General features: G+C 39.0%; 1 protein-coding gene and 2 long non-coding RNA genes across 11 annotated transcripts in view; 2 read left to right on the forward strand and 1 right to left on the reverse strand.

Moving 5' to 3' along the window:
* Positions 1 to 3,213: 3,213 nt before the first annotated feature.
* LOC123960653 lies at positions 3,214 to 22,766 on the reverse strand. Its single transcript, XR_006822564.1, has 3 exons — positions 20,593 to 22,766; positions 4,077 to 4,141; positions 3,214 to 3,865 (listed from the first exon to the last, which is right to left on the reverse strand). It is a non-coding gene; the product is annotated as an uncharacterized LOC123960653 (long non-coding RNA).
* On the forward strand, positions 22,488 to 27,902 carry LOC123960654. The gene is made up of 3 exons (XR_006822565.1): positions 22,488 to 22,592; positions 27,157 to 27,264; positions 27,802 to 27,902. It is a non-coding gene; the product is annotated as an uncharacterized LOC123960654 (long non-coding RNA).
* Positions 27,903 to 51,454: 23,552 nt separating this feature from the next.
* The window catches only part of pbx3b (pre-B-cell leukemia homeobox 3b), a 58,250-nt gene continuing 37,615 nt past the window's right edge, over positions 51,455 to 72,089 (forward strand). For 3 of the 9 annotated variants that reach the window (XM_046035979.1, XM_046035980.1, XM_046035982.1), the window contains exons 1-2: positions 52,064 to 53,031; positions 53,651 to 53,724. In XM_046035979.1, the coding sequence (XP_045891935.1) occupies positions 52,784 to 53,031; positions 53,651 to 53,724 (322 nt within the window). In that variant the 5' untranslated portion in view covers positions 52,064 to 52,783. Of the gene's footprint in view, positions 51,827 to 52,063; positions 53,032 to 53,650; positions 53,725 to 72,089 lie in introns of those variants that run through there. The other 6 variants (XM_046035981.1, XM_046035985.1, XM_046035984.1 and 3 more) reach the window with 4 other exon arrangements.

Genomic DNA, 72,089 nt, shown 5'->3' on the forward strand with positions numbered 1-72,089 from the left:
TTTAAATCTTTCAAAACAGCTTACAGGGTGATCATGATATGAATGAATGGTTTATTTCGGTTTACAAAATATTGAAAAAAAAAACCTAACAATTTGTGTGACTATGCAATTTACAAGAATCTTATATGTGCTTACAACAATACATTTGCAACCGAAAAAGGAATAGGCTGAAGCCCAAGGCTTATGTTTGTATCATTAATTTTTACATATTGAACCCTATCGTACAAATAACTTTTCAACCAGTATTGTGTAACACCTCTTATACCATAGCGATCCAATTTCTGCAGTAGCAAGGAATGATCAATTATATCAAATGATTTACGTAAATCAACAAATATACCTATAGTGTGTTGTTTCCTATCTACAGCTGTTGCTAAATTTTCCACAAATTCACTCACTGCTAAAGATGTTGATCGATTTCTTCTAAACCCATATTGATGGTCACTCAGTAAGTCATATTTCTCAATAAAGTCATCAAGTCTATTTACAAATAATTTTCAAGTATTTTAGAAAATTGAGGTCGCAAAGACACAGGTCTATAATTTGATACAAGATGTTTGTTTGGATTGGAACCACCTTAGCCGTTTTCATTTTATTAGGAAAAACACCTGTTTGAAAGGACATAACATATACAGTATAGGTCAATGGCTCAAGAACACAATCTATCACTTCTTTTATTAGTGACATACAAAGTCAGTGCAGAATATCAAGGTTGTCAACCATTGTAACTACCTAGCAAACTAACTAGTTATTGTAGCGCTACCACACGTACCTGCCAAGAAAGAACAGTGCAACCTCTGCATCGCTCTTCAGCCCTTTACACTCTTTGCCATTCTCACCATCTTGAAAATACCTCTCTGGTGATGTCCCCCTTCCTACCTCTGTTTTTATTTAGTGCTTTCTTTTTCTCTTTCTTCTCCTCCAAGATCTTCCTTCCTTTGGTTTGTTTTGTACTTTATGCCGCTGTAGACAAGGAAGTATTGGAACAACCCGACCTCACAAAGGAGGCTAACCCGACATGCATATATTTACTGACTTAGGTTTAGGCAATAACTAATGCCATCGTTGACGTTATGGAAGTTGCCTCGGGGGGTCTGTCAACTCCTAAAAAAAAAATCACTAGCTAGCTATGGTGTCACATACACATGCGGCCTGGATGCATCTCATACACACATACCTGGGGGCGTCTACTATACACGCAAAATCGCCGTTTTGCGTACAATAGACACGGCTTTTCCAAACCGTGTATATGTGACGCCTGAGCATGAGAACAAGCTGATTGGAAATATATCAGAAGTTGCTATAGCTCTTGACAAAACTTCCACGTGCGCCGCCAAGCCTGACAGACAGGAAGACTCATAGTTCGCATAGAGTCGCTGTGATTGGCTAGTTACTTGCTAGATAATCCTTTCAATTAAATTGTCAAATTACTTATTTCAACCAAATGTTTAATTAAATGGTGTTGCCTACAGCAACTTTATGTTTTAGAAATGGGACCTTTTTTGTGACAGATGTAGTATGCTGTGGTAGCAGTTTGTAGAGCGTGCAGAAGGATACACTTTTTTGGCATATCTTGTGAGAAGTTTTGTTCTTGTCTGACTGATTTGTTTTACCACCGCAACTACATTTATAAGGTGTCCATGTAGGCTGAACATTTGTACTATGAGTGCATCCGATAGATAAATAACATAACTACTATAATATAACATAAGAGGCATTTGTGAATGTACACAATTTGAATGTATTGTTTGAACTAGACAAAATACATAACATACATAAAAAAGCTTTAGCTTTATGCTAAACTGTAAATTCTGCCTGTACTGTACCAAACACCAAAAGTTTACTTTCAAAGTCCTTTTCCATCTGATGTGCAGCATAAAGATCACCATCTGCAATCAGTTAATGTGATGCAGCAAAAACACTGGTCAAAAGCCTGGACGCTGTACAGCACAGAGCGTCATGTATTTAGATGAAAAAGGATTAATAATGCTCTTCCTCCTCTCGTCTCATCCTGCAGAGCTTTATGAGTTCCTTCGATCCCTGCTTTCAGAAGCCATTAGCGCTCTTCGTCTTGAGAGATAGAAGGCAAAGCCCGGAGCCATAGTGAGAGTCCTCTTCCTGCTCTAACTAGAAATGACACAATGTCAATAAGTATACTGATTATTCTGCCCATTTGTTTTGCGCAATGCAGTTAACGAGCTTTATTATACAAAAGACATTGTGAAAACCCAATAACCATTCTTTATCATTTGTTTTGATGAGAGTAATAGAGTGGCTTGTGTGGATGGCTTGCTCTGAAGAAACTTCTGTTAGTAGAGCACACAATGGATTATTTCACCCATCTATAGCCATTGTAACAGGTATGAGGGTGAGCTGAGGAGGAACCCAACACAGTGCTTAGTGGGATAGGGAGACTCCTCCACTCCATCGTCTTGAAGTGTTTGTGTTCCTACATCAGCTGTCCCCCCAATTCACCATTTACCTTCCCTGAACTGTCCTAACCTTTTCAAGCTTTCACTTATGACAGATTTCAGATACACTGGGCCAAGCCTAACTGGAAGCCAGCTGTAGTATCATACACACAACTGTCAGTATTAAAGGAAGCCTAAACATGGCCTGGCATGCTGGATTGGCCTCCTCCTATACAGCCACATAAATCTCAGCAGCATCAGACAGGTGGGAGGAGGCCCTGGCAGATGTAGCCATGAGGAATGGAGATAGTGATGCCTGAGACAGGTCCTCTTCCCAACCTCTGGCCCTGTTACGCTGCAGAAAGCGAAAGGGTTGCGAGAGTCTGAAACAAGGTGAGTTTTCTGGTGCTCACAAACTTTGGCAGAAAGTCTACAGAACCGCCTGCCAAAGAATTGATCATATTTAAAAAATTAAAAGAAATTATTAAAACAATAAAATAAAAATGTATTTGATTGCAAGAAAGAATTGCTAGTAAGAGGCTGTGAACACTAGTGGGAAATATGTATTTTGCTTAGAGCATACATGAAAAAGACAAACTGAAATGTTAAATGCAAACTTATTATTTATTCTACAGCAGAAAACAAGTGAACATTTTTTAAAAGTCAAGAAAATTTACATTTTATTTTTCTGTAATTCAACAAAAGTACATGAACATAATTTACTTTTCTGCAAAATGAACTACAGCAATTTTAAAACTAAAAATGCATAAATTAAACATTATTATGGCATTTTCCCCTACTTTAAGATAATGATATCAACATTAATTATATCAGCACAACAATAAAATCAACATTGGTGCTGATGGACTTTAGTGCCGCAATATGTTTGCCACAGAATGACTGAAAGAAATATCATTCTGCGATGAGAAGATGTTAGAACACCACCTGCTGCTCTGACATCATTTCATCCTTAACACACCAATGAATTATATTAAAATGAATTATGTCAACGGCACAATAAAACCAACTAAAAATCCTTATTTAACACTTACTGAGAAATACATACAAGAGAACAGATTGTACTGAAACTAATAGCATAATATTAAATGTTTTTCTTCATTTTTATAAATATATGTTTGTAGTTGTTTTCTTCTGCTGAATTTGACAAGTTAGATAAATTCCCTGGTCTCATCTATGTGGTACAACAAGGAAAAGGAAAAGATAGAAACATGAGATCTCTTCTTGGATTTGTGCTCTCCTATGGGGATAGCTGAGAACGTCATTTCTAACCGAGAGCCTTAAATGAGCAGTTCTGAAGCGTACTTGATTGACCGAACCTTACAGCTTGTCATCTAATCAGCGAGCTAACCAAGTCTGTGCTGTACTTACCTTGCCATTCACTGTCTGTTGTTGTTGGAAAGCTGATGGACCAATTCACTTCTCTCCCTTCACAGCTACAGTAACAATGCCAAGGCACACATTCAATCTGAGAGGTCTGGATGATTCACTGGTGCTGAATGTCTACTGCCATTTTTTTAGTTTGTGAATACTTTATAATCCCAAGTAAATAAGAATAAAATGAAAAGGGGGAATGAACATGTTCCAAAATAATCAAGATCTTAATGTGTATGGTCATAAAATGTATTGCAGCTCCGTGTCACTCACATTTGGATTTCACAACATGGCAACTTGTCATGACACACTGCTCCAGTCACATGCGTGGCCTCCTCCTGTGGGCAAACAGTGAGTGTAATGTGGGTTAGTTACAAGAGACTCTGGCTTGTTTACTTATCTCTATATGAGCGATATGACAGGCTGACTGACGATGATCTACTGAATTTTGTTGGCCCTCCTTTATCGTCCAGCATGTATCTGACAACCTTGATTACCATTATACTGAGCTATAGACTTTATGTAAAGCACAGTATAACATCAATGCACTATGTCAAGATGTAAAGAGATACAGTAAGTGAGACCAAAATACCTTGCTTGAATGCATCATATTCCTCTACCTCTTACCATCTTTATTTTATTGTATTTTCATTTGCATCCCACTGTGTCTGCTGCAGTGACCCACTTTGCCTGCTGCATCAAAGTGTCATTTACTGTTTGGCTTTAACTGACCTAAGGCGATGTACAAAGATTACTGAGGTGGGGAGGTGGGCTAAATCTTATATTTTATTTGATCAAAAAAGCCATCACAGCATTGTTAATATTTTCTTTGGACCCTCCCTCTGATATATTTATGACAAACATAAAATATAAACATTGTGGAAAAAACTGCCACTCTCACTGCTAAAGGCCTATAACAGCCACTCAATGAATGAACCGAGTCCTGATACACTGCAATCTTTTTACCTCGGAAAGGTTAAAACACCCTTCCCTGCACTCCAATATAGACATCACTAGATATCACTTTTTCTGTCCCCCACCGCCCAGTATCAATGAACACTTGGATTCACATAAACATGACATTTTGTTGATTAAGTGAATTAGTTACATTCATGCCTCATGCAATCTATATCTACTAATATGTCATTATAGAAAAACATTCACAATTTTTTAATTTGATCATGCTATCTCTAATCTTCACCTTAAAATCTGTATTACATTTCAGATTGTGGTCTTGGCTTATACTTAGTTGTGCACTCATTCCACAGTTTTCAGTAGGCTTTGGGATGTACTATATTGTTTAATTCAGTATGGGATGTCACAAAGCTCTGTTCTTGGTCCCACTTTTTTCTCTCTGTACATGATTCAGTTTGGTCATGTCAAAAATAGACTTAACAGCAATTTTCTGTTATTCAGATCATATGCAGCTATTACATAACTTCACTAAGAGCAGTCTTTCCTAGTTCTTCAAATTGTTCATTGACTCTTAAAAGTAGGACTCTTGTTTTCAAGTTTCTTTATATCAAGAAGGGGTGGCGACATGCCTTTGGTGTGAGAGACCCGGGGTTCAATCCCCCACTGTGACCCATCCACCAATGTGTCCCCTAGTTTCTCCAGTGCGACCTCTGACATGTATAGCAATTATAAGTTCTTTTGGATAAAAGCGTCAGCTAAATGTAAATGTAAATGTAAGCTACAGTATCAGTCAATTACACCATAAAAACAAGTAGCATGAGTCCATCAAAAGGAGCTAATTAGCAAATAATGTGATGGGAATGGCTTTAAAAGTGGTGCTAAGCTACTCTTGTAAATTGGCTTCTTGATCTATGAAATAATATTCATGCAGAAAGCTGCATTAGCTCCACAAAGCATCAAAGATAGCAGGTTAGTAGTAAGGATGTTTTCTCTAAGGCACGGTGGGGGTGGTTGGGGCTGGGGGCTGTTTTCAGCCATCTCCTTGATGGGTTTGCATTTCAAAAGACCTTGGTCCAATCCATTAGGGGTGTAAGAAAACAAGATGTTCCTCTCCAGTTGGGCTAATTAGGTTTTTTGAGGGAACCTTCCATATCCTTAAATTGCTGTGGGGATCCAGATGTGTAACTAGGCTAATGACTGACTGGCTAACAAAGAAAAATGGGCTTTAATTCTTGAGCAGCACAATAAGTCACCTTCTGTGAGGGAGTAGAGAATAGTCATTTTCAGTGAAGCTCTGCTTGCCGTGCCAACCTACAGTGTATAGCCAACCTTGAAATACTCTGGGCTCAGAGCATATGCAAGCTACCCATTAGATACACTCTAAATACAGTGATTACAAGTCCATTTACATGTGGTAGCATCCTCTATGCAGAGACAGAGGAGATGAAAAGTGACCATGAGAGGATGGGAGTGGCCCGGGGGGTGAAGGGTGAGAAGGCGCGGCAGTGTTGTGCTGAAGCCGCGTGTCTGCTTTGAAGCGGAGTAGAGCTGACAGAGGCCACCTCAAGAGACTCTTCACTCTCCATCAAAGAGCTGAGAAGAAGAGGCAGGGTCTGTCAGGGGTTCCCAATTCCTACAGAGCACCCACATGCTGCACCTCCCACCCTAAACACCTTTAGTCAGTCTCGCAAAGCTCCTCACACTGCCACAAGCCTCCAGACTCATTGGCAATGCATGACCAATCCCCAGCTCAACCACCCAAACATCACCAGAGTTTAGCACTTAGAACATGACAGACATGTCCAGGGGCTTCATTTCCACACAGTCTGCAAACACTGGGATCATATCTAACTCAGCACGCAGTATGTGATAAAATCTTATTATAGGCAGTATTAGATAAAATATACAGTACTGTTTCACATCACAATTATCACACAATATTATAATATATCTGATAGAAATGCTAAACTATTGCGACAACTAAGATAAGATTTCCTCCAGTGGAAGCACCCTGACCATATCTGGACAACCAATTTGACTTGTTCCCCCTGCAAATTGAGATTCCTTCACCTGCACCCCCTTTTAAACAAGGGCTATCAGTTTTAATTTTCCAAACTTTCTCTTTTCCGTCAAAATTGGGTAGGAGGAAAAAGGGGAATATAGAGGCAGAGACCACCATTCCAAGTTTTATCTGCGCTACAAAATGCCGTTATCTTAGTGTGGTGTCAAGAACTCTATCTCTTTTTTTCCAGGTGACAGGCACAGACGAGAGATAAGATTGGAAAAGAATCCCACTCCACTGAGTAAATAAATAATCAATACTCATCTAAATGTAAATGAGAAAGTAGCCCCCTTTGATAGGAGGGTTTTTATCAACCAACCAATTTTCTACAGGCACTCACTGGGCCTCAACCAAATCACCATCATTCAGCTCCCATGTAATGGATAAGAAGGGGGGGGGGGGTGGCTATGGGGGAGAAAAGAGGAAGGGTCATCTGAGATCAGCCATGTTCAGAGGGCTGCATCAATAGCACAGTCCCACTGACTACTAAATGCACAAGTTCTTTTTTCTGATACACATACATACATGGGATTTATTAATTAATAATGCTACACAAGATCGGGAGATAAAAATAATGATAATGGTAAAAATTATAATATTTTAATGTAGATTTCTGAACTGTGAATTAGCATCTACAGTACTTTTGAAATATGATTTGATGGTTTCATTGCAAAAGAGCATTCCAAGGCCAGAATTTGATATGAATATTAATGTTAAGTGATCTTCCTGGGATATACTATCAAAGTTAAACACAATATTAAAGATAGCAACAGCATGCACTAGACTTATTGAACTCTAGTTTTGTCAAAAAATATGTTTATTTTCTCATAGGTTAAGACATAACTTGATTATTTGGCCATATCAACTTTCTGTACCTGAATAATCTGTGAAAAAGTAATTTCCTATTTGCTCAATTTTTGGTGAACCACATTCACCACTGACAAGTGTCCAGCCGATTTTCCCTAAAAAAAAAAATCAAGAAAGGCAAGTCTATAGAATTATTTCTCTCTTGCTCTCTCAGATTAACACTTTTAATACCTCTGCACTTTTCTAACCTTTTTTGATGTTGTATGTACGGGACAAGATTAGCGTTGTATTGTCACCCGAATGCACTGCTCTGACTTTAAATTGATCCAATAAAAACCCTCAAATACTATTTTCCTCATCCTCATTGCATTAGGTTTTATTTCATAACTCATAGATGTCAATAATGGAAACCATTATAAAGCAGCATACTCAATAACAGAATTTTCCTGCTTGAAATGCATGCAGTATTGATTTCATGTTTTTCTGGGTCCATAAGGGCAAGTAGCGTGGCGGAGGTTGTTTTACTGTACTCAGTCAGCAAAGTAGAAAACAACATGGAGAGCACTTCACTGCTGAAACGTACAGCTTCAAGAAAATAATAAAAGTTTTGATAAAATTACACGTGTATTACCCTTTAATATACGAAGTAAAGTACAGTTCAGATGCGGTACCTACAATGTTTGATTTTTGCTTTCACTTTAATGAAAAAACAAATGTGCATGCGTGATACACAGTAACATCATATAATAATATTTCAGATTTAACATCCAATCATCACATGTTATTTAAACTATAAACACTACAATCTTTAAGATTGCAGTTTGTGAGTTATGGGCTATTGCTGTGCAGGAAAATGCTTATTTTCCAATGAGAATCCTTTGTTTGATAAAGTCTAAAATTAATCTGGACAGCAGTATTTTTACAACAGCTGTATAGTGTCTGAGGCTGGTACTGTACTGTGGAAGGCTCCAGGTGAAGCTGTGGTCTGTGGCCAAGCTGCGTTTGATTTTTATTGTGGTGAATTGGAATGACAGAGCAAAGCATTTCAGAGTGTGTCTTCCATTTCTTCCCTGGGATCCCTCCAAGCTAGCCTCTTGTGTCCCATGGGAAACAGACCCATCCAGCTAATATGCCATAAGCTGACAGCCCTCCTCTGAAATGTGTGTTAAAGAGGCAGTTTGGAAACAAAGGCATTCTTCAGAAGCTGACGCAATTCCTTTAGAAAATCACACCTCTCAGTACATGCAGAATGCTCATAGCTCTGTTAGTATAGGACTGATATTTTAAGCATATCCACATGCACATAATACAACATTGTCCAACATTTAATAACAAATGATATTAACAGACAAAATGCTTCAGATGAACTTCTAAATTCAGCACGAGGAGACAACAAAGTCACAGTGATGCTTTTAGCAGAAAAAAAAAATGTCAGGAAAATGGACTTTACAGTATTATATGCCTCTGACTCACTGATATCTATGCAATTTAGCAAGTACATGAAATTGCCCCAAGTTTTCCAACCTCAGCTGTAATCCGCTCAAGGAGGATTTGCAGACTGTTCCTCCAAACCATTTTAAATCAGACAGAACTGCGAGGGTGAAAAATAACACTTTAAACGGAAATCTTGACAGGATAGTGCAATGTTAATGTTACACCACAGCTGCTTTTGTTTAAATCCAGAACATTCACACCTCTTAAAAATATTGCATCACTGCTGGTTTATAATCTCCATGCAATTTCACTCTTTGATGGTCTTAGAGAATAAAAATGCTGTTTCCTGACTTATTTTCATAAGAATTACAGAATACCTAATGTGAGCATTTATCACGCCACACTGGCCAAGTTGAATTGCAACCTTTAGAATATATCCACACCTACTGCGACTTCCTGTTGTGCCGTTATTCAATTTACACAAAAATATTAAAGCCTTTTAAGTACAAGAGGCAATATTGCTCTTTCACAGGGCAGTCTTTCACAAGCACATTGTTCAACAACAGAATCACCATCCGTTTAAAGACCAATAGCAGAGACCATAACGCCTTTATAGTTGGTGTTGTCAACTCAATTTTCAAATTCCAGCCCACACTCTGGCTCTTCTATTGAAGTGTCATCTGATCTGCTGAATTACTGACAAGGCCACAGTCACCGTATCGCTCTGACTTTCTCTCCAGCAACACTCATCAGCGGCTGCATTACATTCACCTTAAACCAGGGAAATAACAGCTCTGTGGAAAAAAAGCTGCTTGGAGCCAGTGTGCCATCAAACTCTCAGCACCAGTGTCTTTTATCTAAAGGACTACATTTCTGCCTATTGCTGTGTTACTGTGCTGTAGCTCACAGTATCATAGAGGCAAGATTCATTTATTTAGATATCAAAATAGTTAGAATTCTCACCGATCATACAGTAGATGACAGTGGCAGTCAACCGATACACATACAGTATGACGAACTGCTGTACTGTACCAGCCAGCAAGCTTCATTCAGTGGGAAACACTTTCAGATATTGTAAAAAGAAATAGTGTTACTTATTTTTGTTTTTAAGCATTTTTATAAAACATATTTAAAATGTTTTTTAAATGTCTTCTTCGTCTGAAATGTTCTTACTCTAATGTGTGACTTCACCGTTGCCCATAGCTCAACTCTACTTCTGCCTGCCTTTATTTATGTAGTGTGATTATTTTCAGGCCATACTTTGTGATGGTGCTGTAATAGACTGCATTATATTGAAAGTTGTTCCTAATAGCAGGCTGTGGTATTGTATTGCATAGTTGTACAGATGACCTAGCCTAGATAATTTTGTCTTCTTTGGTGCACATCAAGCAGAAGGGAAAACATTGCATTTGTATATACTAGCGGATGTACCACTGTGCAGGTAAATAATCACTAGCTACTGTTAAGTGAGATATGTTTTTACTTAGGTCAACAGGAATGAGCTCTCTTTTGCAGTAGTAAGAACAAGATGACCCACAACTTGAAGGTTTCAGCAACCTCACCTGAGACTCTGGTCCCAGGGGCAGCAGAATGGCTGAGGGAGGTCCTTGGGGAAAATATCAATCTCGCGACCAAACAAAACTAAAGGACATCGAGTACGGCACGGAAAGGTTGCCGATATGACAAGTGGAGTAGAGCAGCGACAAATATTCAAAGCAAAGAGAAAAGGCACCATGAGCTGGCAGCATTTTCACTGCTCATTGAAGGTTGTCAAGCACTTGCTGAGATTCAGTTTCTGACAGAGACACTGGGACACTTTTAGTAAGATAGTGACTGTTCTTCCAGCAGAGAATTCTACCAGCTGCACTTCTGGGGTATGACAAGGTAACTTTGCTCCTCCAGTGTGGGAACAGTAATCCTCACATACTAAAGTCATATTTACCTATCTGCTATTGTGTGATTGCTTTGTGCTAAATGACAAAAAGGACTAGAATGATGAGTCTAGCTTTCACTGGATGGAGAAATTTCTTCTTACTGTCTAGAAGACAATTTGCATTTTATTCTTAAGATTTCCACATCTGTCCATTTTGGAAACAGGTTTGTTGAGGCTTGGAGTTAGAGCGAGTCGTCCACTCATCAGAAGGTTGGTAGTTTGATCCCGAGCTATATTGAAGATACTGAACCCCAATTTGCTATGAATAAAACTTCTAAATATGTTCTCCTACAGATTAGGAAGTCCCCCTGTGCTTGATTGTTTTTCACATAATTGCGCTTTCTGCCTCAGGCACCATCACATGGGAGACCTATGCAACTGCTTTATAGACTTAAGCCCCTTCAAGAATGTTAGCACCTCTATTATTCATTATCAAATTGCCAAGCTGAATTTGCACACACGTAAGCTGAGAAAGGGTAAAGAAGACTTTTTGATTAGCAATACGTAGGATCAAAATATATGTCCCAAATACTTAAAATGTAGTAGAGCTTCTTAAAATCGCATATTGCTCATTTTTTTGTTTAGGTCTGTTTACATTTACTGCAGGAAATCTGAGTTCCTAGCTATTTGCTGATGTCAGATTTGGGCTGTTCAAGATATGATTTATAAGATATGTGTGATTTTAAAATTTGAGTGAAAGTTTAAATTTAAAAAATCAAAAGTTTAATTCAAAATAATAAAAAAACACACTTAATCATTTCTGAAAATTATCACAGGTACAGACCTCCTTGTTTGTACATTGTTAAAGGTACCATGTGAACCTTTTATCACTAGAAGCAATAGTGGCAATGTTTTTATGAGGAAGCCCCTGCTCTGTTTCCACTCACGCAGACAGTTTCACACACTAACAGTTGCTGGCTGCAAAATAAAGGATTTAAAATATTTTATGTACGCCTTTATTTCAGCCTCTGTCTGAAACAAGCTGTAGATGCTCCAGTCTCTTTCAGGACCCCCCTCTCAAAGCCCACTGTCTTCTGATTGGCCTAGACCTGAAGCATGTTACCAGGCTGTTGTTGCCGCTGAGGGGTACAGACAGACTGAGCGTAGCTGTGTGGAGCAACTGACCATATGTGAAATACTGGCGCCTTGTAGCTCCATGTGTCGTCAAACGGAGCTGTTGGTAGAAAATGCTGTTGAAAACAGAGGCTGTCTCAATGCCGAGTTCGCCAAGTTAACATTGTAGATAAGTAATATGATAAATATGGAAAAGCATAGTAGGTTTTCTTTAAAACATTCCCACACATCCACTGAAACTCTCATTTCAATTGTAACTAATTAGACTTTTTTGGAAAGTATTTTATACTGAACGTGTGTGGATAACGGACATTTCTGGAACGAGACATTGCTGTTGAGTTTTTCGTGAAACCTAATTTTTTAGTTTGAGCTCCACAAACAAAATTCCATTTACTTCCATTGTATTCATGGAATGAGAGTCATCTTCATGGCAGTTATCTCAAAACCTCAGCTAATGCAACTGACAGTATCTACATGTCTAGATACCACTAGTTGTAGTTGAGAAAATGTGTGCTTTGTGATTTGAGTGAACTGACCCTTTAAGTTGCGTGCGTGTGTAGGTGTTTGTGCGTGTACAAGGGCTCGTTTTACAAGACGGTCCTCCTCTACACATCTGCTCCTGGTAATGCCGTCTCCTAGCAGTATTCCTGATGCTCAGGTGAGCGTTCTCCTGGTGTGAATTGCAGACCTTGTGCTGAACATTGATGCACTGCCTCCATTACCGCCCTGCCTCCTTCCGAGGAGTAGACGCTATTGTTTATGACACTGACACATGCAGTAATGGGTATTTCACTTCTGCACCTATACCGAGCGCGTGTTGAAACTGGAAACACAGATAAATATGGTGCGTATCCACAACATCAGTAAATTTCTATTTCATCAACTGAAGCATTAGACTGATCACCACAAAACCACACTGTAGCAATAGCATTGCTAGTAGAAACTGAAATCATAACATTGTCTTAAAAGAGCAGAAATAATCCCATGGGTAAAACAGAAGCTTGTACAAATTCACTATAACTCTGTTTGGTCTCTCTGTTATTTCTAGGATTTAAATGTTCAGGGAATTCAAGGCGCAAAAGTTCTGAAAAGATTTAACTGGAACCTCTCTTCAGGAAAATCATCAAACATGCAAAGATCTGTCTCAGGGGATTTGAGGAACAAATACTGTACAAGTCATATGAATCCTACAGTACAGTACGTCCCTGCAGACTAGGGAACATGGCAGCTGTCACTAACAAGGAAAGTCATATGCCACTCTTCTCCTTTATGTTCAAATACAAACAGAGACTCTGGTGTATTAGTGCCAGATATTTTCAATTATCTCGTGTCAACCTTTATCTCTTCACATTTACTGCTGTACAGCTGGATTGATGCCTTGCCTTTTTCATATTTCAAGCTCTGTTGTACTTCAGAGAAGGAGGAGGAGGAGAAGATCACAACAGTTTCATCTAACTTTTATGTAGGTGTTTTAGATTCTGCTAGCCTCGGGGTACATGGTGCACACTGTAAAACTCTTTAACAATGCTTTTAGTGGCACAGTGATTGTAAATAAAAACGGAGGCTCCCAGGAAATGTTTGTCTTTTAAGAAATCTTGTTCACCAAACAGCTCATTTCAAACACAGGAATTATCAGCTCAGATAAAAGACTGATCAAGTCTGCAGATACAGAAAAAAATCTTGTGTTGTCAGTGTTGATGGTATATATTTGTATTACAGAGTAGATGTAGAACACAGCATGGTTTCACATCTCCTCAGTAGTTTCCTATTACAGTACAACAAAAATCCTTTTTCTGTTTACATAGCCAGCTTGCATCAAGTGGAGGATTGTGCACATATAATTACAATAATAGGCGGCCACCGAGTTTGCTAATGGGCTTCTCTGGATGATAGGACATGCAGAGACTTGCTGAGGAACAGACAATGTGGCAAAAACAGAGAAACCCTCAGTATATCCTCATTTTTTCACACCCTGTTTAGTACATGGGTGTGCAGCCACCCCAGGAGCAGAGAGGTTACCCCACATCTGGAGAAATGAGTTTGACCCTCTCAAAGGGCACAGGAAGTTGCCCCTGAAAGCTGCAAACAAAAGCAGCAGTGGCGAGCAGGAGCCCAGAGCGCCATTCATCGCGGCTAATGACTTGTTCATTAAGAGTGATGATGGATAAAGACTTCTCACGCTGAGATGAAATCAAGATTTATATGCGTTGTTTCCTCACCCAACTTGTGGGAAGATCATCATCATTTAATTCTATCTCTGCGGCCGGTGATGGGCATCCAGAGAGCGGGCTATCAAACGGTGCAGTCAGCTGGCAAAATCCAAAACGTGCCGTTGGCACATCTGGAGCTTGCCGTCGCAGCTGAGGGTGAGCAATGGCTGCTGGCGGGTGGCCAAATTACAGGCAGAGACGCTTCAGGACTCCACAGCCTCCACCCTGGCTTCTCCTCGTTTAGATCATCATCATTATTTATTTGCTTATTTATTATTTTTTCCATTATGTGTGCTGCGTTGCATTTCAACAGCACTTTTTATTTTTTTCCTCAGCATCAGCGTATTATCACACTGCGCTAGACCCTCGACCCACCTCTCTCTGTAGGTTCTTATCTCTAGCTGGAAATAGGCCCCAAGACACTTCATCAGTGTCCTTCACCCAGCTATCTGCTGCTCCCAACTTTTATTAAAACTTCAGCCTTTATCAGCTCCTGGGTAATTCAGGCATGACAAATTGGGCACCAGATGCCACCTCCATTTGAGGCCGCTGTACATCTCTTGCTCCCCTATCAAGACAATGGGAGGTGGCGGGCTGCAGCATTGTGGGATATCCACCTTCAGCCCACCACATCAGGTTACTTCGACAAACTTCCTACATCCATCTGAATGCTGAAAACAGTGTGTGCCATTGTAAAAGTTCTTCAGTATGTATCTCCTATACATCAGTGCTGTGCCACTCACAGCAACCTTTTTAAAATCTGCAATCTCATACAGGAGAACTGCTACATGCTCAATATCTTTTCAACAACCGAGTGCCACACTTCGCTTTCTGTTTTATTTGGTTCTGAATTGAAAATATAACTGTAGAAATAGTCTTTTAAAGTATCTTCTTAGTATTAATGAAGAATTCATGGGTTCACTTATTCTCTATATTAGTCAGACAGTGTATCTTTTAAAATATGTTATTATACACAATACTGTCTTGCATGAAATTCCTATAAATATAAAATACAAAGTATTATCAAGTATGTTTTCTTGGTACTAGTATTGAAGGTAAATATACCTTCATGGTTTGCTGCTACAGTGCAGCAGAGAAAAATCAACAGCAGCTTTTATGGTGCATGGTGACAAGTGACTTATTTAGTCATGTCAAAATCATTATTTTGCGTATGAGCTGCTGTGCATGACCTTCTTAGCATGAATCTATCTTTGCCTTGAAAGCCTGAGCTGTATAATCATTAAAAACAATAAAAAAATAAAAAATATTTATGGAAGATTGTGTTTCTGGGCCAGAAATCTACAATTAGCTTTCCATGGTGCTTTTGAATGCACTCATCTTGATGACATGGACAAGAAGAGCACCGGGCAGCTCATATTTACTGTCTCCTCCTCATGCACATTTCATTTTTGGCATGTTTAAAGATAGGACATAATTTATGATGCATTAAAAAAGAGGGAATGTGGAGCATAGTTGTACGCTCTGTTAAATAAAACCACAGCAGCTCCAGGATATAGAAAAATAATCCGTCAATGACATTAGTTCATCTATATCACAAAGATTAATAATCTGCAGGGTTTTAGCTGACCGTGGTCCCTGAAACAGACAATACACAGCTACTCTAATTCTGACGTAAGAAGGTTTTTAAGGTTGACAGCGTTCATTGCCCTGCACATAGTGAAGTTAGCTGGATCAGTTACTGGAACTCTCGAATAGCATTCATAGTGATGGGGACAGTATTCATGGGATATGGTCTCTACCTAGACTTGACATCATCTGCTCCTCAGAGGATTTAGCGAGGGTCCTGCCTGTAAATAAGAAGCCATGATAGAGGGGCAGCAGGCGTGAAGCATGAGATTGGAAACCAAACGCATCACACTGGGCTGATCTTAGTGATGTTTAGCAACACATAACTCTACACATAGACCCTGAATTTGGCATGAGCTAGTAGACACTTGTGCACACAGGGGCGGCCATGCATCTGAGCACCCTCTCACACACTGCATTACAGTGAACTCCCTCTTTCAGAAATATATAATGTATTTCAAATTAATTTGCAATAATCAAACCCTGCTCTTGAAAATAGCTGTTGGTTCAGGCAGGGAATGTGCTGGGAATGAAAAGTGCACAAAAGCCGCATCATAGATCCACTCTGATTATTCCAACTGGGTTCCATTTTAATTTCTCTCTAACATCCACGTTTGGTCCGTCCATGCCCAACACAGCAGTGCTAGCCAAGATACCAGCTGTGTTTCAGGGCTAAAATGTGTTTTAAGAGCTGCTGCAGGATGGTAATGTGTTGTGCAACCTGCCAGCCCATGAGCATCCTGAGGCAAATGGGAGAAGCAGTGGTTAAAAAGCAGGCTTTTTTGGGCTGGGGCCAGGGAGTAATCTACCACATAAAGGCATGGCATAACTGCAGGCTATCATATGGGATATGCTTCCCAAAAGAAGCAATTTTTTAGGAGACCTCCCATTATTCAGTGCATTGAAATTTGGCACTGAAGGCCTCTTTTAGTCAATTAACATTTTAAATTAAAAAGCACTTTACATAGCAATGTTAAGTAAATTAACAAACAATAGATTCATCTGACTGTGATGTTGCAACCATCATAAAACCACAGCAGAGAAAATGCTCATAGTGAACAGGAAATGGACACTGACCTCAAAGACAGGACTGAGGTATGCTGTTTTTTCCCCACACATTTACCTATTGGTTTGAAAAATATACCAATTCCCTGGCTGAAAAGCCTTTCATTTTGGCAATTTGTTATGTCAAATAAGTTTGCTGGGTAAACTGGACTTGGGTACAGAAACCTGTGATGAATAGTATCCATTAAGCGGGAATCTTACAAACCTTAAAGTGAAAACATACCTAAAACAAGAGCATCATTAGGAAAATGAGCAAAGACCTGAACCTGGAGTGTTTCTGAGCAGAGATGAATGATGGCATCACACCTCGGTCCATTATAGACTCTATTTATACACAGGGACACAGAGGAGCAACACTAGTTAGAGGCTTCTCTCCAATTAGGTTATTACTGGTCTGGGAGCTTTTCTACTCAAGAAAATTTCACAATAGAAATTCTGTCATGAAACGGAATATTCTACTGATAACTTACACGCATTGATTCTTTGCTTTAAAATTAGTCACTAAAATGTCACAAAATTAGTAAAAATGTATGCCATTTTAAGAGGATATTCTAAAAAATAAAGAGAGAGATTATGTTGGTGTGGTTGTTGCTAGGGTGTATTTGCACTGCAGTTCCCAAAAATCACCTGATGAAACAATGCTTCCAGTGTTGTTATGACTGTTCCCTGCAGTATCCCTAGGAATTACATTTATATTGGATGATTATGCAGCTCACGTTTCAAGTCCAGTTTTTAACATTCAGTGCCAATGCAGGAAGTATTGTGCCCTTTACACAAAGAGGCAGAAAGTAGCAGTGTGGAGGTTGGGGTGGTGGATGGGTGTCTTATATGAATATGTTATTATTCAACTCTTTACTTGAAAGTTAAGGCCAGTGTTGTCCTTTATTTCTCTTATTGTCAGCAAATCTCATGAAAAGATAAAAAAACAATAGTGAATTCATCCATCTCTCAGTACTTTCCGACACTTCCCCAAGCCATTTGATCCCTAGCGAAAATGCAGATTTTCATAAAAAATGGGTCCCAAATATATGCTTTACTTAAAAAATGCTCAGTAATATCCCAAAATGGCTGGGTACTGTAGTTGTTAGCAAACATTGCTCAAACTGGATAAATAGTGTATTTATTGGGGACTATTTTCACCTGTACGCATTGTGGGTTTGATTCAAATTGAACTAGTGTGTGTTTATGCTAATGAAGGAACATGGCACCCAGTGTAACGGAATGGCTCATTATTGTTTTTTAATAGTTTTTGGAGAACAACGGAGCTTTATGGCATAGAGGAAAAAGCTATGAGGCTTTGGATACGCAGACAATACTTGTAAGTAGGATCAGTTCATTATTACTTTTGCTGATATCCTTCTGCATCTAGTCCATCTATGTCATTTGCTCTGAAGGTTTAGGATAAGGGTTAACCAATAACCAATGTGTTGCCAGAAAACCATTGGGCTAATGTGTGGTATGGTATGGGCCCTCGCACACAGCCTGAGTGACAGGTCAGTGAACAGCCTTGGAATTCCCCCGCACTCCTCATGGCAGGACATGGTGGCCTCACTTGAAGTCGAGCGAGGAATAAAGGATTGCCTTCTGTATTTTTTCATTAGACTTTTCTTTTGTTACTGAATACATAAATCCATAGTGGCATGATGCAATATGTATCATGGTGCTCCACCTGCGGACGTCTCATAATGGCTGCCATGTCCCTCCAGTCAGGGATGATAAGTGAACCCCCCGTGAATGTTAATGATAGTGATCATTCTGAACCAGCCCGCCTCTCCGTCTTCGCTCACAGCCCGGGTGTCACACACAGGGTGGCAAGGTTCAAGGGGCTAAAATGAAAACAAACACTCAAGGAAATATATATAAATAGATATGGATGGAAATGAATGAATGGGGGGCTGAATGAATGAATGTACATAGCCGTAACAGAGAAAAAAATTGGACTGAAGAAGTGGCCGTATGCATGGACCTTTTGGATTACTTTTACTTTACACAATGTGTAATGTTGTTTCATAATGTTGATTAATTATTGTGTCATTTAATGCAAAGTCCTTGCTGCTGTAATATTTCTTATGCAGTAATAGTAATGCGCTGGACTTATTTCATTATTTACAGAGCCAGTAAACACTGGGGAGCAGGTGGGTTCAAACAGATGTGGCTGTTTACATGACCGCAATAGTCTGGGCTTCATATCTGGTCATTGCTCGTAAATAGCTTTGACAACATGCACACTTGCAGGACCAGACAAAGGCTTGACTCAGCTAATCAAAACTGACAATACTGAAATCACAATGAGCCTTTTTATATCAAACACTATGAGTCAAATGGAAGATGAGCTTAACTATCCCAATAATCTTGAACAGCACCCGTACAGAACAGTGATAACCTGTAAAGTGGAAAGACTCTGCTCGTTACCAAAATTACACAAACAGTTCCACAGTCTTAACGTGTAATGGGAACCTCATTTGATCACATTTTCACCATTTCACTCTGCAACTTTCTCTGTAGGCTATCTGTCTCCTTCAGCATTCGGTGGATTGTTTTGACCAACACAGCAGCCTCTCCAAGCAACACACCCAGCTCAAGTAACAGGCAGGGGAGAAAGCAAACACAGAGTCCATGCCAGCTCTTCCCCCTCTCTATATCACACCGCTTCCTCCTTGTCTAACTTTGCCAAAGTCCTTGGAACTTGCCAAATCCGGTCATGCCTGCTTAGCTTGCTGGACTGATTGTGCCAGAAAAGAAAATAAGACACAGATGTATACAAACTCTTGGTGGTGCCAGTGGAGAGACAGCTAATGGCTTCATCTCGACCCTCCCATTGTAGCCGGGCACAGGTGGGGATAATTAGAGATCTCTCTCTCTCGCTCAAAGTCAACTCTTTTCTAGTTGTGACAAACGAAAGGACGCTAGGAGGCTAGGAGACTACGCGCCTCCCATCATCAACCTTCCAAACCCCGTTGCTGCCTTGGTGAGAACATCAAAACTTCACCTATACAGCTTTACCTTTATAGTCAGTGACACCATTGTACCCTGCCCACCAATTGCTTGTGTTGGCAACAATGGAGGAAACTCTGAGTTTTCCAAATAGACACCAAGAAACATCACATTTGGAAAAAAAAAGCTCCTTAGCAAACCTTCTCCTGTCAGGCCAGGCTGTGTTGTAGCAGTGGAAGAAGCACAGCAAAACCACAGGCAGAGGGACTCAGGGAGTGTTTCATAGCCAAGACTAATCAACTGCTCAAAACAAGCTCAAGCTTGGTAGACATAAAAAAAAGAGAAGAAATGTAATGTTTTTCAACCTTTGGAAATTGAATACCTTCAAGTGCACCATGAAAAACAGTTAGGTGTCTCAATCCAGAGTGCTGCCTCATTTGATAATTTATGTTCCTGAGCTCCAGATGTTTGAATGAGCTCCAGAGTGTGACCTCTGTCCTCTCTCTGGGAGACTCATAATGAAATAATCCCGCATGAGCAATTCCCGATGCAAAGTGGAGTACTATCATATAGCCCGTGTGCTTCAAAAGGCTTGAAAAGCCCTTTTCCTCCGTTAGCCTGAGTGACAGCAGAGAGACATGTGTCTTCAGATGAGAGGGGGCGAGTCTCATTACGCCGTATTTGGTTGACACTGAGTGATTCAAGTGTTCCTGGACAATTCAGACACACTGATATAAAACACATTAAATGTCTTTCACAGCACTTTACCTGACACTGTTCATCTATGCTCATCTGTTATCCCTGACGAGCTGGGTTTTGTCGCTGTTTCAAGTCTGGGATCAGGACTGTGGTGAGCAGTGAGTAAAAAGGAGCTGTTATGAAAGACACACAAAAATACTAATAATCAGAACTTGAGGTCTTAAGATGCAGAATATCAAATCTCCCTTTGAATTTGGTTTTCAAAGACAATTTGCTACTTTTATGTTGCTCATAATATAATTGAGCTCCTAACCATAATAATCTCGGCGCTGTAATGCCTAATTGGAAATATACAGCAAGTACCAGCAGATGCTTGTGTTTGTCAAAATTGATAGACCACATTCCGATAAAATCTAACACATATTGTAATATTAGCTGATACATGCATATGACAAACCTTCCTAAAAATGATTTTTCTTGTTAAACAGTAATCACACATGACACACCATAATATTATTTTGACATCCTGCGTTGAAAAAAAAGAGAGCAGTACAGGCAGGCATGTATACTGCATGATGTACAGTTCCTCCAGGAGTGACAGACACAGACAGGAAGACACAGTGAACTGAGCAACCTGAAAGACAATCACTGTGACAATGATGATTTACAGCTCAGTCAGGATAAAGAGGAAGCCCTATCTTCAACATGCATATTCAGCAAAACTTAATAAACAAAAGCATAAGTAAATGTTATACTATTTTATACTATGTGGCTATGCAATGTATGCAATCATACACACACAAATAAAAAGTTTTCACCAAAACTATTACTTCCTGAAAAACCTGCCTTCTCTGTGAACAAAAAGGAAATTTACCTGATTAGTCACTTACGTTTAAAGTGAAGGTTTATCACCTTGTCAGACTGGGAGCATTATCAAAAACCAACAAACCGAAGTCAGCACCAGGAACCAATACTCGTAAGTCCGCAGTCAGAAATTGTTAGCCTACATCTCTCCACTTTGACACCAAGGCGTTGAGCTTCATTCTTGCTGCAAAGACTTTGAGGTGAGAGTGAGGCGAGGATAGAGATACGGTGGAGGCGGTGATAGGACAGGTGAGTGGAGAGGATGCCAAGCCCAGTGGTCAGCGGGTAACGGAGAGAGGGCGGCTGTCACATCCTGCTGACTTAGCCAAGACAGATGAGACAATCAGCAACCCAAGGCCCGGACAGTTCTTCAACTCTGCCCGCATCCTGTTTTTGAGGGCAGCTTTCCACAACATCTCAAACCTGAACTCACCTTTCACTCTGCTTCAATGTGGAGGTGAGGCCACTGCTCAGGAATGTTCTTGAATTCTAAAAATGTTAAAGATACTGTATGTGATGTACTGTATTAATCCGGTTAATCTGGTGATGCTAATGCTAGTTCTTAAAGCGGCATAATTTTTTAAGTCTCAAATGTGTGGTGTGTGGTGTGAAAAGGGTCACTTTTGGTAATGACCCCACAGAAAACGATCACAACACTACGGAGTGTTTAAACATCTTTTAGCTCATTGTTTTGCTTTTCTGGCCACAACTTTACTGTTTTGGTCTTACCACTCTGATTGACCTTGTTTCGAGCCACAGCAAGCAGCTGTTTTCAGCACAAAAAAGACAATGCTACCTGTCCAGCACCAAACAGCTGACAGGCAATGGTGAACGTAGTGGAGCATTTAGAAGCTAAAGAGACAAATATTCTTCCTCAGGAGTAGACCAAATCAGATCTAAAAGAAATAATTATTTGACTGAGTGATCATTAAGAGTAATATTAAGACAAAATATCTGCCTGATACACAACCAAATAAATGCTAATTTTGCTCTGTATCTGCTGGATGCATAAATAGGCTTAACTGATAGACAGTTTGCACACAAAGCTAGGGAGGGATACAGTCGCCAGTAGCGACGAATGTGTGTTTACACCCCCACCCCGTCATGTAGACTCTGTGAGGACTGGTTCCAGCTCTCAGTGATTGGATACGGCAGCTTCCGAGACCGACAGAGGCCACTTTGACCGCTGGGAATACAGTACCGAGGTGGTTTTCTTGCAGGGTTTGGCTCTTGGCACCCCGGGACTGAGTACGTTAATAGAACCGCTGGCTGCACGGCTAGCTGACCGAGCTAACTAGCCACAGATACAGACAGATACACTACAGCTACACTTAGCGGTTTAGCAAAAAGTAAAGCTATCCATCAGAAAGCTCTGTGTAAGTCATCTTAACTGGATTCCCTGTTGATCTTTGAGGCTGTGTTCGGTCCTGTTCATGTCGTGTTCACTTGGAGGCTGCTGAGCAAGGTTTTGTTGCCTGCTTGCCTGGCTACGGTTCCCAATCAGGCCCCGCACCCCGCAATCATTCCCCTGGCCTGAAAATGTCCGCTGCTTGAGTAAAGGTGTAACAAACACTCCCCCGGTGCTCCGAGCTCCCAGTACGGGTAGAGCTAATCTGACCAGTGATTGCACAGCTAACTGAGCTAATTACAGCAGCTAGGTAGCTTCAGCAACAAGTAAAGCTATCTGTCCATCAGGAAACTCTGAATCACAGAGTTGAGGCACAGCAGCCGGGGGACATCAGAGAGAAAACTAGACTATATTTTTGCCATGTTTCTAATATTTCTCCATCAAATATTCACCAAAATCAGTAAAAAAAAATATATGTTTTTGTACAGTAATCAGTGGGGCCCGGCCCCAGAAACACAACAATAAATGTTTCATGAAGTGCAGAATGAGTCATCAATATTTTAAAATGCTTTTCCAAATGACAAACTCTTAAATATCACCAAGAATACCATTGGCAAGCTACTGCCATAGTGGTGACATAGTGCAAAGCATAGGCCTACAAAAAAAAAAAAACATTTAAGAATGGATTTTGATTTCATGGGAATGGAGGATTTTGTATATTTCTCTAGAAATACACTGAGCAGACAACGCACCACAACGGGAAAGTTTACAAGTTTACAGTTGCTTGCAAACAACAATCATGGAGGACAAACTAGAGGTGGATGTTGCTGGAGTTAGGGTGATTTTTATATATATATATATATATGATTTTACCAATCGTAATTACCATGATTTGAACAGTAAACAACAGGCCAGGAGGCAAATTGGTGCGGTACTTGACATTTAGGCTATGTTGTTTTCATTAATTTAAACTGTACCATAGTTAACTGGTAGCACATTGTTCATGATTTGTGCAGCAGTCGGTAACAATTGAACATACAATGCAAAAAACTCTTTCTGCTGCTTGTATCACTCTGCTAATCACTACCTACCACACCCACAAGAAGGAGCAGCATGCAACCAATCTTATGGACTGTTGTCTCATTGTTTGGGGTAATTATGGCAAGGTGTCACAATTAATTTGACAATGACATATTGATGTTAAAAAACGCAACTCATTGCACCTTTAAACAGTGCTTTAGACATTTTGCTAAGTACCTGCGGGACTTTCAGCATTACTGCTGCTAATGATGACCTTAGTATGTCCCAGATGAAAAAAAAAAAGGAACAAGTTTTGGAATGTGTGTGTGTGTCAAAAATTTCCTAAAGATTACGCTGGACCCCAGGCCAGCTTCCAGCCTCTCTCCTAATTGCATTGATTTTTAGCACAGTAAATCTAGCTGTGTCACAATCTGCACTCCCCAGGCATGATGTACTGCTCCAACGCCTGCCTGCATGCCTGCTCCCAAATTTGCTGGCTTAAAATTTAAACCGTAATGGCGTGATTAATGCTAAAATTAATTAATTGCTAAATGTATGCTAATTGTTTAATTGGTTGCCTGATCTATATAAGATCATTTATTAATTAAATGAGTTGATTTACAAAGTTTATTGATTAAATGTGACAATGAGTTATACGGCTGACTACCTGATTTGCAATTTTACCAATTAAGTTCACAAAGTGTGGTTTTGCAAAGTCTGCTATATCCAAGTGATCTATACCAGACCTGACACTGCTGTACTTATTTATGAAATCAGACAGCTGATAATGATGCATTAATATTAATGCAAACTGTAAATTTTCATATTGCTCTGTAGAAACCAATCCAGGAACATTTGTCATTGTAAATCCATCTATATTTCACACTTTTAATGCAAATTAAAGTGGAAGTCGTTGGTAAGGTCAAGCATTTGGGAGGAATCAGATATTTTTGGTTTTAGGAGCTATAGGTGAATTATCTTGGGAAGACGTGTGAAGGACAATTTTAGGGAAACGCTCATGAATAAGCAACGCATTTTCTCTTTTGTAGCAAAAAGTGTAACACTAAGTAACTATATTTTACCTAATATTTCGTTTTTGAAGCATACTCTCTTGAAGACTTTAAACGAATTCTTCAGTATTTCTAGCCAGGGCATAATGATTAGTGTGTTTCCCAAAATGTCTAACTATCCCTTTAAACCTGATAAAACAATTCAAAAAATGTTCAACAGCTCCAAACTCAGTTAGCTCATCTTTATCATCATTTGTTTACAAGGTCATACAGTGATGGATGTACATTTGCCTTCGCTGTCTCCTCAGCTCTGATTTACAAGAGCTGCGCAACACAGCTAAGCTCAGCTAAGTGTTTAGATCCTCTCAATAAAATAAAAAATCCACAGAAACAATCACCTTAGTCTGGTACAATAGCACTATACTGTTTCCTCCTTTTTGTTGTTTCCCCCTTGGGGGCTGGAGGACAGGGATGTTAGGAAATATGGTATTATGGCAACCAATACAAATTCCCCTTTAGGCATGATAGTGGGAGATTTTGTATTTGTAGTGACTGACTATCTGTTCCAAGCTTATAAATGAACCAATGACATAGAGATAATATATATTATTATTACAGTAACATCAACTGTGATTCTCAGCAGTAGTTTTAAGAATGTTTTAACTATAACTCCTGTAAAGCAGGAATCACGTCATTGTCAACGTGTTACATTACTATCAATCATGTTTAATTAATGAATAAATGAATTGTGTTTATTTATTATAGAAATTGACTATGTGCGTATAATTATGTTATTAATTCAGTATTTATTAATACTTCAATCTCATGTCAACGGAGAAAACTGATGCAGATGTGGCTGAAAGCTCTGGAAGAAATCTAGTGGACATTGAGTTGAGATGATTTTTTTTAAATCTTTGTACAAATACCAAGGGTCAAGAATTAACCTTAAAGCTAAACATGTACTAGTGAATTTTGAACACAAAACATAACAGTTCTAAACCTGCCTGCCCTTACATGTGTAATACTTGTGTGTGATCATATATCAATTAATATGATTACAGCGTTAAAACTGATGCTCTTATATTTGAAAATCTTACAATTGCATTGTAGTGATATAGTTATTATCCATGTATTGAGTGTCTATATACTGCTCCTAAATGCAAAAAAAATGCTGTGAAGTTAGTAGGCAACCTCTGGTAAGTTTGATTCAAATTAGGGGTCTGAATTCATTTATCAAAAAAAAAGAGCAAAAACAATCAGTTGATTCCTCCCGGTAGCAAATGAACACGGCTAATTGAGAAGAGTTACATTTTGATGTTAGTCAAATTTGAGTAAATGTAGAGTTAGTTATACTCTGATAGAGTCAAATTCATTATTTTTGACTCTCACTTGATAAGTAGTTGGTGTCAAAACTGTAAGTGTAATAGTGTAAATATTAACTCTGAACTTCTTACTCTTAACTCTGATCCTGGCTTTTACACTTGCAGTGTAGATTAAGTATTATCTGTCAATGTTATATTTTCATTGACATTTCTCTAGCACCTGGTTGTTCTGCAATGGTAAGCCACCATAACTTAAACTTATGTCACCACACTGTTAGTAGCCACCCTAATGGTCTTTGAAGAAAGGAAACAATTTGCGCTGTGCCAGCCACTGAGTTCTGTGCAAAAGTTCAACTAAGCTGAACTTTGACTTTGAACTTTTTTCGTGCGCATGCTCACCAAGCAGTGTGATGCACAAGCTAATGGGTTTCAAAGTGCAGCAGTGCTGTTGTCGTGTGTCTGAAAGGCTAATAACATCTTTATTAAGTGAACTTTATTGTTATGGAAGAGCTGTATTCACACCTTTAAAATGTTATTTTGGTTAACACTTGTGTAGTTAATAAATGATGCTTTGAGAGAATTAATGTCAACACTACTGAAAAGTAGTAAACTACTGACTACGCTTAAAACTAAATTAGTGTTAAGGTACCAACACTCCAAAAATAGTTAGATTAACACTCTGTAGTGTGAACCCATACTTTAAAAGTGTTAAAATTAACTCTGACAATGTTAATTTGGGTATGCTGATTTTACTGCGTATGCACTCAGAAGCAACAGAAAAACTTTCTCTTAAGTAATACATGAAAATCTAGGTGTGATAAAGGGAGCTGTCACTCTTTTGATTGTGGGTTTCCCTTCTTGAAGTTACGTTTAGCCATTAACACATGATTGACAGGTCATGTTTTTTTGCAGTGATGTAAATATTTTACATAAATATTGTAGGTAATAAATAAATCTATTGTCCAATCTAGCTTGCTAAGCTCAGCGCTAGATTGATACCGAGAGTTAATTTACAGTACTGAGCTACGCACTTTCAAACAAATATATGGACTTTACGTGTCTGCCACAGGGCACAGGAAAGCCACTGTCTGCTGCAGAGGATCTGGATGGGGTGGCAGCGTATGGCAATGGGATGCAGAGATGGAGGACAAGGGCTCCCAGATCTAATATGATTTAGGTAAATTTCAGTACTTTCTTTTCTAATTGATGACTTAGATGATTTCTTTTATATCTTGAACTCTTCTAATTTTGAAAAATCCACTGCATGTTATCCAAAACAATTGTTCCAACCTTAAAATCAGCAGACTTCTAGAATGAAATACAATTATTTATTTACATATTTGGACAATCTTTTTTTACCTTCATCCTCCATATCCTTAGTGACCACAGCTATGGCATACTGAAACCTGCAGTAGAATACAAGATAAACAAAAATGCATGTTCAAAGAGAGAGAAACAGAGAGATGTGGTCTGTCCATGATCGATTTGGCTAATTGGTTGTCGTCCATGCCCAACACTTTTACGTATAAAGTACATAAAAGTGCAAGGAAGTTGCTGCTGGATGTTTTCATGTTTTCATGCAAACAGATGAATTCTAAAAATGAAATCCAGATTTTCACTGAATTCAGAACTGCCAACAAGTCCTACCTTTCAGACACATTCATCTTCTTCTTTGTCTTGTCTCCCACCGTCTGTTTATTCTGGCATTCATCAGCGCCATTACTGCCATGCCCGTCAGATCTCTTCGAGGGAAATGAAAAACAGCAGTCATTTTAAGGTGCAGGCTAAAGGTTAGTTCATGTAGAGGGAGTCTGGCACATAATTTCTTGTGTGCGTCTCTCCCATGCTGGTATATTCTGTATTGCACTGTGCATACCACAGCAAAAGGACAATGACAGTTCATAAAATTACTCTGAATTTGGTATCTGGCTTTTAAAAAACGTTACTGGAAAAAAGGACAAAATACAGAAAGCATTGGGATATGATTTTATAGGCTGTCAGGATTAGTTCATTAAATTAAAATGACCAAAAAAGTGGCAAAAAAAATACTTTACTGCAGAAAAAGTGCCCAGAACTTTGCACTCAACACTTACGAAGAGATTTACTTTTTGGAAAGTCTTTCCATGTGAGAAAGTCATATTTTCCATCTCAAATGCCTCATTAGATTATGGCCATCCCTGCGAGTAAATGAAGAGCAATTAGCTCTTTTAAGTGCTCCAAAAGGCCACAGTGGCAATAAAAAGGAATGATTTTACAGGTGGCAAACATTGCCTTGTCTTCAGGAGAGGAATGCACTTTTGCTAATGTTGGTAGTGCTGGTCCAGAGGTTACATGAGTAGCTTGTGGTAAATTTTTTTTCTTTTTTAGCTTTTTGTAGTTCCTCGGAGGTGATGAATGGCAATAGGTATAGTGCCAGTAGCGATGTCTCTAGAAGTAGCTTATTCTGTGCTGCCAAGCATGATTTATGACAAGAAAGGGAGGGGGAATCTCTGACTTCACCAATTGCCCTCCTGCACTTTTCCATATCGTCCAAGAGGAGTTTGGGGGAATTGGATTGACACAGCAACTGCACACATCTGGTTTGGAGATATAGCCAGGGCCTTTTCAAGCCAACAACCATTTGAAGAAAATAGGTGGAAATGGGAAAATGGAAATATGATGTGGCAAAAGAGGGAATAGTATCCATGACAAAGGCCATTATTGCTTTTTTAAAGGTCCCACATTGTTGGATTTCAGGAGTTTGTCGTCAAGTCTTCTCTCACTCGGAACAAGAATAATGTGCTTGTGGGCTTTTTCAAGTAAATGTAGATCATGGAGAGGATATATCTTTTAAGCATATGTTCTCACACACAGAATTATTGGATGCTGACTTGTGATTCAAATAACACTGCTGAGTGCAGGTTTTCTGTAGGGTGTGTCAATTGAAATATTACTGCGACCTGACTGGAAGATTTAAGTCAGTTTTTTTCACGTCAAAATGTGATGCATTTACGGTAGCTGGAGCTAATCTAAATCAACAGTATTTTCCCTTTAAAAAAAAAGAAAAGCAGTTAACATCAACTTTGGTCCGTTTCTGGAATGTATTTTACTGAAATAGTCAAACACGCAAAGTGCAATTCCACAGATGTTCTTTCTCATTTTCTCCTTTGAAGTAGCCTCCTTCCTTTCCAAAAGACAAAAAAGAAAAAGAAAAAGCGATGGCCACTGAGAAAGTAATCCAGTACTTAAGTCCTATTTTGAGATGTAGAGCTTGTAGAGTTTTTCCATTTTCTGTTTCTTCATACTTGTATTCCACTACATTTCATTGGTAAATGATGCACTTTTTACTCCACTACATTTTTTCATAGATGTAGTTACTTATTACTTTGCAGATTAAGATTTAACAAAACCCATGATCAGAAAAATCCAATGTTAAGTATTTAACTATCCAACATTAACAGTGTTTAGAGGAGTTAAAGTCAGTTTGACCAGCTACAACATTAAACTGCTGCTTACATGTTAATGTTTGCTGATAATACATCTACACATCTACTTAAGTAAATGTTTGAACGCAAGACTTTTCCATATAATAAAGTATTATTACATTGTGGTAGGCTTAAACTTTCCCCTCCACTAATAAACAAATTATAAATGGTTACCATTTAGAAAAAAAAAAATTAAAGAGGTGGTATTATGCTTTTTGGCTTTTCCCCTCTCCTTTATTGAGTTATATCTCTTTTTTGTGCATGTAACAGGTTTGCAAAGTGAAAAAGCCCAAAGTCCAGCCCAAAGGGAGTTTCCATCTCCCACAGAAAGCTCTGCTCTGAACCGCTTGAAAACAGCTCGTTTGTAGTCCAGCCCTTCACTTCCTTTATTTGTGACGTCACAATGAAAACGCGTCATAAAGCTTGAAGTGGCTAGCAGGGGTCAGGCACGCCCTCAAACCAAGCTAGTCTGAGCGAAGGCCCTTTGGCTCGACTCGCCTTTGTTTGGTTTTCCATTGTAGAAATGTTGTACCTGTACCTGCTTCCAGGTACTTTTTTTCGTATCACCTCACCTCCGTCGTCGAGGTTCCAAGCGAGGTGAGGGATACTAAAATGTAACGTGAAAACACGACAGGCTGCTGACTGGTCAGAGAGAATATTCACTATTCACTGCATCATCATTGCTTGCACCAGACAGAGGCCAGCAACAGAAAGTTTTCTATTTTACAGTTTTCATATGGAATTTCATCACTAAATCCACTTCTGAGAAGTTTTGAGGTGAGAAATCAGCTGTGTAGATTTCCAGTATTGACACTTTTACGAGAAGTGATGGCGGAACAAAAATGTGCTTGAATATTTTCGGAGTTGAGGAGCTCCGCAAGTGGTAGCGGGGGAAGCCTGCGCCAACCCGCGGGAGGAGCGTGTGAGGCCGGCCAGCCGCCCGTTCACAGAGCCCTCTGCTCCTGGCACAAAACACAGCTGGAAGGTTTTCATACCGCTTATCTGTCTTTACATTCTGAGGAATGTTGAAACGTTTTAACCGTAGACTGTATATATTTTAAAAGCTGTGTGGATCGCTGGTGTGTGTGTCACACTCAACATTACGTCGCGGCAGCTGTGTATGACGACAAGCTACGTACTATCTCTGGGTACTGTCTGCAATGGAAAACGGAGCAGGGCCATGAAGAGTCGAGTCTATCCATTTGCGCTATGGTAGCATTTTTTGGCAAGGCAGCATAGACACCAGGCAAAAGTTCAGCGTTTAGTCCTAATGGTAAGATGTGGAGCAATGATGTTGTGGACTTGAGAGTAACTTATACCATCTGCTAGGTTACGGTCGCAGTCTGAAGCGGCTTTGATTTGGATCACACTACCTTGTTTCTTACGACCCGCCCTTCTCTGATTCTGATTGGCTAGTAGTCCTTAGCTGGGAACTGCACATGTGCAACTCCCAACAAAGATTTTGTACAAGTAAGATGCATCACTCTGTAGCTCAAGAGCGGAGCGTACAACACATGGCGGGAAAAGAGGAGCTGCAGCAACGTGCAGTATGAGAAAAATATGGTGTTTTTTGAAAATTAAACCATGTAAACCTGTTCTGGTACAACCCTTAATTAAGATTTCGAACCTGAAAATGAGCATAATACCACCTCTTTAAATAAATAAAACAACAACAACAACAATGAATTTTGACGGTACTGTAAAGAGGTGAGATAAATGTCTACCTCATGTCAAGTGTTGTATTCAAACTCATAAAAATATGGTAAATATTATAACTTGTGATTCTAAAGCATTCCTAATCTGCACCATAAACTTTGCACACAGATTTGTAGCATTAAAGGAGAATACTGTGTCCCTGTAACTTCAGGTCATTAGTCCACTCAAACAGGAGTTCAGAATTTACTCTAGTTTGTTTTTCCCCTGAACCATAAGACTTTGGCATCAGCTGACAAAGTTGCAAACAATCCACTCTAATATACGGCAGCTATGATAAATTTAATGCTAATGGTGCAACTTAAGTCTCAAGTAATTCTGGTTGAGCATTTTATTGTTCAGAGACGCTTTTAAGGACCTCTGTCTTCCTAAATAATATTCATATAAAATCAATGCGGTTAAAATGTTCAAGGAGGATTTTAGCACCATAAGGATGAATTAGACATTCAGAAACTCTATTAATTTCATCAGTATGTGGCGTCATATTTAGATTTAATAGAAAGTTTTTAATGAAGCAGATTGGAAAAGGGATCCTTGCCTCCATTATCGGATGATGGATAACCGAGAAAGGTTAGCACCAACTCATTAACACTCTCTTAAATTACGAAAGTACTTGCCGCTTTTTCCCCCTCTCCACCTTTCATTTTTTCCCTTAAATGAGATAAAATAACATTGAGAGGATGAGCGTTGAATCAAGTCCAGCCATAATTAAATACACTGATGGGGTTAAAGTGTTCTCTAGTGCTGGTGCTGTTTGAAAATGTTGCTGTGAGTTAAGATCATGCAAGCTACTTATGTTTCAGTCCACACGGCTGTCAGTGGGAATGTGATGGATAAGTGCACAGTACTGATCTGTGTATGGAAAGAAATATGGTCTAAAAGGTATATGCTTGTATACTTGTATTTAATGGTCCCAACATTTTTTACTTCCTTTGAGCACTAACAACAAAAAATATTTGTTTTCTTCAACTGATCAAACAGTTTTTATTATTTTATTATCAACCTCTTCCAAAGTAAAAGTAGAAGTCTAAAGCCACAAATGGTGTTTTTGTGTTGCGTATATTTATCAGCCTCTTAAAGACTGCCATTAGTTAGTTTTAAATATGGATGTGCCAGGACTATTTAAAAATAAAGATTTATTTGATGTCAATAGTTGCATTAAAGATCTAAGATATTGCATAATATTGTTATAAAAATGCATTTTAACCGAATTCTCAAGGTTACAAATATGCGAGCTCATTACAGAACAGTAACACAACTAATCAGTGACATCGGAAAGGTTTCTGGTGAAACTGATAAGAACTATGCATTTACAACAGTAAATATTTTCTTAACATAACTTTTTCTCAGGATTTTACTCAAATCAAACCATGTCATTAACAATTTAGATTTCATGGGTCAGCTCCTAGAATGTGAATTATTTACAAAAACATCATAGGCAACTATTCTTCACAGACTCTTCCCCATTAAGTAGAACGGGACCAAACCTTGATGCTTGCATGTTGATTGGATTACCATAACCCCAAGCACAATAGCTTGTTTTGCTTATAAGGACCAGTGCAGTCAATGTGTTGTGTTTTGATTGACAGTATGTTAGACCAATGATAGCTGAATAAATAAAGTAACAAAAAAAAAATATCTATTTAATATCTAATGTAAAAACAACAACCTGTGGTGGACCATCAGTAAAAAGGTTTTTTGGTTGATGGATCCTCTTTTTGTGATTTTAAGAAAACCTTCACAGACTATTCGCTTCAGTCTAGACATACCCTTTGGTCAGCAGCTGATATGGTTTTTATGGATGCTTTCAGTAAATTGAGAGTGATATTGATAATATTGGTAATAATGATTCAACTAAAACAAACTGAAGCACAATTGAAGTTGTGGCTATTGACATGTCAATAGCCACAACTTCAATTGTGCTACTGACATGTCAATATTGACATGCCAGTAGCCATAACTTCAATTATGCTTCAGTTTGTTTAAGTTGAATCATTATTACCAATATTATCAGTATCACCCTCAATTTACTGAAAGCATCCATATAAACCATATCATTATAGTAACTTCAACAAAAATGACATTTGTATTCCATGGAAATATTCAGTTTTTGTAAATGTACTCTACAGTTGAGAAGACCAATAAAGGATTATTACAGAAAAACAGTGCTGCGTTTTCAGTCAGCAAATTGAGTCATCTGCTCCAAATTAACATAATATCCTGAAAAAAAGATGAGGCTTTAATGTTTTCAATTTGCAATGTTTCTGAATATATACATTGCATGAATTTTAACCTGTCAGATTTATTCTCCTGGCAGTTTCAGAACTACAGTAGATACAGAGAAGGGAGACAGGGGTAACAGAGCATTGGATAAAAATAGAGGTCATAAGGTATTCTTCATTTCGCTGAGTGCTACAGAATTGGAACCACTTGGGATGTTGGTATATAGGACACCCGCTGCTAAAACACCGCCATGCAGCACCATGATTACAATTTGATCCTTCCTCCACTGAAAGCTCATGCTGGTGGAAATCAAGTACCCCGAGGCTTACAGCACGCAGCCCAAGGCCTAAAAGGTAATAGCATGAAATATATATACGGAGGTGACAGATGTTTACAGTGCGTCGCGAGATGGCATTGAGACACAACACAGTGGCTCCCTCCATTGGAGAGGAACCTGATGAGTGGTATAGTAAAGAGATGGAGTGATATAGGAGGGGCTCCGGCAGTGTTTGCAGGCAGATCATTAGGGCCCCTCTTTAACTCAACCCCCAGTGACAATCTATTGCTCTCCTCCCCTGTCAGCGAATCATTATGGTCCGATCATTAGTGACATCGCCACATGCCCATCACTCAGGCTGGTGCCATATTGGCAGATGAACAGCCTCTGCCTCAGGCCCACTAATCTAGAGACTTCAGACAGGGAGGATGAAGGAATGTTCACAGAGCATCAAAAAGACTGGACTCTTTTCACTCAGATCAAATGTGGACTTCTCAGCATCAATGTACTTAGAGGGGAGAAATAATAAGTGTAATAGTTCCAGGTAAAGCAAAGTGCACATAATTATTGTCATCATTTTTTCTTTTTTGCTTCAATTACTTCAATTGCAATTTTCTACAGTGATTTGTGAGGCATCTGTAGAACAACATCCAGGAATATGCAGAATTGCATGTGGCTGCTTCCATGTGTGCCTCTCTTATCACCTTTATATTGTCACTACCTCAGCAGCAAGAATTTGTTAAAACCCCTTAAGCTTCACCGACCCCCAGAACTTTTTTAAAATACTAGTGGAGATCCAAAAGTTTCCAAAGACAGAAAATATATGTCAGATATTAAATCATTTAAAATGAAGCCCAAGATCTCTCAGAATGTTTTCATTTGATGGGATGGTGCAGCCATAAAATGATGTCTGGGTTTTATTATATTTCACTAAGTGTAAACATTATGTAGCTTTAGTGTGGAGTTGATGCAGAATATATATGCGATGCTGTCAGACATTGTGGAATAAGATGTGTTTTCCAACTTTAAAGCTACTTAGTGGAAACATGTGTCAGTTGTTTTAATCATTCTTTCATCAACTGTGTTTTCTATTTATCACTTTGGTTTGCAGCAGTATGAGTGTTTATCATTTATCATTTTGCACTGCCTGAATTCATGAGCAACAGCACTTCTTACATCAAGTAGCATACCTGTTCAAAACTGTTATAAGTTACACTCTTTCTCTAGTCATTGAATTCCAACAACATTCTCATGGATGTTGGGATTAATGGATTACATTTTTTACCAACTGTTTACACTGTAAACTTTGCATTGCACAGCTTTACAAAACGATGTATTTACTTTTGGTTGCTTTTATCACCCATTATTTCACATTTAACACAAACTATAATTATAAAATAGTTACATGAGAAAAAACAAACCATGCCTTGCAATTCTACATGTACACCAATACAAGCACAAAAAGTAATTAGTTTTGAACATAATATGAATGTTATGATTGATTTCATGTTGAAGAACACTGTGATGCTCTGGGTTCTGTGCTGTGTGTTTTGAGATGATGATGCAATGAGAACAGAAATGCATGGCCTCTGCTCTGTGACCTGTAAATAATTGATAAATCAATTTTCTTGACTAGAACACCAAATAATGAAGCAATGCAATTCTTATCAATTACATTTTCGTCTTAATTGTTGACTTCACTTAGCACAAAGCAGCACAGCGAAACACCATGCCATTTTTCAATTAAAAGCTCCAGATGTTTTTTGGGCTTCAGTAGACACAGGCAGTTGTGAGAAATGCTTTATCTGCATTGTAATAATCACTAGAACATCAGCTCCAGGCTGCATTTACATACTCATGTTTTATTCCAGCCCTCTTTCTAATGCACCGCTTAATTATACTGAGCGCCGACAATGTCAGACCCCCATAGCCCCAAATTTATTATTGCATTGTGTGAGCAGCAACCATCAAACCCAGTGCCCCTCATCACAACATACAACACTCATCACTGCTCTCACACCATGAAATGCATATCATGCTCCCAGTAGTGAACACATAGCAAAACCTTAGATTTTCTGATCACACTTTTTTCCCTCATTGTCCTTCCATCAGCTGTGGAAAGTGGAATACCTATTCAGTTAGTGTATTGGAAAAAATAATGTTAAAATATTTAATATATATACAGTATATTCATTTAAACAATATCATAAATGTCTTTGTAAAATCTCTTGTTAGGATAGTTTACCTGCAGAATCACATAATTTGTTTATTTTATTTACCTCTTAGATTTTGTGAAAAAAGAATATCAGAAACATGCATTTACACAGCACAAAGATATTACTATGGAGTATTTAGAGAGGGCAGTCTGTATTGACCCAGTAGCTAACTGCACGATCATTAATGTCTATAGGATGTCTAAACAATTGCTATTGAGATTTTGTATTGTTAACTGCAGATGTTGTTTTTCACAAGAAAGATTACATTGTTATGAGAATCATAATATGAATTGGATTGGAAAGATGTATAATCATAAAATTTAATTACTTTCAAAGGCCAAATTGCAGTCTACCATAAGGAATATCAGCCTCAAAACTATTGCCTTGTTTGTTTCGGTTATTTCCATAGATGGAGACATTTCTGTCACCAGTGAACATTCATCACGTAGAGAACATTTTTGTTTTAGCCTTCATTCATGTAGCTGCCATGTGGGAGGAGGAAGTTTTCAAATATTTAGCTAAAGTAAAAGCAGCATTTCATCACACTGGAAAAACACTCCATTACAAGTACAATTATTTAGGTCTGTAAGTAATATTAGCAAAATTTAATTATCAACAGTAAAATTAATCATCATGTTGAAAAATGGCCACATATGATCGTTTGATTATTTTAGATTATTTTATTGTTACTGATGCATTACTATGTTTGTGGCATTTTAAAGTTGTAGTTAGGGAATTTGTAGCAAATTTGTACTACTTTAATTGTTGGGTATCTATAACAATGAATCATAATGCATAAACTTATATGTTTCCTGCAAAGTAACTAAAGCTCTCAAATATAAATGTAGTGGGGCAAAAGAGTACAAAACTTACCTCTGCAAACCATCCTCACTCCCAAGTCATGACTTATGGATGTATCAATTTGTAATGCACTGGGGAGCCCCTTGACATCATAGCTCAGCGCACTGAAAAAAGCCCTGTAGCATCACTTTTGAACGTTGAGGACATAGGTGTAGGATATTTAACCGAAAAGTTTGAGTAAGGAGGTGGAGGGGGAAGACAGTGGGCCAGAAACGAGACCGGAGTTTGGTTCCTGTATGAAACAAAAAGTAAACACTGAATGTTTTTATTTAAGTTATGCAGATTACGTAAGGCAATAAGTTAAATAATGTAATGTTACTTTACTTATGTAATGTAACTGATGAAGTAGCGTAGTTACTTTTCCTAAACCTAACCAAATTGGAACGTTTCACAACGTTAACAATGTGCTGTTTCAAAATTCTCATGTTTGGCAACATTAACAAGTACTTCTAACTGCATGTTGCATTTGTTATGTTGCTAAGCCCTAAATGTTAAAGGGGTACCTTGGGTACTTTGGGGCTTTAAAAAGCAGCGCCAAGGGGTCTTGATGAGTTGGGAGTGATAATGTAGTGAAGTAGAAGTATAATGGTAACATGGAATGAAAACATTTAAAAGTAAAATGCCTCAAAATAGTAAGTAAATGTACTTAGTCACATTCCAGCAGTGATCATTTATAATTTATACACATTGGACAAGACTGTATAATGTCTAAAATGTATGTTAGGATTTTTTCCTTTGTGGTTGTTAAATATTTATATAGGACATCAGGGGATTGTGATTTGACCTGGATTCACCTTCAGAGACACAAATCAAATAGACTGAGCAAACAAATAAAAAGACAAAAATAAACCTCTCATCCAACAGTAAGTACAATCATTGCAGTTTCCATAAAAGGCTGATCCTTGGTTTGGTTCTCGTATGAGGTGGCTTTTTCATATCTGGGGATAAAACAGACATCCTAAGTGCACAGTACATAAAAAAACAGTATTTACAGGAATACAAGCCGACATCTCCAGTTTGGTAAGGTCACATGTTCCGTTACAGTGAGCAGAGAGCACCCACACACACAAACACAAACACACACCCTGCTGCACACCAATCCTTCTGAGAACAGTCGAGCATGGAAGAAATATTCTTATTTAGATGAGGGCTCTGCAAGGGGCATGGTATGGGATAACAGAAGAAGAATACAATGTACTGTGGCATGCATTGAGAGTGACTCCAATGCAGCCCCTTTTACAGAAGGCAATCAAATCTGGCAGTCATGTGTAAAGATACTTATCTGCCTGGAGAGGATTTCAACACCATATTTCTTGGAGAAATGGAAATCAATGATGACAGCAGCTTGTCAGTGTTATATATTCAGAACATCTGATCTCAATAGGGAAACTTGAGAAAGTGGAAATAATGAAGAGATATTTTGTAGTGAAAGGTCAGTTCTACATTGTGAATAAAGTTAAAACACAGCAGGAAAGATTTGCTCATGCTGTGTGTGTTCAGTATCGTGATGAGGATAGATATTTCAAGAAAATACACTGATCTTAAAGGATGCTTTTTTACACACTTTATATTCAATATTGCCTCAGGCTTTTGTTTGAAATTTGGCACATTCCATGCTTCACAAATGGCACCTAACATACTTCTGAAGTCATAAACAAATACCTCTCTTCTGATATGGTTTTTCAGATTTGTTGTTGTACAGAGGTCCCTGGACATGTCTATAAATTTAGTGTCAAAACTAACCACAGTGTCGCCTTCTAGGGAGTCATGAAACATGACAGTACTCCAGTAAAGAGAGACTTTGGCATGGACAAAGGCATTTTTATGAGCTGGTATTCCTGCAAATGTGGAATTATCGCCCAACCAGTGAAACAACTTCACAATTCCAGCAAGCGGTGTTAATCAGATTTTCCCACCAGAGCTGTAGTTCATTGTCATTGCTAATGGAGCCTCCTCTGCAGGTTGTTGCTCTTCACTAAATTAGTGTGAAGTCTTATCCCAAAAACATTGACTAATACTGCAGTTAATCTTAGGAACTCTCAACTCCCGTGAAAAATCTCATCTGGAATGACACTGATGCATCGGAGCGTCGGCCCGCATTGCATTTATCATGTTCCTGACAAAATTAATCTTGATAGACTGAAACCAAATTACACCTGAGTTCACACCCATTGCTCACCACAACCGCTGAATAAATATTTATGGATGAAATGTATAATTTCTTCTGCATGTGGTAAAGTTGTTTTGGAAAATAAAGATGAAATAGGAAACTTTTAAGGCAAAATGCAGAGCATTTTGAAGATGCTCACGGGCAAAATGTAGAAAAAGAGCCAAGGGGCATTTCCTCAAGGTGGAAAACTTAAAAGACTTCACTGAAGGCAAGTAAAAACTAAAGCACTGCACTGTGCCTTGACCATATTGGATGTATGAATTATTTCAATATGAACTGGCCTCTTAAGACAGGTGTAATTATCTCAAACTTTTCCTTTAAACTACTCATTGTGAAAAAAAACTCTCAAAACTGTGTGCTACTTTTAAAATGGGTTGTATTGTAGTCTCATAGATTATAACTCAATGATAGGAACAAGTAAGCCAAAAGATTACTGTTTACTGTTTGTCACAGCACAGAGCCATTAATTAACATTTTAATCAAGTAGCAACTGACAAGACCAAGGCGCACATATTTTGAGAATGTGTTATAAATCCCTTCTACATTTCTGTTTTATTTGCAGGCTACCTTATAATTTTATATCTTAAAGGATTATGAAATCATCAGTGTTCCTGTTTAAGTAGCTTCTTAAACTATGCAAATTGCGTCTCTCTCCTCTCTGTGAAAATGGGGTGAAAAACACCCATCTTTAGCCCTGCCAACCAAAAGCAGACATGCACGGCTCATGTTATTTATCTTCCAAATGAACTCATTTTTCACTACTAATTAAAACATGTTGAGATGAGGAGGAACATGGAGGAAGGGAAGCATTTGTTTGAGAACTGCACAGTCATTCATTTAGACACGTATGTTTGGCTTCCATTTAAAGAAAGCAAAGTGATGTACGAACACAGAGCAAGTTGTTGTCACTAATAGATAGAGGGAGTCGTTTGTATTGTTGCTGTGATGCTGACACACCAAACGGATTGACAAGCGTTAAAATTATTTGGAGGTTTGCCAACCTTTTCGGGCGCCATATTTTAAAATAGATCATTCCGTCGCTTCTTTAATGTACCTTAATCTATTTTGTACACAGCAAACCAACAAGAATATTTTTAGATGATGGGCGTTATGGCTTTGTGTTGGTGATTAATTGAATAAAAAGATGGCATTTCACAAATCACCCCTTTAATTAGTCTGTGAGCGTCAGTGTAACGATGCTGCCTCTGTCTGAAAACACAGAGACGGGACTGGAGGTACCAGCCAGAGCTCCAGCAGGGGCCGGGGGCCGTTAGGGGGCTTTAAAGGGGGGGGCGTTGCGGAGCAGTAGGTGGGTGGGGGGCAGCTCAGCCTCAGGCAGCATGTGCTGCACACCCAGGTGCTGTTGTCAGCTGGAGTCCTGCTCCAGCTGCTAGCCAAAGATTGATTTAATTATTTCCATTCCCTCTGTCCCTGTATTTCTTAAATTCTTTGTCTTCTCTACCTTGTTGCCTTTTGGCTTCTCTCTCAGCATTGACTCCATGATGATTTGCAAACCTGAAGGTCTTTTGTTGTCAAAACAATACATGGTAAGTATTTAAATCTACACATTTGATTTTATGCAAATATACAGCTCTCCCTGCTGCGTTCTTCACATTTCAAAGCAGCACACAGAATGTAAAATTGAAAAACACTCAACTGACATTTTCGAAGCCAAATTTTGACACTCCTATCACTTAATCTACTTCCTTTCATTCGGTTCATTTTCGCACATAATGAGGCAGATTCATTTTATAATTACAGATGTACTGTATTGTTACAGTCCATAAGTGCTGAAGGAGATTTCGGCTCCGCTTGCTGAGTTTGAGGTCGTAGGACTCGTGTTATCAATTCTCAATGATTTAAATTACCAAAGTTCTTTTTCTCTTATCTGATCTTTTAAAGGGCAATGAAAAGGCCCATCTTTTCACTGAAACCCCTCCTCAATCACTGTTAATGTTAACTCCATGTACACATAAGAGGGCTGATAAAGAATCATTAGTCTTGTTAATGGAATCACAAGTCCAATCCCTCTATCCTTTTCTATTGAAAAGTGCTCTTCATTTCAAAGTTGTTCTGCTTTATTAAAGCTCATTACCATTTCTCTTTTAATAAGCACTCTTTAAAGTCATTACCTGCAGTGGAGTTAAAGGCTCAGCTATTAAAAGGTTACTTTAATGTGAATAATGGCCTCCCGATATACTCAAGTTAATTACTATTGGATACTGGATCTAGTTTAATCTAATGCCTAAACCTTAATGAAAGATATGTCACAGTACAATGAAATGGCAAAAAATTGTTCCTGATCAACAGAACTATTTGTGCTATCTCTCCTCACACAGGCAGCATTCTTCCATCTTCAGCTCCAAAGCAGCCTTCCAATACTTTGAATTGCAATGTGCACCATTTTCTCAGAATATCAATAGACACATGGTTAGCATGGAATTGCAATTGAAGTCAGTCTTATTAACATTGTCTTCATCAATCACTTTTGCTAACGTTTTGTTGCTGTTAGTTACAGCTCTTTCTTTTTATTCCTCAGATCCAAAACCATGCTACATAATAGGCTAATGATACTGCAGAAGTGGCAAAAGCTGTGTTCAGAGGCACAATGTGAGTAATTTACTTTCTGTTCATAAAATATTTCAAAAGGTTTTTGGTCTGGACTGAGAATCCTGTCTCCTATAAATTACATTTGTATACTACACATTTGCAATGACAAATACCCTGTTTTAGAAGACATAATGCTACACTGGTAACATTTTATTTAACATACACGGGATTCTTTTTAGTCAAATCGCAAACACTGAATGTTAACTAACATGTTTCCTTTGTTTCCTGCAATATCTGATCACACCCACTCTAAAGCATGAAAAAAACTTTTTGAGAGTACATATATCCACTCACATCACTTTGTTAATGCATCTCAGTATTTTTATGATAACAATCCTTGACTACTTGAATGTGAAAGGGGTCGCTCGCTTTTTAGAGATTTTCCAGCTCATTGCTTTGATTTTCAGCCCGCAACTTTGTTTTGGTTCACTCTCACTGCGTCGTGTTCATCTGCAACAGGCAGCTGTTTTCAGCCAAATGAAGCTCAGCATAAGTTCAATCAGGAAGACTACCTTCATGCTTCATTCATTCCCTCACCCTCTCTCTCGCTCCCTACTTCTTATTATCAGCTGACTATGGGCATTTACTCTTTCAGTTTAACCAGCCCGATTTTGCCATGATCTTTATCAGCCAATCATATTGACGCTGTCAAACATTAAAATCAGTTAGATTCTTAGAAATATTACACACTAGAAAACCCACTGTACGCTAAAGTTGCTCTGAGTCTGCTGGATGAGCCAAGTGTTCACTAACAAGTTCACCGTGTCATCTTTATGAGGTGATGGGTCAGTGTTCACAGCTTGTTTCCAGGGGCCTCCAAGTGGCAAAAGAATTGCAGTTTTATGGTCTGGAAAAGATCATGATCTTGGTTAAATATTTTAACCGTCAGCACTGACTTGAAGCACAAGATGCATGACACATTACTTTTAAACATCTTTTCCTTACCTTAACCAAAGTGCTTTTGTTAAGGTCCATACAGTACAAGCACGTATTTACTTCACTGAAAAGAACATGTCTCTACTGAACATAGTACTGACAGCAATTATGTTTCCCTCAAAATGTTACTGCGCACATAAATTAGTATTTATGTAATATCTAAGGGACAGCTTTGCAACAAATTAGAGCAGAATGAAAGTGCACGTATTTGCAAGAATTCACTATAATCCTAGAGCTGTAATATGACACCTTTGAACTCTGTGTTATCTTCCTCTTTGAGGGCACAGGGTCAGATGATGAAAGCTGACCTCTTCGTTTCAAACTGTTTTAATACACAAGTGAAAAGCCTAATTGAGTTGATCTGCACAGAAGGCCAGAGGTAAAGTCTCCAGAGAAGCATTAACCACGAGATCTTAGTGCAGTTCACTTTCCCAGGAAATCAGTGCTACGACCTGTGGGAGAAAATTGAGATAAAATGTGGAACGAATTTATCAACCACATCAACAAGTCAGGTGCTGCTGAGGAAAATCCACACCATATCTAATAGTGCATATAAAACAAAACCTGAACACATTACTGGTAGCACACTCACTAACTTTCTGACACACACATACACAATATAATTACAGAATTTCAAGATGCTCTCGCTGACACACTGAAAACCTCTCAAATCAGCAATTTTTCCCTAATTCACATTTCATCACAAGAAAAATAATTATAGCCACGGTGATATCAGCAGTTAACAAATTACATGTAGTCCTAATTGCTAAAGAGCAGATTCCCTTAATGTTTAAGATAGAGAAAAAATTGCATCACTCTAAAGCTCCATTTTTATTTTTCCTGAAGTGAAATATTATCGGATTCATGCACAGAATTAATGTGCACCAAATGCACCACATTAGCATTTTCCGGTGATACGTTTCCCTCTTTCTTAAGGTCATGTGGCTTTAACGGGAGGCTTAAGTAAGACTCATGTGCATGTGTATGACCCATTTCATAAATCCCATCGCCTCCTCAGTGAGATAGTGGATACTAAATGTCACAAACCAGTGGGTCATCTAATCCCTTTTCCTCAACAAACTGCATTAAAACAATGATAAGGAATAAGCAGCGGTTTTGTTGGAGGGCTTCTCCGTGCTAAAATGCTCTGATGACAACAAACATGTCCCGTCATGTCAACAACAAACGGTGCATTCATGAATAGGTTTGTTGAGATGTGGTGGACAGATGTTGTTATAGTCATTGGCCTCCATGCTTGACAGATTATTTGCAGAACTTCAATGTATCTTTGAAGCCCAGGGGTCGCCCACTGCCAGCCAAATAGAAATGGCACTGTCAGAGAAAGGACGGACAAGCGACTTCCAGCAAAGAATGGCATGATGAAAAGACACAGCATTGTTTTTTGATCAAGAGCATGAGGCTTCAATTGAGCATTGGCTTTTAAGATCAAATATTTCAACAGAATATTGGCTGTAACACAGGCTGTATGGTGGTGTACTTCATAAATATTGTATTGTATGTTTCACATGAATGCCTTGCTAACAAGACAAACGGGACACAGACAGACATGTTCACCTGGAGATGTTTGAAGAAAGCTGACAATAAAAAGTGTAATCTTGTGACTTCATTGAAGCTAAAAATAAAGAATGTTGCTTTTAGCATTTATTAAAATGCTCCTGATTACACAAACCAAACTGACTGCTGAGATGTACCTGATCTTTCTCTTGCTTTCTTATTGTTTTCCTTTTCCTTTTCTTTGAGCTCTCCATATAGGACACTTAAGAGAAAAAAAGACAGCTTGGTGAGGATGGTCACATTCGCACCACAGCTTGTCAGCACTCCAACATTAATGAACTCACTGTTGAGTTGTTACAGGAGGTACAATAGGATTATTTTCAATCTGGGTGTTTTCATGAGAAATAAAGGGTGACAAATGTTTGGAAAGGGGAAAAACAACTGTCTTAGCTACTGCCTGACATGTGTGTCAGCATGTCAAAATGAAACATTAAAAGTGCTTCCTTATTAGTCTGAAAAGGAAATTTCAAGCTTATAAGATATGAGGTTCTGCTTAAGAATCTGTAACAAATTGTAAAAAAAAAAAATGGCTGTTTATATTAAGCTAACACATTGGAGTTTGCTGCAGAAATGTGTGTAAAATATGTTTAATTTAAACAATCAGTTTTAGATTTTCACTTATTCACTTTCATGCTGAGAGTTAAATGGGAAGAACAATACCACTCTTATATCTGTACAGTTAAAATTAAGCTGCCAGTGGTCGGTTTACTTAGCATAGCACAAAGACTAAAGAGAAGGACAAAGTTAGCCCGGCTCTGTCCAAAGTTAATAAACATCACTTACCAGCACCTCTAAAGTTCACAAAATATATCTTAACAACATTTCAACTGTGTTTTCAGTCTTTGTGCTAAGCTACTGTAAGCTAACCAGTTGCTGGCCTCCTTGCCTCGTTCTTCACCAACAAAATTCTGTCATTTAGCATGACATAATTTGATCCTTTCAACTATGAAAACTGAAGTCCCCCTCCTGGTGCCTAAAGTCTCCCTACAGACTTTTTCTGAAGTATTTATACTCTGATGGCATCAGATCTGCAGACAATAGTTCTGTACTCTCAGACTATTTAGCACAGACCCTGAAAACTGCACTTGTGAAGCCACACTTAAAAAAAGCACCTCACTAATGAACAAAATCAAACCACCCATTTTTCAGTAAAATCGTTGTAAAGACGATTTTCCAACAGCTTAACACATTCCTGACTCTAAACAATTGTTTTGATGTTTTCCAGTCACCACAGCACAGAGACTGCTCTTGTTACAGTCGTGAATGACATCCGTATTAAACACAGACAGTGGAAAAGTTTTAATATTATTAGAAGTCAGTGCTACAGTCAACACAATCTGTCATAATATATTACTAGACAGGCTGTAAAAATTGGGCTGGACTTTCTGGCACAGTGCTAAACTGGCATGAATCCTCTTTTAAGGACAGGATCTAATTTGTGTTGATCGGTTACATGCCTGAGCATACAAAAATGACATGTGGCGTTCTCCAAGGCTACATTCTCAGGCCTCTTCTGTTCGACATCTACATGCTCCAACTACGGAAAAACAACAAAATATCGATAGTTATGCAAATTTATATATATATTAACGATATCACGAGGTAATTAGGGTCTCTTATAAGCACTGAGATGGTGCACTGAACAAATGAATGATTGTATGAGCCAAAATTTTGCATGAGACATGGATTAGCAACATTCATATCTGGAACGGAATCCCAGAAAACTTGTGGTCCACTCCAACTTTAAATCAGGACTTAAGAGTGTTTGCCACTGCCTTTTATTAACTTCAATATGGGAATACTTTTCATATCTTGCACTGCACTGTAATTTTCATTATTTTATTTCATCTGTTTTATTCTATTTCAACCATCTTCTTTTTTATTTTCTTCTTTTTTAAATTTTATTTTAGGTTTAGGTTTTATTTAAATGTGCATTTTTAAATTGTCTTTTGTGTCTCATGTAAAGCACTTTGAATTGCCTTGTTGTTGAACTACAAATAAACTTGCCTTGTTTTGCCTTGCCCAACTCTTGGCAAGAAAGCAAAATGTTAAACTTTAACTTTGGACTAACATGTAAAATATCCCTCCCTTTGCAATTATTTCATTTATTTGATCAAGATTTTCAATAATGACAGTTTAAAAAATAAAAAGCAATTTCTGAACAATGCACAATGTCCTGCTCATACAACACTCTTTAGTCGATAGTAACTCTGCACCTCCATAAGAGCCTCTTAAAAATAATGAAACTCAAATGTTAGCTGCTCTCCCTGCTTCCAGCAGCACTACATTTGAACTGTATGTCGACAAAGCAACAAAGTCATCACTATCTACAGTGAGTGCTTGCATTTTGCTGATGAATGGAGAGCCCTGCCAGATTACTTGATTTGATAAGCAGTACAACCCATCGGTAACATAATACATCACAAATTGTTTTGTCAACAATTTATGATACCATTTATCAAATGACCATCGCAGTGGGCTGAGTTATGGTGTCATAGCTGGCATAATGTCAATACTCAAGCTGAGTTGAGGGCAGTCTGGCCACAGTGATTTAGACACGCAACACTCTGACCTCTTCTGAGATTTTCTCTTCATTACCAGACAAATTGATGTTGAAAGGAGAAAAAAAGTTGTAAAATTTAATGTTAAAATCTTTACAATTAAATATATGAAGGAGATAAAGCAAGCGAGATTAAGTTCAAAGTCAATGTTTTGTAGACCTGCTGCAGTTCGGTGAAGACTACAGATTTACAAAATGGGCACATAGTTTAGTTTAGATGTTAATATTGGCTTTAAAATATTAAGTAACTTATGCTCCAAATAAATTGACATTCAAATATTTAATTGAACATCCAGTTGATATGCTTTTTGTCACATAAAGTCTCTTAGAAATGCGTCAAATGAATGGGATTTTTGCAATGTCAGTACTGCAATCAAGGTCTGATTTTATTACGCGCTTGAGAATCAATTTGGGCAGCAGCCTGAAATACAATTAAAATGTAAGGCCTTAAAATGCCTCCTCAAGTCAATCCGTGTCTCTGGTATTGACCACGAGATATGGCCCGTGTCCAAGCCACCACCACTCGCTAGCCAATCTTAAAGGTTACTGCAACCACTACATGTACCCACATTAGCAGGACACTCACCTCTCTGGGTTTATGGCCTGTGTAATAATTTTAAGCAAAGAGAGAAGTGCATCCAGTGGAGACAGTAACAGCGAGAGAGTCGAGGGAGGACAAGTATAGTATGATTGATCGTGGTGAGCAGTATAGCTGTGTACCTCTCACCTTCATCCCCTGATTACTGCCTGCTCCTGATCTCTCACATCTGTCTTGACTTCCTGAAGAAACAGATTCCTTCGATATGAGACTTTTCACTCTTGGGATTAAAATTTTGACTAAAGGTTGAGGAACTTGCTGCTTTGCATTTGTGCAGTTATACACACATGGAAGTGTACACTGGAGTAGTTACAGCAGGAGCAGTGCACTGATGAAGGCCATTTAGTTTGTAGCAGTTTAAGTAAAGGAGACTTCTCCTTTTCAATGTTTATCACCTAATTTCTTTACAGCTGGTCCAGAACAAACTACAAAGTCACTGGCTAAATTCACTCCTGTCCCACAAACATGTTAGAGATGTTTAAACGCTCTAATTGTGCATTTAACATTCTTAACAGTTTATTAGTTAACCTCCCACACTAACACTTGAAATGATTTAATAACCAAGGGGGAGTTAACAACAGTCATTAGCAGATGCAATATTTTCTACATAGTTATCTACCTTTCAAGCACACTACTGTGCTTGCAGTCTGTAGTAGGCTGTAACAATGTACCTTTACCCAAGCACTGTACTGAAGTACAATCTTAAAGGTATGTGTATTTCTGCTGCTGCTACTTTTACTCCACTTCAAGTCAAAGGAAAATATTATACTTTTTACTCCACTAAATGTATTTGACAGCTATAGTTACTAGTTACTTTACAGATTATTATTTTACATACAAAAACGTGATCATCATTCTACAAATAGTCATGATACCTCTCTCTGCTTTCATGTGTGCAACCGTAATAAAGATGAAGTGCATGCATACTAGCAAAAAATACCAGGAAATAAATAAGAATAAAGTATCCAAACCAAATCAAAGACTGTTCATAATTGGGTTAATAATGTCTCTGGCACCGTCTGCTCGGTCATTTCCTCCAATATCCCCGAGCAACAGGGGACCATACAGGCGACTCTCAAACCAGGAGGTATCTTGCCGTCGTGTGACAGGCTGCCTTCACCGGGCTCCAACATTCATTTGCCGTCTTCAACACCAATTCTGATACAAGGAAGCTTTGAGAAAAGAGGAGCATCATCTTCAGATGTAAAACACGCAGCAATTTCACAAATCTTTTAATGATTTGTGACCCCTTTTGTGGACAGCAAAATTGTGAAATCATGCACCCATAACTTCTCACTTAATCTGTATTACTCTCATCACAACAGAGCAAGCCACTCTATCAGTAAATGCTAATCTCCTAATTAACAAGCTAATTAGGCAATTACAGCTTTGCAGAAGGATGCCTAAATGAAATATGACAACACAGTCACTTTCTACAGCACCTGTGGGTCTTTTCAGATGTCACAGTGAGAAGCATGATGACAAAGTGTTGTCTCTACACTCATAGGTGCTAATTCCTATGCCTCGCTTAGCCCACTTGTGAAAATATTGTCTTTTTATGTAACCTAATGCACAGTGCATGTGGAAACAACTTGTCAAATTACACGTATTTATTTCTCTTCAAAGAAACTGACCTGCAGTTTTTTCAGGACATTTTTACAGCCATGTCATTTAAGGAATTTTAAAAAAGGGTACAGAAAACAGTGGGTATAGCACAACCTCTTGGTTACGTAAACAAGGTTTTGTGAGCGAGTAGCACCACAGTGTCTTACTGTAAGGAGCTGTCACATACGGAAATGAATTATGTTGACATATGGCTGAAAACAACGGTGAATAGGCCTGCTATGCAATGCAATGAAGAATCATGCACTGCAACAGAGGAGAGGAGCCGGAGCTGTACCTTTGAGCCCTTTTTGACAGGTATGTAGTGTGACTTGACAGCTCAGTATTTCAATGATAAATGCAGTAGTCCTGGGACTCCCATTCACTAAACTCAAGAGTGTGTTGCTCTGATACTTCAAGGTCAAATGAATGAGCAGAACCACACAGACTGCTGAGAATCTGTATTTTATTTTTCACATATTGAAATCTTGTGATATTAAGATTTCTTCTAACACATACAACCATGGATATGTCATTAATGTCTTTTTAATGACACACTGAACACCTTAACCTAACACATGATGCTGATTTTTTTTAAATGAAGTGTACTTCAGTTACTGCATTCATTTCTCATTTTTTTTGGACATCTTTGACTCATCCTCATCTAGTTCTTGATCTGCAAATTGAATTTCAGACAGGCAACAGCAGGGTGATATCCTCTTCATTTTCAAGTAAGATCATCAAAAGTTATTTTTAATAATGACTCACTGGAACAAGACTTCTGCTGAACTAATGATAGTAAAAGTTGCTTCCTTTTCTGAAGATTTATCCACTCACTCAGTTCTGACTCATGAAGAGGAATAATTTCCTGAGACAAGATAGTCCATTTTCTATATCTACTACGTAGTACTGACTGATTAAGCACATACCAGGATAATACTGAAATGGGTAAACTTAACTCAGTATTCTAAGCAATATGTTATTAACAATGAGTAACAAATAATGCCATTTAATAGAATTTGGTAAAATCTTATTTAATTATCAACCACATTTCTCACAGTTTGGGAATATGTCCATCTGTATTTTATTACCATAAAACCAGTATGAAAATTATTCTATTTACACTTAATCTGAGTTTCACCTTGCAGGTGTTTGTTTTCTTTTTACTTTTTAATTTTGTTGAACATGCAGTGTTGCAAATATATATATTTTTGACTAATATCACAATCCTCCCACTTTTGGCCCCGTATTCCTCTGTTTTGACCAAAAAAGTATTTTTTCATGTTTTTGCTATAAAGCAGTCAAGCAGATTACAAAAAACTGGCCCAAATGCAGCCATTATAAAATACAGCACAGAGACAATACAGACTGCTGGTGACCCAATGGTGGTCTGTGTGTTTTTTCATGGTATTTTTTATTGTGTAAAAAAATCAAAATTAACACTAAATTAAAAAAAAATTACGCTACATACAGTTGTGACTTCTAAAGTGGAAACCTCACATACTTGTGTGTTATAAACATTTTGTGTGTACAACATTAATCAACAGACTGAATGAAACCACCACCGCCAACAAGACCCTCGTTTTAGAACTTCCTCAGAAAGAGTGAAGTGCTCACTGCTGCTGGTGACTGCGAGAACACTGAAGTTATTTCTCTCCCAGCAGTTTAGATTTCTCAGAAGTAACTGTGGTCCATGAGGATGGAAATTGTCTGGACTTCAATCTCGGTTTGGCTCATCAGTCAACTTCAAAAAGAGAGAAATAAGTCTGAAATTTACAACAAAAAAAGTGGAAAGTATGGCAGACAATTACCAGAGATTTTAATTCTCTCTCTCTCTCTCTCTCTCTCTCTCTCTCTCTCTCTGGCTCTTTCTCTCTCTCTAGCTTAATTGGATAGGCCTACTAAAGTTCAGAGACACATTCTAAATATTCAAGATGTCCCAATATTGTCTTACTCTAAATTACTTATTAGACATTTTTTTTATATATATTTACTGATTCTCTAATGTCTATATTTGTGAGAAATAACATCCACAATGGTTAGTTTGGCTAGGTTACTGAAGAATAGGCCCATAATATCTGATGTGAGCAAACAGTGATGTGGCAGCTGGTTTATTGTCTTTAAATACTGTTTATGTTGACTTTGTGACTTTATGGTCATCATCAAAACCATATAAAACAAACCCCTTCTGTCAAAGTTCAGCATCAAAGCCTTGTATTGCACAAACCCTCCCTTGAAAAACACGCTGTCTCTCCGTCAAGCCCAAACTGAGGAAAATTCAGCCTGTCTATGACCTATCTTTCTTTATTCCCGCATGGTTATCATGAAATTCACAAAAAACAAAACCCCTTATTATTTTCTCTTTCTTAATACATCCACATCTAGATGCTTATTGTAGAGGTGCACAGTATATTTGCTGCCTTGCATCCAGCTCAACAACTTGTCTGCTGCCATAGCAACTGCGGAGGAGCACCGAGCAGCGCCGCCTGCTTGTGCAATGGATGTCACTCGTAGCAACGACCAATCAGAAGTTCCCATCCTTTTGTACAAGCAGTGTCGAAGATGGAGGGATGAAGTGGGTGGGCTTTCGGCATCATGCATCTGCCAGTAATAGGACACACGGATCGTCAGTCTTCGTCATTCTAGCCTGGGATTGGTCGAGGAGCTTTACTTTCCAATAATATAAACATGTCTACTGCTTGCCTGGCTTGAACCAAGGCTTGCAAGGGACTATGCAGTTCTACATCAAACTGTATAAAACCCCTCATTATGTATTTGCCTGTGTTGTTGCAGGACTAAATCTTTATTGTTGGTAGAGAATATGCACATAGCTGCACGTGCACGCGTGAGGAAACGAGGATACCCTGCTGCCGCTGCTGCAAGAAAGAGAGAGGGGACTCTGCCGTGCTTTCATCATTATAATCACCATCCTAAGTACTAGCTCTTAACATTTTGTTTTTCGGTGTTCAGGCGAGAAGTGACAAGAATATAGACCCCTCCTCTGCAGGGCGGAGCGTGCATTATCATTTCGTATTTTGTATTTTTTATTTTTTTTCTACCCCCGTTCCCTGCTCTGACACGTCTGCACTGAGTGAGTGGCATTGGCACACTGTCAATCGCTCACTACCGCTGCCATCAAACAACATAAAACACACACAGGCAGAGGCTGGAGCTCATAAATTTCAGCAGGGCAAGATATTTTTTTGCGCATCGCCTTTATACAGCGTTGTATCCTCATTAATTTCTTCTCGTGGTTGTTTTTTTCTAAACAGAACTCACAACTTTTTTTACATTTCATATTTTTTATAGTCACATTTGGACACCCTATGCCGCAGATTGTGTATTTTTAATATTGTCACTTGTCGAGGGAATCATTTCATTTCTGCACATTTATATTTGGCAACACCTGCAAGATTTTTTATTTGTTTACACGTTTCCACATTGGATATTTTTGTTGCCGTTGCTTCACGGGGAGGATTTGGACATTTTTGGAGAGGAAATGCGCCGGGAATCCCGCGAAGAGCGCTAATAAATGAGAGATCACCAAGGAGCGTTTCTGTCTACACCACCCGTCAAATCCCAGAGAAAAGACAGATTGGCATGAGGATTCGTGCGGGATACGATGGACCGTCAATTTTGACAGAGACGAGTTAAGAAGAAGAAAAAAGATTTATGCATTTTTCTACAAACATAGTCAAGCGTTTTGGCACTTTGGACCGCGCGTAAAAAAAAAAGCGAGAGGACAGCGAGAACTTGGACACAGTATTTTACGCTAAAACACCACTGCTAGGCATTTTATTAAAGAAAAACGTGTGTGCTCCCCATCGCTGAAGAATCACACAACCGTGCAACCCTCCTTGTCTGCGGTATATGTTTTAGCCGATTTCGTATATGAGTTTTTCAATTTGTGTGGCTCAGTGCACAGACTCTTTAGCGGCTACTATGGACGATCAAGCCCGGATCATGCAGTCCATCGGCGGTGTCAGTCTGGCCGGCCACTCGGTACAAGGAGGCATGGCACTGCCGCCTCCACATGGACACGATGGGACAGACGGAGACGGAAGAAAACAAGACATTGGTGACATTCTCCATCAAATAATGACCATAACTGATCAAAGTCTGGACGAGGCGCAAGCAAAGTTGGTTGATTTCTATGTTTTATTAACTTCGCCCTCCCCCACGAAACACTGAACGCATGATTATTGAGATGCGTCGCTTATCTTAACTCCCCCATGCATAACAATAGGCTGGAGAGGTTTTAATGATAATCTTACACTGAGGTGTATTTTCTGCCACGCAAAGCTTTAACACATGAGAAAGTTGTCACTGAGAAGAGACGTGAACCTGAATGAGCCTGTGCTGTTCAAAAAGTTTGTGTGCACACATGTCCTATAGCAAATGTGTATCTGCAAAACTATAACTGGTGCTGAAAAAATGAAATTCATGTCAGTTGGCTCACTATATAAATTAGTTGTCATTGGCCTTTATATTTAAAATGGAACATTATCATTTGCCTACCTTAATTAAGAGATACCTTATTGTGTTTTTTATCACAAAAAATATATATAGCATAAACTACTGTAAAGTGGCAACTGATAACTTTTGAGAAATATATGGGTTGGAACATTGCAAGACATGGCATAGTGACAACTAAACTTAACATCTTAAAAAATCTATTTATGTGTTAATATCTAACGTGATTTATCAGTGAACTTATGAACTTATTTCAGTACTTTATCTTGTCTTATACTGAAACAGGAAACATGGACTGAACTGTCACAGAATGAAACCAGCACTCTTCAGCGTTCTCTGTGAAATCAAAGAAAAGACAGGTAAGATATTTGTATAAGAAAATTATAATATGAATTGAAAGAAAAATAATAGTGTAGCCTCAACACAATAGCACACAGACATTTTTACTTCACAGTGATCCGATGGCAACCTGCATGCAGTTTGCAGGGACCTCTGCCCAAACAAATCAATCACTTTTTTAAAAAATGTGTCATTGTGCCACACAGAAACAGTCCTGTTGTCATAGCAGAGGTAGATTTTCATTCAAGATGCTCTTGTTTCTGCAGGAGCATCTTTTCCAGCACTGGTTGCATGGATTTAAACAGAATGCGCGCTCCAGCTTTCACCCTCACTACACTGGCACTGAACAGGATGGGGAAATCCCGTAGCATATGCTCCACATAGCTGAGATCACAATTAATTCATGCTTTAAACTTACTTATTGCCATGTTTTCAACATATGAATGCAACTACACTCTCAATAAATAATTGTACTGTCAGTGAGTTAGTAAGTAGAGATAGTGCAGATTTGCCTCTTGCAAATGTGGACAGTTAATCCTGGTAAAATGCAAATAATAGAATCAGCTGGTAAAAAAAAAAAAAAATTTAAAAAAGTCATTTTGAAGAAGAAAGTGAAAAAATAATTTTTGTTGCATATTGTGCATTTGCTCTATTTAAGCATAGAGTCTGCAGATTTCTATGAGCAGGGTGGAAAACTTTCTGTGTGTGTGTGCACATATAGACACATGTATGAAAGAGAGCTGGAATTATAGCTGATGTTTTTGTGTCTTATAACATTTCTTACTACTTTACTGTAGTATATTTTTAAAAGTCACCTTCATAGAGACAGACTGCTGTTAGTTGTTAGTGGGAAAGATAATAAACTGCATTACTTTAAATTCTTAAATGAAGACGTAATTGAGTTTTAGTGATAACATCTTTTTAAACACCGTGTTTATTATGCCTGATATTTATGTGTTCTTGAAACTAGAAATAAAGTGAACTGATGCTTCAAATATTCAAACTACTCAAAGTACTACTACATCACTATTTATGTATATCTCTCAGTCAAAGAAAACATAATAATCTAAAGAAAACAATGCTGTGGGTTTGCTGTAATTTAGCAAACCTGATTCCCTGTCAGATTTGTGACCTTTGTGCGGTTTATGAGGAAACTGGCTTGGGAGAGATCATAAAAGTTTATGAACTTCCCCAACACAGGTGGTGTCCACAGGGGCAGGCAGAGGGTCCACAGTCTAGCTGAGGAGCTGTGTGTGTGTGTGTGTGTGTGTGTGTGTGTGTGTGCCTGTTGAGTTTAGACAATGAAAGAGATAAAAAAGAAGAAACACATGCAGATCACACATCATACAAGATGCCAGCAGTGTTTTCTATTTTTAAATCTAAGTCATACTAAAACTCTGCTCCAATGTCAGGGTTACTCTGCAAGTTTCTTCACTCAGATGTTTTATCAGTTTGTTTGCCAAAAGTTGTATGACGGCTGCCAGTTTGAATATCTCTGCTGTGAACTGAGCTGTCAAGTCCAAATAAGCCACTCAGAGTAGCATGAAAAAGTACATAAAAATTACATAAAGTATATGTACATGTACGTGTGTGAAAGTGTGTATGTGCACTGTGGAGTAAGTGTGTGTGAGAAAGACATGACACGGAGGAGTAGAGGGAGAACAAGCGTGTGTGTGTGTGTGTGTGTGTGTGTGTGCATGGTTAACCTGTGGTTTAGAGTCACAGCCTCCCCCTCTTAGCCATTGACAGAGCTCAGCTGGTCCAGTGGCCTTGTTGACCGGCCTGTTTTTCCAGCACACAGTGATTCTTTCACTGGCTGCTGCAGCATCACTCACAGGGCTTCCTTGGCCCTTTCATGTCCGTTCAGATGGCACACAGGGGCCGCTGTCTTTTAGCCATGGGATCCACTGTTGGCTGAAAATTACTTTTAATAATAAATTTGAAAGCGGTCCAAGAATCATCAGTGTAATTACTGTGCACATGTATCATGTTATCGAGGCGTATTGTCTAGTGTGCAGATGAATAGTGAGTCCAGGGTTCAGCTTCAAAGCTTTATGTTAAAAGTATTATTTTGTCTTTGACAAAATCAAAGTGGTGAGAACGATCTTACGCTTGATATTTGTTGTTTTTTTTGTAGATAAGAGGTAAAGAAGTGCATTTTCTAGTAAAAGCAAGATAGTCTGAAGACTTTTCAGGTTGTTTAGAAGTTTCTGGCACTCTTCTAACTGTTATTGTAGAGCTACAGCATATTTCTGCATTGCTAATGCCCTAGAAGTATTAATTCACTTTGATATGCTAATTAGTGAGCATTATGCAAGAAATGAGATTAAGTGGCAGCATGAAGTCATTTGCCTGTCACTAAATTGAGTGTTTTTAGCAGGAGGGTTTTTTCCCCTAAATTTTCTTGGTTTTGCATTTAGATAAGCTAAATGTGAGATGCGGTTGGAAAGTGGTGTTCTTTGTCCTTCATTGTGTGATGTTTTTCTTTTACAAACATAAAAAATGGCAATTAAAATGTTTTATTCCTTCATGTTTCTAGCTGTTTACGGACAAAGGGTACATTCATGTTGTACCTTTTTTGCCTGTAGGCTGCATGAGAAGACAATGAATGCATTGAGTGAAAATTGCCTGCGATTCAGATGGGTTTTGCAGTTATTCCTGTGTGCTGGGTTTGTTTTATCCTGCTGGTTACTCCCTTGTCTTGTTCTCATACTTGGAAGAGAGGTTCACAGCAGCAGCAGCGGGAGCGGCAAGAATAACAAAGGTGAAAGATTACCTCCATATGGTATTTCTGACCAGGAAAAGAGAGGTTCTGTTGCAAGACTCCTCTTTGATGTGAGGTTTAATCAATAGAAAGAGATTACAGAAAACTATTACAGGCTAAATCACGGAGTGCCACAGAGAGGCTTAGCCCTCTCCACAGCTCTCTCAGCTGCATGGCGCTTCTTTTGGCTGCGTATTGACTTGTTGTTTTCCTGACCTTTGACTCATCAGGTTCAGAAACAGGGGGTCTGGAGAGGTAAGGGAGGGAGAGAGAGAGACTGTGGCAGATTCAGGCTGATAAATGCGCCGACCCAGTGTTTATAGCAGTGGATTAGGGAGGGACTGCATTCACAGTCCGAGCCAATGTCGGTGTTTTGTTGCACGTTTGATTTGGCTTCTGAAAACTGCTAAACATGCTTTCATTTATGTTTATTGGTTTGTCTACGATATATGTAATGTTCAGCTAGGAAAGACTGTGTTAATTAAATACAGTTCAGGATGAGCCCGTAATTAACCACATGCAAGGCTGACTAAAAGCATTACCTGGAGTAAATAGAGTTAGGACTGAGGAGGTAAGCATTTCTGAAATCTACAGGGAACATTAATTTCAATGTTCCCTGACAAAGTTAATGACCCCTCTCATTCCAATTGGGTTATTATTATTAATACAAATGTATTATTATTATTATTATTATTATTATTATTATTATTATTATTATTATTATTATTATTATTATAACAATTATTAATATAATTAAAACATTTAAATAATTCTTAAAAGCCAGGGAACAAAATATATGTTTTATTTGACTTTATTTTCCTACCTTATGGATTTTCTTCTTGCTGAAAAAGCTCCTGTAAATGTATGACAGAGAACAGAAAGCTATTCAGCAGGAGAGACAATTGACTTTGGCTGCTTTTTGTCTCAGAGAGCCCCAGTGATGCGGCTGCAGTGACTAGATAGTGTTGTGCCGAATAGCTCGCGCACAGCTGGGTTCCTGGCTGGCTCAATGGCAGGGCCACTAGTGCTTCCTCCTCTAAAGCACGAGGGGGACCGGGGAAGATGTGGCTATTATCTAAGTAGCTCCCAAATACCCTCCATTTCCCCATCAGTAAAGATGAAAAGAAGGAGAGCCAGACAAAGAGGAAAGGGGGGGGGGAAGTGTATACATATCAGTTTCATTTGGAAGGGAAAATGCTTTTGTGCTGTGGAGATGGATGTCTCTGCACCGGTGCAGCCTGGTATCTGCACGTACGGCTCCTCAAATCTGTTTTTTTGTACGATGATCCAGTGCTGTCCCTCCATCTGCACACGCGAGCACTCATCTTGCAAACGTCTCCCTCGCTCCCCCTTCATTGCTCCAAGCGTTTTCTGCGGGCTCCTGCGCGATCAACAGCTCATAATTGTTTTTTGCACATACGTTATGCAAATGAGTCTTTATGGCAACTGGCATAACAATTAGCATCCTCCAACAATATTTTAGTAGGTTAATTGCAAAATTTCTGAATTGTACATCTGAGTTGTTAATTAGGCATGACAGAGGTGGTGAAATAGTTATCTTCAGGCGGTGGCAGCCAGCAGAGGCTGCTTTGGAAGCAAAAAGGAAGGATTGATTGAAATCAGTTTACAGCAGAAGGAGCATGGCTTTTGGAGACTCTCTGCATGTGCCCTTTTGCTTTTTGAGGCATCTTTCTGTCGCTGAATGTAAAATTATAAAACTGAAGCTGAGAGGGAGAAGCTGCCGTGTAGATATAGATTCAGTTTTGGTTCATTTGAAGAAATTATGCAAATAAATATGTGAACGACACAACTTGTTGTCTTGTCAGCTTGAGTTAGCAAGGATTGTTTTTATGCATCACTGGGGCTGCACTCTTGTCACAGTAAAAGACCTTTGACATGCCAGACATAGTTAAACCAAATTTTCCTTATTTACAAGTTGCAATATGGAGTTTTCACTGCTTTAGATAAAGTTAATGCTAGCAACACACTCTTATGAGGCATAATTGCAAAAAAAATAAATTTATGCTTCGTCATCAAAAAGCCATCAACCAGTTTTAAAGAAACACAACTTTTAATGTGATTGTGATTATGAGACACAAATGTGTTATTACGATGTATTTAGGGTTATGGTTATGGTTAGGGCCCTGGGCATATACTTTCAGCTATAAATTCTATTTATTTACAGCTTAAAAGAAAAAAAAAAACTTTTCCGTGAGTCTCCTGTGTCATGATGTTCATTACCGTGTCACTCGATGGAGTCTATATAATGCCATAGAGCCGGTTATTAGTGTAAAAAGGGTTAGAGTGAAAGACTGGTGCAAAGCAAGTCCTCTCTCAGTAATGACTCTGCTATTTATAGGTCCCTATTTCATTAGCTCTAGTGTTTCAGGGAAGAGTTTTCCTCATGGGACAATAGACACCATGATGCTCATTTGCTCTGTACACATTACATGTGGACAACTAAATGACCTATCATTTATGAGTGCAAGAACACGGAAAACAATCCTGCTTTTGTCACTATTTTTTCTTTTGACAAGTAACCTTTGCTGTATCTAATCTTGTGATAGATATACAGTTACTTACATTTTTGAAGGCAGTTAAATGTACATATTTTAGACTGTTTTGTAGTGTATGTGTGTGTGTGTGTGTGTGTGTGGAGGTGCTACTCCTACAGGTGATGTATTTCTGTAGATAAAGTAATGAAGGAATTGGAGGCAGAAGTCAGTAAATGTACACACTTTAAATTGCATTTGCAATATTTTGACACTGCAGCAGTCTCTAGCATGTTACTAAAAACAAAAAAAGATACATTTTTGTTACATTTCTTTTCTTTACACAAGATTGTTTTCCAAAAACAGACAAAAAAAGGAGTCTGAACTGTCTTTTCCTCATTTGCAAGGTTGAAAATGAAGCCCCTCTTCCCATTGTTCCATATGCCATTGTTCCACATGTTTCATACATTAAAATGATATATTGAAGGCAGAAATGGGAAAAAGACTGCAATGCAATGAAATTTTAATCAGCGTCTTCTGCTGCTTTAATAAGGCAAATAATTCTTATTGGCTGCTGTGTTAAGATTTCTAATATTTAATTCATAACAAACCTTGCATTATTCTGCTTTAGCCCTAAGACAAGCTCCACTCTGCTGCCTGCCAAAAGGCAACTATGGGGGGGGGGGGCATAAAGGGAACTGCACACTGAGCATTTTTCTTATCAGTTGTGGCATAACACCATCACATTGTTTTGATATTTTCTGGGAATTTGAATATATATTTAAAATAATTTTATTTAATTGTTATTAGAGCTAAAGACCTGGCCTGCTACTTCTGCTGACTGGTGCAAAACACCTGAAAATGTTTTAATTTTGTCAGCAGTCAGTAAAGTATGACCATTGGCTCCCATCTTTTTATTTTCTTAAGTCCTTGAAGTTCATTTTTATGCCTGAAGTAATGGAAAGATGGCGAGGGGCCAGCAGCTTGGTGCTGGCTCATGTTACAGCGAAACGGCGGGCCCTGTTTTCGTCTCTCGGTGAAATGGCTTAATTGGTGTCAGAGCCCCAGGGATAAAGGCCTCTTGCTCTGAAACACAGCCACACAGGCCCTGTCTTTCCTCAAACCAGGAGGAACGGTCGGCGTCTGCTGGTGAATGAGGACTAAGCCGTGGCATAACAATACCAAATGATGTTTGGGATGACAGAAATTAATATGCGCTTGCTCCCAGAAAGCTATGATTAATGACGGCGAGCAAGGGAATGCTGTCCCTCCTTTTTTGCTCCTCTTTGATGGGGATTGAAAAGCAAAAAAAAAAAGGCTGGTTTCTCCTCTTTTTAGAAAGTGGAGGTCATCCAGAGTACATTACTGCTATTCTTCTCTTGCTTTTTCCTCAAGCAGGAGGCGGGAAAGGACTGAGCGCTTGTAATGAATTTTGGAATGATTCACTAACATTGTGAAGCAGTGTATTGTCCCATGGCATGTGGCTCAAAGAGACACATGTGCACCTCTGCAAAGACATCCCCACACTGCTCATAATTTCAACTGTAATCATTTATAGCCTGAATATCACACTGATAATTACAGGTATATTTTTTTTACAGGATCATTTAAAGTGACAATTTGTATTCAAAAGAAACAGTTGTAATTTTAATAATGGAGTTGATAACTGATGTTCTGGTGGTGTCTTCTCTTCATATGGAATTTTATACACATTGATCCAGAGCCAAACGTGTGAACAAAATGGTGGTGTGCTGTTGCCATGATAATGATCTGTATCTGTTGTGTCCTAGGAGGAGACACATGAATATTTAATTGTGTCTGCTAGAGAGATCCCCAGACCCTTCTGTTCATTTCTTACTTTCTCTAATGTGTTTCCACCCTCCCAGGTACTTCTTCTCTACGTAATGGAGAATGAAAGCGTGCATTAAAATGATATAAATTGCAATGTAAGGGATTTGTAAGGACGTTTGTCTCCGCACAATATGGTTGAAAAATTCAAATGGCAAGTTTTGACAACGGACATTCTGCTGACACGGCGTGTTTGCTTCATGTTGGCTCCTCAAATAAGCATTTCCTCTGTCAAAGTGATTGATATGTATTAAGCATGCACTTTTTACATCACAGCGCTCAGGAAGATGATGTGGGTGCAAGGATATGAGTTTAAAACAGTGAACGAGTTCCCCTCATATTGATCTATTTGTGTTACCGGAGTGGCAGGTGCTATACGAACACAGTGTCAGCTTTGATTGTTTGTGTCAGTGATCCGAGCCGACACTGAGCTCTCTTACTGTTCGTCACTGCACTTGCTTCCTCGGGATGAATGGCAGCACACTGCACAGATCCTCAGAAAAACTCATGTGTGCGCTGTCTCACCGACTCTGTGAATCAGCATTGGTCTACGGAGGTTATTTATCACTCATGTACTTAGATTTCTTAATACAAAATTGCGGGACATACCCATATACCCCAGGAAATGCCCTGAGGGTTGTTTTTGATCTTTTAATGCAATTATGTAAAAGCTTTCCATGTGAATGTGAACATCAGTTGCTGAGAGACAGGAGGTGTGGTTCCTCTCCTTCGCTAAATATTCAAGATGAGTTCTTAACCTGTGTGCCTTTGTGTGTGTGTGTGTGTGTGTGTACGTGTGTGTGTGTTGGCAGGCCTGCTAGGTTGTGGCGTGAAGGTGAGGTGCGTGATGCTCAGAACCTCTGCAAGTATGCAGAGCACGGCAGGCCTCTCGCGGGTGCTGAAGGAGAGCATGGAGTGGCAGAGTTAATTTATTTAATGACTGAGCGTCTTATATCTCCCCAGCCCTGATTAGAATCCATGCTTGATGAGGGAAGCGATAGAGGGGTGTGCACTGCCCCTAGGCCCTAGCACGTACATTCACGGTTTTCTTTCTCCAATGCCTTTTTCTCCCTACCCCCAATCCACTGGGTTTGCAAAAAAAGAAAGAACTTTATGTCTTTTTTCTTTTTTCTCTTTAAAGAGAAAATTCACTACTGAATGGTATAATTTCCACTTGTGTCTGTTGTGATATTTTGTGATTATGTCTGTGTACATGATCATTTTGTTGCACATTGATAGGAAATGCAGCTCTGAGGATGATTAAATGTGTGTGTATGTGTGTGTGTGTGTGTGTGTGTGTGTGTGGCGTGCTCTGTGATAAAGACGAAGTGCTGTGGAGCTCTATGAACGTGGGAAAGCCAAACAGAGTGTGTCACTTTGGCAGCACGGGCTGTCAGCATTGGGGAGCTGCAGTTGTAAAAACCATGACCTTCCTCTTTGCCAGCATGTCTCTTGCAGAGCCAAAGCGCTGCCCTGTAGATCTGGGCTGGCTGTGGGAGGGAATCCAAACATAGAGAAAGGACAGACAGTGGAAAAAAACTGTAAGAGCCATAATTGGGGGTGGGGGGTGGGGGGGTAATGAAATACTTCTTCTTGGAGCTATCATGAGAAGGTGAGGGAGGGAAAGAGAGAGGACTGGCGAAGAGGGAAAAAAATACTCCTCTGCTTCTAACATTTCCACGAGCCATCATCAGTAATGCCGCAGCAGCCTCACAAACCAGAAATTATTTCTTCAGGCGTCGCTGTCAAGTGTTATTCAAATAACACAAGCCTCACATTTGAATAACAGCCGACATTTTGAATTAATTAATCAGACAAGATAGTCTGGGCCTTTTCTCATTAGTCTACAGGTCAGGCTGGGGAAGATATATGCGCTGGTGATGATATACTTGTCTTTAATAGTGATTTATGGAGATTTTGGATTGTACTCGATTTGTCAAAGGGCCTGGTAGCAGAAAAAGAGGACAGTGCATATTTCATTACCTAATCTTTGATACGTTCCACGATGGTAAAAGATACAATCCCGTTGTTTAGATGCACTCTTTTATGTTCACTCTTCTTGAGTGAAGAGGCGCACTCACACACACTCGCTTTCTTGCATGCACATACACACGCAGACACACATTTAATCTCCTCTCATAGACCTCTCCCATTTTACTTTTCCTATGCAATTAAGCGAGGGCTGTAAATTATAACTGTGTCGTACTTTAATTATCATGGTGTAAAAATAGAGTTCCTGTCTTTGAGAGGATTTCATTAACTTACTCAATATTCCATGTCAGCTCAGAGAATCACATGATTGCAGTGAGGATTGTGTTAAACATGCTTTGAATCAAGTGTGTTTATTTTGATGTTATTTAAAGTCAGCAGAAAAGTTATAGAAAATTATAGTCTCTTTACCATACCTTTCATTGATTCATATACATGAAAATGTATATTTTTGAAAAGATGTGGTGGCAGATGTATGTAGTGTCACATGCTTGCATTATAGGGTGTTAAATATTAATGAACACATGCAATTTACCAACACTGTAGTTTTATTTTTATTTACAGACACGGGTTTTAATTATCCAGAATAGACATACAGCAGATGCAATATGCATCAGTGATTTTGTGCTAGTCCAGGTGTGTGTGTTTGTGTGTGTGTGTGTATTTGTGCACAAGTGTCAGGAAGCTACGAGCTGTTGCCATTCCGGTGAGCAGCCCACACAAAATGCACCAACACCAGTGTGACAAAACATTCAAATAAATTGCTGTCAGGCTGCCGAAACACCAAGTGCAGCGATTTTTATCTGACATGTGGAAGACCCAGACATGCAGTCCTGACAAGTAGCGCTGCAGCACCTGTGAGAGACGGGCGATAAAAATCAGGATATGCCTGATCCACAGCATAACAATACCTATCATTACTTGATATTATTACTCTTCTTTAAGAGAGAGCTCAAGATGGAGAGATAGTTCGCACGTGTTAGCTTTTTTTAAAAGTCTGGATAATAAATGATCTTAGGCCGTCGTCTGCATAGATGCACTTAAAATTTGCAGTGAAATGGAATTACACTGCCTGATGGCTTATCAACAAGTACTGAACTGGCTTTAATATTCATGCAGAATTGTTTATTACTCTGAGCAAATGGCCATGTTTTTCTTTGTCTGCAGGCTCATTGTAAACAAAGGCCAAGGTTAGGACATTTATTTATTCTAGTCCAGCATCGTTGTTCACAGGTGTCTTATTTAGAGAACACAATCAAATTCATATGTACAATTTGTTTTCAAATGACAAAAGCTTTCATTTGTATTTTTTCCTGTATGTTGCACTGTTAAAAAAGCTGAAAATATGTAATGATAAATTCTACTCATAGTTCTTAAAATAGAATTCAGTCCAAATTCAAAATGACCAATGACACTGATTTACTTTGTTTTACGTTTTAAAGCAGCGTGGAGGCACAAATAAATACTAAGCGAGCCTGTGTTGCTTCACTTATTTTCATTGAGTCTACAAAATTGACTCAGTAATTCTTAAATCCAATTGAGAAGCGTAAAAAAAATGCTTTTCAGAGACAAAGGGCTCACTGTGGAATGCGCCATCCATTCTCTACTGTATTGTTATTTTCTCCCTTATAGGTTACTAATGAGGAATCGGCCCTCATTATGATTTTAAGGATGAGAGAGGAAAGCTTTTAATTAATGATATGTAAATGGTTCTGAATTGATTATGTTAGAATATCAAGAGAGATGGGTAGAAGCTGTGGTGTAATATATTTTAATTAAGAATTAATTAAAAATGATGGCAATTTTATAGAGGCTCACAGAAAATAGAAGAATTTATTCTCTGTCACAAGTAAATCAGCCCTTGATTAAATAAACAGACACATGTTGTATTCATTGAAGAGTTATATTTATACTTTGCCAGTAAGAATTATCCTGATTATTAAAAAAAAAGAGATCAGTGCGGTATGTCAGTGGTCAACCACAAGCTGGGTTCTCTGGGGTTAATGGTGATTTATCTCATTCCTAATTCATGAGATCCTCCTGGTCTGTGTTAGGTGGATCAATAAAGCTGTGTTTCCTTTTTGAATTCAGTGTCTACAATTAGATTTGCAATGTGGAACACAATTATAAGTAAGACATGAATGCGTGTTTTTATCACTTGTGGCAAGTGAATGTGCACCCCCAAAAGATATCAATCTGTTTATGAGGTAAAAAGGTTTGTGTGAAAAAGATGAGATGTGACTAGATGTGGACCCTAGTTAACCTTTTTAATTGCTATCTGCTTTCTTTCATTCATTCTTCAGGGCAGAGGGAAACAGAAGACGTTAGCTGCATTAACGGCGTGCGCCACTATTAAAGGGAGAGAGGTCTTTGTTTTCTGCTAACGGTGGCATGCATGCTCTGTGCTAAACTCCGCGATCAATGGCAGAGAGGCTGCTATCACAGCACTCGGAGCAGGCGTAGCTCAGGGGGGAGGGAAGGGGGGTCCCTGGTGGTTCATTTTGATTGGAGCGCAGAGTTTTGTGTTGAAAGGCGAGGGAGAGACAGGCTGTTGGAAGCAAATCCCCCTGGATCAGTTAGAGCTTTGCAACAAAAACACCTTGATATTCCTGGGAACATTTGCTTAGGAAAAAGAATGAATTTAAATAAACGGGCAACGAGAGAACGAAATGATCTAAAACATTTCTGAAGGTTTGTGTTTTCAGAGAATGCTTGTGTATCTCAGGCATAGAATTAATTTAGAAAACACATTTCAAATCACAGTAAATCGCTGCAGTGTAAAAAGGGAAAATCAATTTAACTGTATTTTGTCAATATGTTTTTCCACCTTCCTAAAGAGCTTTTCTGAATGAATGAAAAATATATTAGATGGCGTGATCATACTATAGGTTGACTTGCAGACAGAAGCAAAGTGTGTGGCTTTGGCAGCGGAGAGCCTTTATGAGCTAACCAATCTGTTATGGGCGGCGGGGAGGATGTGCTGCTTTAGATGGGAGGAAGTGTTGAATGGATTATTAGTCCAAGTCCCCCCATAGCAGGTCACATGTAAAGGCTTAGAGTCATCATAAACATGGCACGCATCTAATGTCTGCAAGTGCACACACCCATATACACATACGTGGTGTGCAGGGGGACTGTTCAGAAAAACACGGAAGGGCACAGACGTGTGCATGCATGCATATATACGGTGCATGCACGCCACTGGCTGGCAGAGCATCTTCTTTTTGACACCTGCAACTAGTTGCAATACATCACTGTCAGGATCGCTTTCTCCACCTATCCGCATTTGTGCGTTAGTTATCCGTGGAGGCCTTCGTCAAAAAGTTGAGCAGTCTTGACATCAGCTCCCTAGTGGCAACAGAAAAGGTGAAGTTGTGCTGGGAGGTGCCACCGGCTGTAATCCCTGTGACCAACAGCATCCTAATGACACCTGAAGATAGTTATGATGGTTTAACATACAAATATTATGCCACAATTAATTCTGTAATTGACACTTGAAGAGAAATTTGGAATGGCCACAGCAAACGTCTTGTGTTGCTTGTAGCTATCATGAGTCACACAGATAACTGGAATGTGAATGTACTGTATTTAGGCCTAGGAATGATATAATAAAAACCCTGATCGAGGTTTATTTTGTTTAGGGCCTCTTGTAGTGAATGTATATGCTTGTGTAATTGACAGTGAGTGGAGCTGTTGAGGAGGAAGTGAGGGCACGGTGCCTCCTATGTGAGCTCACTGTGCAGATAAGGGGAGTCTGCCAGTGGCACTGCTAGTGGTGAGCACCAACAGCTCCGGCCACGACAGAAGAGAGGAGGTGGGGAGTAAAGGGGGGAGGGAGGGGGTCAGTGTCTGAACTGGCTGATGGGAGCCAGAACATGAAACAATGCCGGGGGAACGTCTGGTGGGTTCGCTGCACAGAATTACAAGCGAGGGAGCAGGCCTGCTGAGGCAATTACAGCTTAATGGGGTCATTTGGAAGGCAATTGCCAGGGGTTAATGTAGTATGGAGAGATGAGGTGAGATTGAAGTGAAATTTTTGGCTAGAAAATGTGTTCAAATGAAAAGGGAGCAGGCAGACAAGTTGTGCCCTGATGGGGTGGGAGGTTGATTGGGAGAACTGGATGCAGGCTTTCCCAGCCACACATAAGGCCTGGTCACTCACTCATATGTACACCAGTGCAGGCAAATGCACATGAGCATGTCCACACAGGTGTTCTTCAAGCCTGTGCACACTTTTCTGGCCTCTCCTTGCTGCCTAAACCACGAACAAGAGCTCCTCTGTCCAATCTTGTACGGCTGAACACCGTTTGTTTCACTCACAGACATGCTTATAGTTTCTTTTTTCTTGAATTACCTGTGATATCATTTCCTGCATTGGGAACACAAACCAGAAGGACGCAAAATAGGAAGCAAAGCTGTTTTTAAGTGACACAGAGAAAGATGTGTTAGAGAAACTACAAGAGGCACCTTAGAGAACGAGGATAAAAAGGATCATTATGCGTTGTTGCGTTAGCCAGTTCATTACCTTAATTGCCCAACATAATCCTGTGTTGGAAGGGTGCACTGAAGCTTTGGGAAGGAGTCTTTGCCAGGACCTCCTAGCCCAGGTCTCATCTCCCTGATCCCCTGATCTTCAGCAAGCAGACCAATCGTGCTAAACTTTGATCAAAGCCAAACTTATTTAAGGTCAGCCATGTGAAATCCCCTGGGAGCCACCGTGTTCGCCGAAGCGGCCTGCAGTATAGGAAGTAGTACAGCACTGTGCCTTGCTGCTGCTGCCTGTGACCGTGCTGGATCACTGGACAGCAATAGCATTATCATCAGCCCTTTCAAGTCTTCAGCTTTTTTTTGCGATTATGCTCAACAGTGGAACTTAACATCATCCATGGGTGGAGATTCCTTGAGAGTTTGCTCTCTCTCTTACCCTTCTCTGTCTGCCTTACTCTCCCTCTCCCTCTCTTGCTTTCTGTCATCTCTGTGAAGTCTACAGCCCCCTCCCCTTCCCCTCTACACAGGGTTTTGGCCAAGAGCCGGCCACTTCACTGAGGCAGATTTTCCCAGGCTCCCCAAAGGCTATTTTACCAGGATTCCCATTAGGTCTTTACCCATTACCAGTGTTCCAAATCATTTACAGACGAATCTATTTACTTTATGTGGTAATGGATTCATTTGACATGGCTTGCTCTAAAGAAACTCAGCATTTAACATGCGCTTTCCCTCAATTGATTCTCTTACTGTATTTTCCATGTTTGTTTTTTTGTTTACAACAGCTTTTGTATCATATGTGCCTTCAAATCATCCATAAAATATTCTTTCCATCGCAGTACAGTATTCCACATTGTAGAGGTGGTGGAGCATTGTGTCAGTGCTGCAGGAAAAACAAGTATGATGCAACTCTGTTGTCATTCAAGAGTGACAAATAGACAGTGGCAGACCATCAGAAAGGGGGAGAGAGTGGAATGGTGTCACTGACAAACTGCTATGACCCTTGGGTCCTTTGGCCTCCAGAGTGCAAGGCACATACAGTATTTACCTCCGGTCAGCAGCAGTGTGAACATGCTGGTCCCCCATGGAGAAAAGCCCAGCCTATTGCACTCATCACATTTGCATCATCAAAATCAATAATCAGTGACATAAACTTCAGTCAAAATGGATGCATGTGTTTGGAATAAGATTATAAAGGGGGTGATACAGAGACTGTATGTCTTTTTACATTTTAAAATTCTATTAGGTGACCATAAAGCTAAATCATACTTAATTCACAAACGGTCCATAAAGCAAAGCCTTTACAACAGCAAAAGAGAGGAATAGTGCCTAAAGCTACTGCACACTTCTCCTGCCTCAATTCCATGTCACCAAAGCATCCCATCAAAGCCTGCCTCCTTCCTGTTGTAAGGTAGGGAAAAAAAATCAATGCCGCAATCTTTTCTTTTTGCCTCCTCCAATCCGTAATTGAAATGGAAAATCAAATGAACGGCAAGCAGATAATTGTTTTATCAATATTCCCTGCCTGCCCTACAAGGGTCAGTGCAGAATGATCATGAGTCGGGGATATGACGAGCACAAAATGTGAAATTGAACAGCTAGGAGGCAATAAATCAGCCTTGACAACTAAGAGTGACCAGCATGTAGCGGCAGCAGGCACCTCTCCCTTCAGAATTTGTCCTAAAGCTGTCTACACTAAATGGGGAATATTCATCTCATTATTGTTGCACTTAATATTGCTATCAAATATTATTCTTAGAGTCCAGACGGGAAGTCAAGGTCACTCGTGGTATTATTGTTGTCATTGTTAGTGTGTGATATTGAGGGTATAATAGAGGGCAAAGCCATATGGTCTGCTAGGCTTATGAAGAGGCAAGGAATACATTTAGTAATTTGTTAGAGTCGAGGAAAGACGTGATCTGCTGTTTGGTTGTCTTTTGACATATACCCGACTATTACTGCTGCTTATAAATAGCTATGAAAACCAACAAAAAACACAATGCAACAATAGCAACATTTCCATCATCATCAATAGTACCATTTTCTGTCAGATAACCTGCCAGTTTCATATGTTGGCTAGTTAATGCAATTGTCAGGTTTCACTGTCAAGCTGTTGATGTTTGTAGTGTTGTGTGTTGAGCTGAGTCGGAAAATAAGAATGAATTTGTTCAATACAGTAAACAAACACTTAACTCGAAGGGCACTTGGAGAGCGCAGACCTCTGCCAAGGCCTATAGTTAAGTCTTCTATGATATGCAAATCTGCAAGCGCAACCACTATATATGTCTGGACGTATTTCCAAAACTATTAGAATTACAGTATGTCTAAATATAGAAATATGGCCTGGCTGAAGCCTCTTCATTTCAGCAGTGCGTTTTATATGTACCTCCTGCACGTGAGAAAGTCCGGATTTCTGGATTAATATGGAAAAATCACATCCTGATTGCTTATTTCTTACACAACTGTAGCAGTTGTTTCTACAGTGATGTTTGAGGCGGCTATTGTATATTTAGTTGCGGCACACCATTCACTTTAATTACGACGGGTTCATGCGTGCAGAACAAATTCAGTTCATTTTGCTGTAGATACCAGTGTTACGATTGACCTATCTCGTAATGTTAAAGAAAGTGACTTGGATCCGGATCAAAATTTTATGGTTTCTTCCTCTGCCCATGCGTCACCTTTCCACCAAATTTCATGAAAATCGGGCCAGTAAAAAAAATAACCTCATTGGCTGTGGTAATAAACGTTTTATAAAACAATATAATGTAGTGGTAAGCAGATAATAATGCTTAGAAATGTATTTATTATCAACTATAACTCCTCCCGTGGGCACCCATAAGTAGAGGCTGGTATATAAAGAGATAATGAATGATAATATACTAAAATACAATAACATGTCAACAATAACAGTAATGTCTTCATTGGATTAGTTAAATTTGCTGACAAATACTACTAATAATAAACAACTAAGATATCCTTATATGTGCTAATAACTACATTAAAGTTTATTAAATGTTTGGAAACTGAAACTAAAAGTGCTAAATAGGGGGATTTGAAGTGTACCATCCAATCAACTATTAAAAAAGTTACGTTTTAATTTTCTGTCGATCAGCTAGTCCATTAATGACTTATAATTGATTCTGTATTAATGCATATTGTCTGATATGTAGCAGAAGGGAGTTACAAAACACAATTTCACTCTATAACTTGTCATATTGTGACAGTAAACCTACCTACCTACCTACAAATTGTTTTAGCTGTACAATAATACACACCAGCTTATTTTTGCTTCTCCTCTATTATATGTCTTTAAATAAACTCATCGTGCCAGCTTTCTAAGTCTTATAAAAACTAAAGATAAAACTGTTGCCAGAAAATCGACATCCTAAATCATGTGACGTCCCTTTACATCTGGCTCATCCAGTTGCAAGGCATTGACAAAAATATGAAATTGATTTGGTTGAAGGGTGTTAAAGAGCCGACAGGAGAATGTCACAAACAATGAATGGTCACAGCTTGGAGGAAAATCAATGACAGAGGTTGAAGCCAGTCTAGAGTGCTACTTGGCAGCGCTGCACTCTTCCTGGAAAAGAGCTGTCTTCTGGCCTTGGTTGTCTGATCAAACAGAAAACTTGATAGGTTTAATGAAAGAGGCTACAATAAAAGTGACAAATGAAATATAGATATTGCGGCAAAGATTGACTTCAGTGTAGGTGGCAGTTATATGCTCTGTTTGAAATATTTTTAATTTGCTGCTAGGAGATGACATTCTATATCCATACTTAATATGTATATAGAAAGATTGTAATGCAGAATCACGGTGACTTCCTGGCAGCTTGCAGGGCAATAGCTGTCACCGTGTAAAGCCCATGTACTATAATGTGTACATATCATCAGAGTGTTTGCACTACAAGTTTAAATTTTGGAGGTATGTAACAGCATAAATGATACTGACCTAGAGTCAAGAGATGAGAAAAATAACTATATTCTACACAAGTTATGTAAATTGTACTGTGTAGATTATGATCCTTGGAAGGAGAGAAAAAAAATGAATTGGCAGAGTGTCTTTCAAGTGGACAAAGTGATGAAAATCCCCCCTACTTTGTTGGGATTGCAGTTGTAAGCTTTGCACCATATGCTACTTTCCTCTTTAGCTGGGATTATGCCATCATTATTGCTGATAAAAGCTGTTTACTGCCTTGGCTCCAAATCGATGCTCGGGGCGCTCTGAAACTGGCATTCCCTCTCCAGAAGAGTTCATTCCATGCCAGCTGCTCAGGATTCAACCCCCTTTGTTTAAGATTTCACAGTTTTTGTAATGTTTATTTTCTATTTAGCTTCTACCCCCCTTCCCTCACACATGAGGTTTTTCCTGCATTAGCATATGTTTGCAACAATTTGACATTTACATTTGATTTGCTTACAGCAGATTGAAGGTGTCTGAGACATGGTAATACAATTCTCTTGGAGCTACAGTGCTAGTTAACTCAGCAGAGACTGGAAAATACAAATAATAATGCCTTCTTTTGAGGAGATGTTTTCGGTACCTAAATGCAGTTGTGGCATTGGAAAGGCTCTGAATTTCAGAACTATATCCTAAAGGATCCCTTCTCACAGTGTTACCAATCAATGGTGTAATCAGTCAATGCAGATTCAGTCCGACAGCTGTGTTAAGATAACAACTGGTTCTCATGACTATAGTGGCCCCAGTGACCTTGTGTGCCTCAAATTAATAATGTAAAATCAACACAAGACAACCACCCCCTGGTTCCCATGCAGACAATGATGAACTACCTTTTTGCCT

The sequence above is a fragment of the Micropterus dolomieu genome, linkage group LG21 (assembly GCF_021292245.1).
Source record: "Micropterus dolomieu isolate WLL.071019.BEF.003 ecotype Adirondacks linkage group LG21, ASM2129224v1, whole genome shotgun sequence".
Lineage (NCBI taxonomy): Eukaryota > Metazoa > Chordata > Actinopteri > Centrarchiformes > Centrarchidae > Micropterus > Micropterus dolomieu.